The sequence below is a fragment of the Leopardus geoffroyi genome, chromosome C1, assembly GCF_018350155.1.
Source record: "Leopardus geoffroyi isolate Oge1 chromosome C1, O.geoffroyi_Oge1_pat1.0, whole genome shotgun sequence".
In the NCBI taxonomy this organism is placed as follows: Eukaryota; Metazoa; Chordata; class Mammalia; order Carnivora; family Felidae; genus Leopardus; species Leopardus geoffroyi.
This window is the reverse complement of record NC_059328.1, coordinates 193090908-193162996: the sequence shown is the minus strand read 5'-3', so window position 1 is coordinate 193162996 and position 72089 is coordinate 193090908. Positions and strand designations below refer to the sequence as shown.

Here is a 72089-nt window from a genome sequence, read left to right as displayed (position 1 = left end):
GACACTAGCTTCGCCTGGTGATGGCACGGGAACAAGGAGAGATCCCCCGGCCCCACATCCCGTTCTGTGCCTCTTTGTCCTTCTTGCCAAGGTGACACTACCCCCTAATTTCAGACAGTTGCTCTGTCTTCCTCCCCTTCCACCTTTCCCTCCCTTTCTCGTTCTCTGTAATGCTGTGCTTTTGGCAAATATAACAAGTACACAATCCATTTGCAGCCAGAACGCATAGAGTTTATGTGCATGTTGATTGTTTCTGATGAGTGGATTGAAACCTCAGCTTCTCAGTGCCCTTGAGCAAAAAGCTGAGCACGTGGTATGTTTCCACATTACGGATTGTCGCACTAGCTAATTCCTAGGTTGCAGGATATTGTCATAATATTGGATTCCGGGGGTGTAGCTTAATTCACTCTCCTTCATAACCATCGCGCACACTGTTCTGACCGTGTCACAGCTTTTTGTTTAGACCGATGGCTAGTTTCACAGGGGTTAGAAGCTTGTGTTTGGGAAATGTGTTTTGCATCGATTAAAATTTCTTAAAGGACACACTGCAATTGAATGACAGGCTATTTTTAAATTATTTACAAGCTCGACATTTTACTCAAAGCAAATTGTCAACTAAATCTGGTTATCATTTTATCTGCTGGCCCACTCCCCCTGGGCATACCAACCACGGAAAAGATTATCCCCTCAATTTATTGCCTTAGCAATTCAGTGACACCTTCTTGGCACCCCCCTCCTAGTACTAAAGGGTGATAGGGAGTCATTGATGAGCTTCGGGGGGCAATTTGTTTTCAGAATTCCCCCGAACACAAATTTTGCAGTTGCATTATTCAAGAAGGTCCTGATGTGAGGGTTTTCCTGAGTTTAATTTTCAGCATAGTTCACTCTACTATCAAACAATTAGAAATCACTTTTCCATTTACCTTTTCTCCGTGTTGTTAAGAACAAGAGTTGACACTCTTTCCTTTTTGCTCTTTTATTGTGTTCCTAATTGCTATTGTGGTGTCATCAATACAGTTCCAAGCTCTCCTTCAACTCACTTTTACACTTCTGTTCCTTCTGCCGAGGGCATACTGCCCACTGATCTTTGCTTGGCTCTGTCCTTATTGTCATTCAGGTCTTAGTTCAAGTATCACTTCCTCTGGGGATCTTCCCAGACCAAACTATATAGTGTCCCCAACCCCTTTCTAGTTGTTACCGTTACCATAGTACCTACTCTATGTCATTCATCACTACTTAACATACTCCTAGTGACTAATTTACATGATTAGGGTTTGCTTTTCTCAACAGAAGGTAAGCTCCATGAAAGCAAGGTTCTCATTTTTCTCCTTTACTACTGTTTCGTGGTGCCTATACCAGTGCCTGGGATCCAGGTTTACTTTTTTATTTTGAGAGAGAGAGAGAGAGAGAGAGAGAGAGAATCTGTCACTGCAGAGTCCGACGCAGGGCTCGAACTCACGAACCGAGACATCATGACCTGAGCCGAAATCGAGAGTCCGACACTTAACCGACTGAGTCCTCCAGGGGCCCCAGACGTCCAGTTCTCTTAGAGCAGTGCTTCTCAGCTGGGGCAGGTTAGCCCCGGAGGACGTCTGGCAATGTCTGGAGACATTTTTGGGTGTCATAAGTCAGAGGGAAGGGAATGGTGTCACTAGTATTTTGTGGGTAGAGGCCAGGGATGCTGCTGAACATCTTGTAACACACACGACAATCTTTCACAACAGTGAGTTATGCAGCCCCAATGTCAGTAGTGCTGAGGTTGAGAAATCCTGCTGTATACAGCAGCAATGAGACTTCTCCTTTCTAATTGAGAATGAATGAGATAAGATCGGTAGAGGGTTGGGTTTTTCAGATTTCTTAATACAGAATTACCATTTGGCATTTTTTTTTCAACCCAAGTTTTTTAAAGTTTCCAAATAAAAGCAGCTTTACTATTTTTTGATTATAGAAATGGTACATGTTTATTGTAAAAGAATTCAGGTAAAACACAAAGGTATTAAAAAGAAAGGAAAAGTCATTCATGATTCTAACACTTGGAGATAAATATAGGAGCATATTGGTGTGTATTTTTCAAGACTTTTTTTCTATGTGTACATACATCCAGTTTACATACGTTTTTGACAAAAGTGGAATAAAGTATTTAATATATACTATTTTGTAACTTGCTTTATCCATTTAACAATATTTTGTGGGCATCTGATAAGTCTGTAACTATGAAGCTACATTATAATTCCTAAAGATTTGATAATATTTTGTTGAATGTGTTGTCTAATCTCCCATTGATGAGTTTCTGATGTTTTAATGTTATAACAACCTTCCAGTGAACCTCCTTGTTCATTCATTCTCTGTTCATGCTCAATTATTTCCTTAGGATGAATTAGTAGAATAAGATTGCTGGGACAAAGGAAATGGGATACATGTTGCCAAGGTGCTTGCCTGAAGGTTTGCCCAGTCACTAATGGGAACCAAATAATTAGAAATCTCAGTATGCTAGAATTCTCCGGGTCACCTCACTTTCAGATGAGACATGCAATTCACAAAAAATCATGTTAGGCTTTTAATTGTTTTCTTTTATGCCCTAATATCAGAAAAATTCATTTCTATGCCCTCCACTCATTTAAATTTGATTCCAGAAAAAAAAAAATTATTTCAGAGAAGGGAAAGGAACATTCTCTGAATTCTGCTATGAGCCATGAGCTATATACTAGGAACTTCCATTCTCCTAACCATCTGAGTGCACGCAGGTGGGAACACCGAGGATCAGATGCTTTCCCTCAAGACCACAAACCTTATAGCTGATAGAATCAGAATCTGAATGCAGTCCTCACCTTGAAGAAGTATAGAATCTACCATCAGGCAAAATGTTCCAGGAACACTTTCTTTATCAATGTCGTGTTTGGTAAGATTCATGTTCAACTTATGATCCTGAGGATCCTAGGATTTTATACCTATAAAGAAACAATCAGCTGCATTCAGGGCATTATATTTACCAAAGCAAGAAAGTAGACTAATGCACATTTGAAAAATGCTTTCCATAAATAATGGTGAAAATGAGAGATCTCTCATGTCTGATCTCTCTTTACTAACCAAAAAATTAATCAGTTAATTGAAGCTGGTACTTGATAAATTTCTTATTTTATCACCTTAGGATCCTTGCCTACCACCATCAACATGTAAGACATACTGCTCAAGTCAATCGCTATAACATAAATATAATTTCTTTTAGAAAGCTAAGAAGCCAAGAAGAAAATCTTTGAGAGAATATTGGAGGTTTTCTTGTCTAAACATTTTCTTATGTCCTTTTATTCCCCCTCATCAGAATTCTTAAGTCTTCTCCTTAAGCCCGTGTGCTCTGGTTCAGCTGTGGTAGGGCCTTCCAAAAACAAAACCAAACAAAAAACAAAAAACAAAAAACAAAACAAGGAAAATCGGTAAGGCTCAAGCAAGTGCAGACAATTAGTTTCAGAATGAGATTTGCAAGTTGGGAGAAAACCCATCTGAGAAAAAAAAATCTTTCCACGGCCTTTGTGGTTTGAAACTCTCTGCTTTATCCCATGAATTCATTTCCAGGTAATTTATTAGGAAAACACTCAAAGATGTGTTTCAATACAAGTGTATTCCTTTCCACACTGCTTTAGATAGTAAAGAGAAATAACAAACGGTCATGACTAGGGGTTAGACATAAACTATGATATATTATGCTATGGAATAATATGCAGCAATTAAAAGAATCTGTTCTGGATATGAGTCTTGTTAGATGTATGTATTGTAAATATCTTTTGTGGTTTTCCTTTTCACTCTCTGAATGGTGCCTTTTGACAAATGGAAATTTAAAGTGCTACAACTTATCTTTTGTTTAACTTTATAGTTGGTGCTTTTTGTATTTTGTTTATGAAATTGTTTTCCTCCTCATGGTCACTAAGATATTTTTTTGTTTTCTTAAACAATTTTTTGTTGTTTTACTTTTCACATTGATATGGTATGAAGGAGAGGTTAAAATATATATATTTCCCATATGAATGTCCTTTGGCCCAGCATGATTTACTGTAAAGACACTTTTTTTTCCCCCTCACTGTTCATCGCTTTTAACTTTATCACAAATCAAGTGATCATATATGTGTGGAATTTCTATCCTTTTTATTAGTCTATTTGTCTATCATTGTGTCAATACCACATTGTCTTAATTTACTGAAGCTTTAAGATAGGCAGAAGACTTGAACAGTCTTCATAAAATAAGATATCCAAATGTTTAATAAACTTATCAAAAAGTACTCAATCTTATTAATAGGGAAAATATATATTAAATGTACACTACATTGGGGGCTAGAGAGACTAAACATGGGGCCAGCATATATAATTAAGAACGGCCTAAAGCCTGGCTCTTTCCTCTATTGATAAGACATAGGAAATGAAAATTCCCTATAAGATAAAGGTGACAGTCCAGACAACCAATTGAGAAGGGCTCTCTTTGTGTTTGTCTCCAGCTTCAGCAGGTAGAAGGAAAGCTATGCAATGTAACTCGTTAGGTAGAGGTTGGGTGACAACAAAGCCAGGTGTCCTACTGAAGTCTGCTGTGGAATTTGCCCCTGGGAAGCCCAGGTAAGGCCAACGTAGCATCTCCCCACTTTTATTGTATTAAAAAAATTTTTTTTGACAGTTATTTAGTTTTGAAAGACAGAGTGCCAGCAGGGGAGGGGCAGAGAGAGAGGGAGACCCAGAATCTGAAGCAGGCTCCGGGCTCTGAGCTGTCAGCACAGAGCCCGACACGGGACTTGAACCCATGAACTGTGAGATCGTGACCTGAACTGAAGTCCGATGCTCAACTGACTGAGCCACCCAAGGCGCCCCGAATCCCTCTGTTAGTGAAAAGGCTTAGAGTTAGTTCTTTAGTCGTGGGGATGGAGGCCTGTTTTAAATGTCCATATCGGAGAAAGGGCAATCTTGTGTTATGGAACCAGAGACCTGCAGAAAGTGGGGTGCCTTACAGCTTATGAGCTCTCGGCCCAAGCCGTGTACTAGACTCACCTGAAGGACTTACAGTGTTGAAACTGAGTCTCAGGGGTGAGGGCCAGACATCTGTAGTTTTCAAATGCCCCGTGTGCATTCCGACGTCTGATCTATTTAGTCCATTGGCTTTTGTCTCTCTGGGACACTGGGACCTTTCAACCGAGGGGCTCCAGTTTATTTATTTATTTATTTATTTAATTCTGCTTTACAGTTTTGCAGAGGTCTTATTTGAAGACAGGGTTCCACTTCGAAAGGCTCAAACATTAAGGACCACTATTGTAGTCTCATGGGCTTCCAGACATCCGTCTCCCTCTAACTGAATTTATTTGTCAGGTCGATCATCTGGCTGTAATCTCATGAAGAGATTGAAATACGTAACAGCTGTCCCAGGACTCTCTAGAAACAGATGCTGAGCCAGAGTTTCTGGAACAACGTGCTTATCAGCTCTAACACCTGTGAAGGGAAGGAGCTGGAAGCAGGGCCAGGCAGGGGAAGAAACCGAGCTGTGGTGCAGGTCCTGAAAGGCCATGGCCAGCGTGGCCAGGAATGCTGGTGGGAGTGCTGTCCATCGGAGCCGGGCCCGGTGGCCACCTCCCTCAGCAAGGGCTGTGGGCCTTTGGGGAAGAGTGTGGCCATGGGTGAGGAGGGTCTCTTTAGCTGAGAAAGACCAGAAGAGCTGGAGGAGGGTGGTGGCCGGCACTTCCAGCATCAGATCCTGCCTTGAAGGGGAAACTGGGCAGCACAGCGGAGGGTCTACAAGACACATGTGTAAATTCGGGGGGTTGGCTGATTCCGATTCAGGAAGAGGAAGGGGTTAATGGGGCAGTGCAAGTATCCCAAGCCAGGCTCATGGCTGTGGGACCTGGGAGAGGCTTCTGAAGGAGCAGAGAAAGAGGTGACCCAAGTTAGAGAAGAAACAACCTACCTGTCCTCTTCTTGGGACATTTCAGATAGTAGACTTTCTTCTCACACCTACCTCTTGGGGAAAAGGTAGGAATTTTAGGCCTGGGAGAAGGTGAGATAACATTCCAGAGAATACTCTTGCATTTGACCTTTGTTACCTCTGTCTCTAGAAATAGGCAGACTACCTTCAGTAGAAAGGAACTTCAATGGTCTCGAGTCAGATTCAGCGTGCATTTATCGATCACCTCGTGTATACCACCTTCTAAGCTCGATATTTTGTGTCCAGTCCCACATGCCCATACTCCCATCTTCATCAGTTTGTCATGAAACTTACCCTTTGAGGGAATTTCTTTTCGTTTTTCAACTTACCCACTTGTTTATTTAAAAAAAAATAAACACAGAGGACACCATTTTCTGAACACCGTTTTCCGAAAGTGGTGTGGCATCTCCAGAATCTTGTTACTAATGCGGCAAATCAGGTTCTCATTGTGTTTAAAAGCTACCCTGTTATCAACACTTTCATTATACTTGTAAAATAAATCTTTAGGAGCAGGAATGCCTTTAGCTATGTTCTTAATTTTAAGAGATACAGCACAGCCCCTTTATAGTGGTTAAGTAGATTAGATCTAAAGGAGTGAACTAATACTGAGTTAATTATCACAAGATTGGTGGTTTCTATCAACCTCCTATAACAAACATAGATCAGAACAAGTAAACTAAACACACATTGTTTTCTACTATAAACCACAAAGTTCAACAACACAGTTTTTTTTTTTAACATCTATTCATGTTTGAAGATGGAAAGAGATATGGAGTATGAGCGGGGGAGGGGCAGAGAGAGAGGGAGGCACAGAATGTGAAGCAGCCTGCAGGCTCTGAGCTGTCACCATGGAGCCTGACGCGGGGCTTGAACTCACTAACTGCAAGATCATGACGAGCGGGAGTCGAATGCTTAGCTGACCGAGCCACCCAGGCGGCCCCCAACAGCAGATTTTTAAAACAAACTTTAGTATATGTGGTTTCCCATAATGAGCATTTATAGTTTCAAGGCTATCCAATAATAGTTCTTAGAACTGTTGAGACACGCTTTTGAATATCGTGAGAAGTCTCTTTGCAGCAAGAAACAGGCCTAGAAACCCAGCTTTAAGATACAGGACAGACAGTGGATTGATGCAGCTTAAATTATGGTAACTGGTATGTAAATATTCCATAATAATTTTCTCAACCATTTATCAAGATGTAATTTCTCACTGAAAGATTTGTCTATTCAAACACCTGTGTTGATTGTCTCCCAAACGTTCAAGGTTTCTCATTAATCGGCTCACTGAAGCTTGTAACTTCTGGCTTCCATTATAATTTCTATCCAGAGGTGTGTTAAAGGAGAATAGAATGTGAAGAATGTGATGCCTATTAGTTTCTATTGCTACACTAACTAGACTTTGGGTTTTGAATAAGTTATCTGTTATGCATGTTTCATTTTGGCACAAACATGAGAATGTGCATCAGGCCCCGTGACAGTGGCCTTAAGGAGGGGCAGATGCTAAAAAAGGCATGGGGGTAGGTGGGTACCCCCAAAGCCGTCCAGCACCCTATATTTCTGATCAGCCAATGTCAAGGGAGGGTCAGGAGCAGAGTTGGGCAGATGGGGGCATAGAATGAAGGAGGGAGGGACTTTCTCAGAGCTATTTGAGATGTCACTGGGCTACCCTACGCTCGTGGCGTTCCAGTGATATTCAGTGCACGGTATGGAAGGGAGGTCTGGTCATTAGAGATTCCATCTCTTGTTCAACACGTGGAAACTAGAAAGGCACGTGGGGCCACACTATGGGCCACACTATGACTTTTTCGGGTCCCGCACCTGGTGTCAGCACGTGGAGATGCTGCCCAGGTGTGATTTTGGAGTTCTGGTTTCCACGTCCTGGTCCCACAAATTCAACATCACGAGAGCAGTGCCAGCAGCTCTAGTTGACAGCGAATCTGGCCATGTCACCCTCCGCAGGGACACGGGCGAAGAGTAGTGTCTGGTGGAATAGTCCGTCATCGTAGTAGCTGTTTGCAGGGTTATCTGGATAATTAAGGTGAAGGCAAAGTGGAAGGTTCTAGTGAGCCAGCATTTGGGACAATCTGTTGCTTTTGTAGACTGGAAGACCTAGAGGGAGACACTTAAAGACATTAGGAAGGGGCTGAAACGTGCTTACCCACCTTGTCACTTTTCCACCCAGAGTTCTTGAGGGGTAAGGTCTTCAAGTCCTCTGCTTCCCATTCATACCCTTTTGTTAAAATCGTTTCCTTCTGAGGCTGGCCCTTTAACATCTTTTTCAACAGTACTGCTGAGTAAACAAAAAAACAGCATGAGAAGCCTCCTTTGGACCTTGAGGAATCTATTTAATTTGTGGTGGTTTGCATTTTGTTTGTAGGAGGAATAAAAACACAACAAGCCCTAGAAAATAACTACTTCATCACATCTTATAATTTATTCCACCAGGAGGCTGGAAGGCTGCCTCCAAATTTCCTCGGCACAATCTTTGAGGATTCGGTGGTTTATAGTAGCAAAACTGAAGTCACTGAACAGTTCCAAATGCAAGAATTATAGTGTTGGGTCCTTTAAGACAACAACACGTGCACACACAGCCCCCAGCATTTGTGAATGCCTGGACATCCTGATCGGGAATCTGCAAAGCAGGAAGTCAAGCTCTACTGCATGAAGTATGAGGCAAAATATTTAACACAGTGTGTGGTTTAACACCAAAAGATGGTTTGGTTAGACTTAGCCTGCTCTGCCTCATTCCCCGAGAGGACTTTTTTCTTAGCTGTTGCTTCAGAAAAGTCCCGTCTTAAGTCATCAAGTCATATACAGGAGGTTGATGGCTTAAAAGTTAGGTAGATTGTGTAGAATGCGATCATAACCCATTGCTGGTTTTTAAAACCAGTTCATGGGAAAGAGCCGATCTTTCTTTTAAAAAAGTGATTATTCCTTTTTCTCTCTCCCTTCTTTCTTTGTTGCCCAAATAATCGTAACTAGGACTAACAGTTTGCGAGAGCCTCTACCTTTAGGTATCAATTCTTGATCTCAGATGCCAGCTGTGTACATCTCATTTTGACCTAAAGTGTCTTGAAATCTGGAAACAGGTGTTGGCTAGGAAGCTAGAAAGGTGCTAATTTTCAACATCTGGCCTTGCTGCTCTGATCATCTCGGTGCTACAATATGTGGCCCAATGCTTCCCTTTAATCGTTATCCTGGCTTGGAATCACTGTCCCCAGTAGGACCCATTTTCATTTAGTTAAAACCTTTTCTTCCTTCAAAACCCATAGTTCCCATTCTGGTGGAAGTGGGGAGCTGTAGAAGTGGAGGGTTTATAGGATGGACCCTGGGTTGGGTGTGAGAAAAAAACAACTGTGAGGAGTCAGGAGAAGGTGTAGGGATGGAGTGACCAGTAATCCAAATAACACTTAATTGGGAGAGGGGACCAGGGACTGGTGGTGCTGGAAGGATCCCAATTCAAACCGGGCTGGCAATCAGTTAACTGAGGCCCCTCAGTAGAAGATGCCAGACAACATCTAGTATTGATACCAAGGGTGCCTGGGAAGGGGCATCTCCGTATATTCAAACCCCACATCCAGACCATCAGCAAATGCTACTCGTCTGCTCTCCTTCTCAAAGATATTTAAAAATCGGATTCTCACCACCTCTTCCACTGGTTGGAGCTACCGTCTCACTTGGATTATCAAAATACCTGTTTTTGCTGCTTCTCAGTCTCAATCTAGCATCCAGATTAATCCTGTGAAAACCTATATCAGGTCATACCACCCCTCAATGGCTCCAAGTAAAAGCCAAAATCCTTACCAGGGCTGACAGGACCCTATACTGATCTCCCTTCGTCTTGTCTCTCAGACATCATATCCTCCTTTTCTCTCCCTCTCACCCTCTGTCCTGATGCAATAGTCTGTCTACTATTTTCCTTTTCTTTCCAGGCATGCTCCCACCTTCCCCCCCAGAGAGTGACATGGGCCATTCTTCCAACTCCTTCAGATCTTTGCCTCTCACGTCACCTTCCTGATGAATCCTCCCTGACCGCACCTTTAAACATGGCACCCCTGACTCTGGCTTGCTCTGTCCCTCTTTTCTGCCATCCTTTTTTCTCCGTAGTGCTTATCATTTTCTGATGTACTACATATTTTCTTTTTAATGGTTATTTTCTGTTTCTTCCCAGCAGAGTGTAAGCACATTTGCTTTCTAATGTATCCCAAGAACTTAGAACAGTGCATAGCATATAGCGAGCACTTGAGAAATATTTGTTGAATGAATGAATGAATGAATGAGTTTGTTAAATAAGCTCCCAGTAATGACAAGGGGAACAGGACCACTCAGACCATGTTGGCAAAAAGTCAATGGGATTAACAGGGTCCCAGGTCAGGGGGCTAAGGATAGGCTTTTGGGAAAAGAAATGCAAATAAGATAGTCCTTGTTTGTCAGGTGCTCATAGTGGGGGAGTCACGAACAGGGTGTTATCTGTCAGAGAATGGTCAATGCCTATGGTTAAATAGGTTGAACGTAGCCAGACACCAGCATTTCAGGACTTTAGCTCTTCTGTGAGTCTTTGTCACGGTCACTGTTTTATCCGTCCATCTACCAATTCGTACATCCACCTAACCATCCATCCATCCATCCATCCAGTCTTATTCATCCAACGTCTTTCCAAACCCACATTGGCATTGCTCAGATTTGAGCATCCACTCTACAGAACTGCACATCTTTGTGAGCAGGAACCCCATGTCATCAAATCTTAAATCCTCCCATTCCTAATGTGATGCCTTGAACGAGTGAACCTTGGACAAGAGATTGTTCCTTTTCTTTGTAACCCAAGTGAAAGAATAATGAGAATGGATACGTTAATAAATCAAAGGTCTCAGAATTTTTAAAGTTGGAATTCAAATCTTTCTAATTGGTGCTGAAAACTCTCCCAGGGCTGCCCATCTGCCTTTGCTAATTCAATGTGTGCACTCTAAGTGAAATGTCTCATCTCCCGTGATCAATTCCTTTTGTTTGGGACCTTGATAAACCCAAGGCTGGTCCTGACACTGGAAAAGAGGCTTTGTCCCTAGTTATTTATTCCATTAACTTCTAGATTGTTTTTATCCATCCTACTGACTTCCTTTCTCTCTCTTCTTCCATATTCTTTTCACATAATAAGGCTCTTAAAGTAGGTGTGTCAGTGCTCCTCTAGACAGTTTAATTCCCCCCGTCTGTCTTAGTCTCCTCAGGTTGCCATAACAATATGCCACAGACTGGGTGGGTTAAACAACAAAATTTTTTCTCACAGAAATTCTGAGAGCTGGAAGTCTGGGATCAGGGTGCCAACAAGGTCAGGTTCTGGTGACAGCTCTCTTCCTAGCTTGCAGACAGCCACCTCCTTGCTGTGTCCTTGCATGGAGGTGCACAATGGTGGGGTGAAGGAGTTCTTTCCTCTTCTTAGATGGCTACTGGTACCATTGGATTAGGGTCCCACCCTTTTGGCCTCATTTAACCTTAATTACCTCTCTAAAGGTCTTATCTCTAAATACAGTCTCATTGGGGGTTAGGGCTTCAACATAGGAGTTTGAGGAGGGAAGCAATTCAGTTCATAGCAGCGTCCTACTTCAAGATACCTAGTAGCAGGTATCGATGGGGTTAATTTCGTTGTAACTTCAATTTGCTCATAACTCCAAGCTGTGTTTATGCCCAGTCTTTATATTTTCTTTTTCACTTAGCATGCGTTTCAGCTCACCACTTAAATCAACTTCAGGGGATGTGATTTATAGACTAGTTTTGCTTTGCCCCAATTGTCAAGTTTTTACTTTACTCTAAATCTGGTTTCTTTTATTGTTGTTAAAAAACAGGTCAGTATGGAATCCTCTGTCCCCATTAAACATTTTGTACATGCTGTCCCATCTGGGCCTCATCTCCTCTCTCTTATCTGTAGTTACACAGACACATATACACTCTCTGCACATGGCTGCTTTCGTGAGATCACTCGAGCTTCTGTTTGAGAGGTTCAGACTGGGGGCACCTGGGCGGCTCAGTCAGTTAAGCGTCTGACTTAGGCTCAGGTGAGGATCTCATGGTTTGTGGGTTTGAGCCCTGCATCAGGCTCTGTGCTGAGAGCTCAGAGCCTGGAGTCTGCTTCAGATTCAGTGTCTCCCTCTCTCTGCCCCTCCCCTGCTCACACTCTGTCTCTCAAAAATAAATAAACATTAAAAAATAAAAAAAAACAAAACTTTTAAAAAAGGGGCTCAGGCTGGTCTGGGCCAGCCACCATGTCAGCAGAAGTCATATCATGCTTTATTTCCTTTCTAACATGTAAAGACAGCTGCTGTTTTGCAGATGGGGAAACTGAGGCTAGAGAATGTAAGAGAATTGCCACAGTCATTCAGTTTCTGAGCAGCAGTCAGAAGGCCCAAGAGGCCAAGGGTGGGGCTCAAATGTGTCTGAAGGTGAACTTCACCCATTTTGAAATGCAGTTCACAGTGGTCCTGGTCCCCCCTTCAGAAATAGCAAAACAGCAGTGTTTTAGCTTTTATTGCTTCAGAGTCTTTACCAAGTGTCCTTCTCTCTCGTCTTTTCTTTGTCCTTATTGCCTCAATAAAACCTGTCTGGGGGAGTGAGGGGACATGCCTGGGAAGGGTGAGGGAGCATTTGGCCAGGTGTAAGGTTGCTAGACTTAGCAAATCGAATGAAGGACAGCTAGTTTTGAATTTCAGATAAGCGATAAATATTTAGGAGTAGGTATGTCCCATGCAACATTTGCAACGTATGTATGCTAAAACATTATTTATGTTTTATCCGAAGCTCCAATTTAACTGGATGTCCTGTATTTTATCTCGCAGCCCTAGCCAGATGGCTACTCTACAACTACATGTATCCTGTGAATAATGGTTATAAGCCTCTGGTGAGTCTGCTTAGAAAAGGAAACAAACAATAAAATCACTTTGAACTCTATTGTTGTATTGAATTCAGTGACATTTTGATATCCTTTGACAATAAAAACAGCCATACAAATATTCTCAAACGAATGTGTATTTTATTTTGGAAACCTTGACTTATGTTTATTTCTATCAGCTCAGTTCCTTTGATTTTCTGTGAATTCAGAATTTTATGTGAATTCATAATGTTGAGCACTAAGGAGCTAGAAAACTGCCTGGGCTCCTCATGTTGAACTCATGTCTGGGTGAATGTGGACAAGCTATTTAGCTTCTCTTTTTGCCTCAATTTCTTCATCTGCAAAATGAAGATCATACTAGCACCCATCTTATAAGATTGTGTGAAGTGAAGAAATGTATATGAAAGTGACTATTCAAATGTATATGAAAGTATATGAAATGTATATAAAAGTATTAGCTCCCCTCTGCTTGCCCCACCACTCCATTCCTGAGAGTGGACAGCGTCACTTCCCAGACCACTGCAAAATACTAGGCTACGTATCTTTAGTAAATGGTGTTGGGGAAACTGGACAGCGACATGTAGAAGAATGAACCTGGGCCACTTTCTTACACCATACCCAAAAATAAACTCAAAATGGATGAAAGACCTCAGTGTAAGACAGGAAGCCATCAAAATCCTCGAGGAAAAAGCAGGCAAAGACCTCTTTGAACTCAGCCACAGCAACTTCTTACTCAACATGTCTCTGGAGATTAAGGGAAACAAAAGCAACAATGAACTATTGGGACCTCATCAAGATAAAAGCTTCTGCGTGGTGAAGGAAACAATCAGCAAAACTAAAAGGCAACCAATGGAATGGGAGAAGATATTTGCAAACGACATATCAGATAAAAGGTTAGTATCCAAAATCTATAAGGAGCTTATCAAACTCAACACCCCAAAAACAATCCAGTGAAGAAATGGGCAGAAGACATGAATAGATACTTTTCCAAAGAAGACCTCCAGATGGCTAATAGACACATGAAAAAATGTTCAACATCACACATCATCAGGGAAATACAAATCAAAACCACAATGAGATACCACCTCACACCTGTCAGAATGGCTAACATTAACAACTCAGGCAACAACAGATGTTGGCAAGGATGCCGAGAAAGAGGAACCTTTTGTGTTGCTGGTGGGAATGCAAACTGGTGCAGCCATTCTGGAAAACAGTGTGGAGGTTCCTCAAAAAATTAAAAATAGAATTATCCTACGATTCAGCAATTGCACTACTGGGCATTTATCCCAACAATACAGGTGTGCTGTTTCGAAGGGGCACATGCACCCCAATTATTATATAGCATTGCTATCGACAATAGCCAAATTATGGAAAGAGTCCAAATGCCCATCAAATGATCAATGGATACAGAAGATGTGGTTTATATATACAATGGAGTATTACTTGGCAATCAAAAAGAATGAAATCTTGCCATTTGCAACAATGTGAACAGAACTAGAATGTATTATGCTAAGCGAAATTAGTCAGAAAGAGACAAATGTCATATGACTTCACTCCTATGTGGAATTTAAGATGCTAAGCAGATGGAACATAAGGGAAAAGAAGCAAAAATAATATAAAGACAGGGAGAGGGACAAAACATAAGAGACTCTTAAACATGGAGAACAAAATGAGGGTTGCTGGAGAGGTTGTGCATGGGAGGATGGGCTAAATGGGCAAGGGGCATTAAGAAGGACACTTGTTGGGATGAACACCGGGTGTTACATGTTGGGGATGAATTACTGGGTTCTGGTCCTGAAATCATTTTTGTGCTATATGCAAAAAAAAAAAAAAAAAAAAAAAAAAAATACTTGGCTATAGACACAATAGCTATGTCTTGAAGAAATTTGATTCTTATTCTTTACTTCTACTATTACTCTTTACTAATACACAGGTACCAGCAAAGCCACACTCCCTGTTGTAACCCCTTAATCTACTGATTGATTTGTTCATTCAAGTATTCATTTGGCAGGCACTTATTGAGGACCTAACATGCACCAGGCACAGTGTTCTAGGAGCTGGGGATACCTTGTAAAGAGCAAAGTCGCTGTTCTCCCATGAGAATGGCTCATAATCATGGTCGGGTGGGGAGATAATGAACAGATAAGCAGGAAAATATATTACATTGTATTACATTGTATTGTACATATTATATTATATTGTATAATTTTACATTGTATTATATTGTATTATATTATATTATATTATCATATTATTTTACATTATATTATCCTAATGTTTACGTGGAGCAACCAATTAGGGAAAAGGCTGTGAAACGGAGCATTGACTTTGGTTAGTGAAGATCACTGGTAACCATGATAACAAGTTTTTATTCCCTGAACGTTGTTCAACACAATGGGAGGAGGAGGAAGCTGAGAAGGCAACTTTGCTAAAACGGAAGCAGAAAAATGGGCGGCAGGTAAAAGGGGAAATGGAGTTCAGAGGCTTTTTGTTTTTTTCACGGGAGCTCTTCAGCATGTCACATGTTTGTAAGGGGAAGGAAGGACCAAGTAGAGAGGAACTGATGGCATAGGAGGCACGGGACGGTGCTGGGAGTGAATGTGTGACAAGGCGGTGGGGGAAGGGATGGCAGCGGGCTGGAGGATCTGCTGTCACACCGCACCCAGGTCACTGCCTCCCCACAGTAAAGCCTGGGGCAGAGGCTGGTCTGAGCGTGTGCAGCTGGGGGAGGGGCGGTGCAGGGGGCTTGGTTAATGTGGCAATGGGAAAATGTGGTATTTTTTTTCTGCTTTCTCCGTGAAATAAGACATAAAATACTGTCTTTCATTTCTCCTCTCAAATAATTATGGATTACTGATGAGCTGAAAATAATTGATGAGAAATGACTGCTTTCTCATTTCTATCAGGCTCTTGCCAAGCCCCACCGAATCGCCTTGGAGATGTACCGTTGTCTCCCGGCTCTCTCGGGGCCCAGGGGATTGAGGCTCTGACTTATTTTAATTTCTTCCCAGACAGCCCTTTCAGCTCCCTGTGCCGTTCCCAGGATGAAGCACCAGTATTTTGATGTTTTTCACCCATCACGTGTTTCTCTCCATTGAGATAAACTTCTTCCAGGAGAAGCTGCCCATCTTGACAAGTCTGTTTCGCGTCTGTGCTCCGCTGCACAGCCAGACCCGAAAGTGACGGGAACTGACAAAATCTCTGAACTTGTCCCATTGGATTTGTCTAATGGGCCTTTCCCTGACATAGATGAAAAAGTCATTGACAGAAACAGACCATTTACCATGAACCTGAGCAGAGGTATAAGCAGCGACAGATGAAATAGGGCTCAAAATAAAGCTGGGAAATTCAGGACGCATATGATGGGCCCAGGGAGATCTCTGCTTTCAAATGCCAAGACGAAATGAATGATATTGAGTTTTGTAGCCCCAGGTTATCTGGCTGGTTAGCAGGAAAGCCAGGCTTCCACTCTCCATCTCTCTCCCTCTTCTGCACCAGAGAGAAGCTGCTAAGTGGTAACCTGGAGGGTGAGGGGTGACACTTCTGGGCCCAAGGGACTGACCTCTCTTTCCAAAGGTAGTGAGACCAAGAAAAAAGTACTATTTAAAATTTTGTGGCCATTTAGAAATTCTAGTCTGTTGGCAAAATTCGTGTTGAAGAAAGCTTTCCAAATGGAAAAGTCACAACTTAGGAGGGATATTTTTAGGTTCTATAATCGACACCTAACGTGAACATCATATAAACTCAATATTGGCCTTGGAAAGCCCTCGTATCACCCAAAAAACATACAGCCCTGTATTCATATTTCTGTCCACTGCATTGGATTAAAGGTAAAAAGAGAAGGGAAATCTGAATGCAGATGCCTGGCCTTCAGACCAGTCTGCCTCTAAGGTGGCTATCAAATCTCCAGCTTTGAACGAGCACTGGGTGGAGAATGTAAGTGTTCCTGTTGGGTCATAGGCTTTACTTTATTCTCTTTTAATATTAAGGCTCAACAACCTTTATAGATGGTAAAAGATGTGTTTGTTATTGTGAGGGTTAAACGGAATGGTGGCAATGCATCAAATCCAGCTTAGGGCTGAAGTCTGAGTGTTGATTAATGCTGAAATAACACCACTCCAGTCCGTTTTCTTTAAGAAAGATCTTTAGATGATCCTGTCGATAGGTAAAAGTGAGGGCTAGGTCTCTAAAGGAAGGACGTTGGCTCACTGAAAAGTTAAAATTGCCTTTATTAAAAATTTTTTTTAATTGCAGTTGGCACACAATGTTACCTCAGTTACAACATAGTGATTTGATAAGTCTACATACAGGTTATGCTCTGCTCACCCCAAGTGTAGCGGCCATCCGTCACCATATACTGCCATTACATATCCTTGACTACGGTCCCTATGCTTCAAATTGCTTTATTAAGGCAGTTTCTTAAATTAAACACTTTTAAAACACAAAATGCAACTTAGGGCAAGAAGGTCCTATGCCGAAAGATGGTTGATTGGTTTTCAAAAGGGAAGAGAAGGACATCTTGGTAGCAGCCCAACACTGGAGTCTGGAGGAGAGAGGGTGGTAGGACAGGAAAGGACCAAAGGAATAGAACCTTGGCAACATGCTGGGCCGTGGACACGGAGGGAGGGGGCCTGCAAGCGCTGATGTGCTCAGGAATAGAGATATTGAGCCTGGGCTTTCGTTTTCCTTTTCTGGCTTTTGAAACTCCCTTGTGATCACCTAAACTACTTTCATAGTATGGGTGACCTGGTACAGCCCTAACGTGGTGGAAAATTATGCAACGGGTCAGAGTCCAAGTTGGGCTGGGAAAATGGGGAGGGCTCCCTCACCTTCCCCCAACCACCCCTCTCCCAAGGCTGGAAGCAATGTGGTATTAAGGAGAGATGATGGTTGCAGGTCGTAGGAGGCGCTCAATAGCAAGACCACCAGACAAGTCCAAGGTGGAGTGGAGACGGGAAGTTAGGCACCAGGCCATGGAGAGGACACAGCTGCAACACCAAGGGCAAGGGTGGACTGAGCCAAAGGCCATTCCCCCGAACGTGCTGAAGTTGGGGTTGTAGGCAATGCCTCAGGTGCCAGCCTGTGGCATAAAGGATTGAAGGACCTCATATAACCTTAGCACTAGACTCCTGCTGCCATTAAACTTGCCACAAGTCACTTCACAAAGCGGCAAGTTGCCCTGGCTTCTAGAACACGGTGGGGATGTGTCAAACTGAAACAAACACGTTCTCGGGCTTCCTGCGGCTGTCGGTTTCTGGGCTGTGGCCCCTGTCCTGTGGAAGGTGACCCTCTAAAGGGGAAATGCCACTCTGCTATGATGTGGTTGGGGCTCCTGCCTGCTTGTGTTTCCCACCAGGAGTCCTGAGAACTAGCACTGCCTGTGCACTCTCTCAAGAGGGGATTTATGACCGAGGGCCAGTGGACCAGATCCAAAGCCGCATCCCCGCCTGCCCCATGGGACATAGCTCAGTCTTTGGTCATTACAGAGAGGAGCAGAAATCCAATCTGTGTGTTGAGCATTGCGGGGCTTTAAAGGAAATGTGCACTCGGGCTTCTGCGAGATGCTGCCACCACGAGGCCGCCTCACCTCTGTCTTGGTCAGTGTTCTCCTGAAAGCAGAGTCTCGGTCAAGGACGGGGTCAACATAGTTATTTGGGATCCGATCCCGGGAAACAGGAGTGGAGAGACTGAGGCAGGGAAGGGGGAAAAGCCAACATATGGGTGCATAACTCACGTGTCTTCTGCAGGTATTCAGAAGGAGGCTGGGGCCTTGCTCTATTGGCTCCTGTCTCTTGGTAGTTGAGGGTTGGGCGAAGGGAGCAGTAAGCCCTCTGTGGGTCTGGGTTTTCCCTGTGTGGATCTCCCATAGGTTCAGGAAAGGCCCTGAGGCAGAGGAGCCACGAGTGTTCTCTAAAGGAGCAATCGTGAGGTGGGCCTTGTCAGAGTTGACTCCGAGTTGAAGTGAGGGGGTGTGACGCAGGGCATCCAGATGATCGGTCAACATCTCTAATGCCGAAGAGCAGGATCCATCATTCTGGGAGTGCACTAGGATATGGGCACTGCTGACCTGACCCGGACTCAGCTTTACTGCCCCTCTTCTGCACGGTCCCCCCTGCTCCATTACAGAAGCCAAGGATGCCTGTCCTGGGCTGTGCTTTTCGTCCTTGGCTTCCTTGCCCTTATTCTCAGTTTTCTACACATCAATGCATGGGAAGAGGCTGACATGTAGCAACAGCTCTAGAAATTAGTTCCCTTCTCGGGCGCCTGGGTGGCTCAGTCGGTTGAGCGTCCGACTTCGGCTCCGGTCATGATCTCACGGCCCGTGGGTTCGAGCCCCACATCAGGCTCTGTGCTGACAGCTCAGAGCCTGGAGCCTGCTTCAGATTCTGTGTCTCCCTCTCTCTCTGCTCCTCCCCGCTCATGCTCTGTCTCTCTCTCAACAGTAAACATTAAAAAAAAAAAAAAAAAAAAAAAGAAATTAGTTCCCTTCTCTGTTTCCTCCTTCACTTCTATTGACCTTTTCCTCATAAAACATGGTGTGTGTCAGGTTTAAGTCCCTCAGACTCTTTTCTTCTTTCTCCCTATTCCCCCGGTTGCAGCTCTCACCTCTCTGTCACTACCTCCATCAGCATATCTTGGGGGAGGATCCATCTTTCCAGCTCTGGCCCTTCGTTAATCTGCACCCACCTCAGATTCACCTGGTTATTTTTATGCTCAAGTTTGGGAACCTCGCCTCTGGTGTGGAATCTCCAACAGATAGTCGAACATTCCGTTCGGGCTGTCACCCCCTCACCCCAGTTCAATATGCCTACGAGTGACTTTGCTTTCTATCCCCAACCCATGCCATCCTGCCTCTCCCCAGTATCTCCCTGCCCCCACAGAGAAGGAAAACACTGGTGCTTGATTTCTGTTCACGCTGTCAATCCTTGTCCACGTGTGTTCAAAACGCTGGAACCACGTTTGACTCCTCAGCCTCTTTGAAAGGGCAGTCCACCCGGTGTCCATAGGTCATGGTGGGGGTTACAGGGAGACAGCGGCGAGACCACCTGAAAGGGCAGATCAGGAAGTAAGTGGTCAGGTTTTCTAGGGCTTCAGCAACACGGTGGGGCCCGTGGAGTCAGGTTGCTAGCGCTAAAAGGATCGGTAGAGATTGGCTTGTCTGACCCCTCAGGTTACCACTGAAGAAACTGAACCTAGAGAGACGAAGAGCATCGACAAAGGTCACTCTCCCAGTTCATGCAAAAGTTGGACCTCAAGGGACAGTGCTCTCTCTGCCTTCCTTCCCAAAGTCCTTCCCACAGTGACACAATTAAATGGGGAACCTGTGCCAGGCGCTTTTTAAGTTCAAGGAACAAAATACAGAAGTCAGACAAGACAGGAAAGTTATTTCATACAAATGAAAAGTTTAGAGGTGTCTGGCTTCAGGGAACATTTGAGCCAGGAGCTTAAATATGTCAACAAGTGCAGGCGGATGGGATGCCCTTCTGAGCTTAACCTAGACCACATGAGCCCCAAGATCATGTGTGAGATTCAAATAGAAACAAGGGTTGTTGGAAGGGGAAGAGAAGACACTGGATGCTTAACAGGGCCAACAAAAAATCACTTCAAAATTCTCAACAGGGGACAGAGGTATGTGATCTGAAGTCTGAATGATCCAAGGTCATAGCCAGACTAGGTCCATTTCGGGAAAATCAGGGCGGAGGTCTGGTTTTGGGGTTGAAACTAAAGAGATTACAATGGCCAAGAGGGAGCTCTGGGAGTTGTCTGAAAACTGGCTTGACATAATTCATCCCTGTGCCCTGAACATTCTTTCTGTCTCTTCAGGGAGGGCAGGGCTGCATTCTTGGGATGGCATGGGACTCCCACTGGGGAGCTGGGTGATTCTGGTGTCTCTAGGGTGTGGGGAAGGGGTGGAGGTGAGAAAGCAGCCCAGCCAGGACTAGACCATCCCTCTGGACAGCTGTCCTCCTGTGAGAGCTGGCCAGTGAGCAGGACCCCGGACCCTGGACCCTGTCCAACGTTTTCTTGTTCTTCTTCATGGCTCCTGAGCATCTGTCTCTCCCTCTTGTCACCACCACCAACCCTCAGCTCAGGTGGGAGTTGCTGGTGCCTGGGCCACTGCCAGAGCCTGCAAACTGGTTTCTCAGCCTTGCTTCTCACTGGCCCCAGTGCATTCTGTGCCGGGGTACTCACCTCTGACACCAGGTTTGTTATAATGTCATTTCCCTGCCCGAAGGCCTTCAGTGAGCCCATGCTGCCTTCAGGACCAGATCCAAGCCCCTAATCTGGCTCACATAGCACCTCCTCTGAGACCCTTTCACTGTGCCCATAGTTCCCACCTCCAAAACCCAATAGCACTGAGAGTCTGTCCCACTTAGTTGGAACCACCAGCTTTTTCTGCTTTCCATCATTAATTATGGTTTGTGTGTCTGTTTCCGTACTCTGATTCCATAACACCAGAGGACAGAGAAGGGCACGTCCAACCATTGCCCCAGGTACAGCTCTACACTGACTATGTGTAGTCAGTGGATAAGCAAAGAACATTTGTTCATTGGGGTTAGACTCTTTGGCTTGGAGTCTTGGTCATTTAAGGCTTTCTTGTTGTAATATTTTGTAATCTCTAGAAATGTGGGCTTGAATTATGAGCTAAGAAGGAGATGAATGGGAGATACTTTCCCACTCCTTTCTTACAATTACTTTTCCTTGTCTGCTTGAGTTTATATCAGCATCAGTATCTACCTCTGACTTAACTTACCAGGAGATGCTCTTAAAATCTACCAGTGTGCGTTTCTAGAATTCAAATGGGCGTATGAATTGAAAGACCAAAATTGTCATGCCTCCAGCATGCAGGCTCAGAGAAGGATGTCAAGCAACAACAACACAACGGCAGCATGCGTGCGCACACACACACACACACACACACACACACACGGAGCATGCATTTAGGACCAGAACAATTTTAAAGGGGAGATTTGAAGCATTAAAAAATGACATAGGAATATTCTTTGTTGACTCTTATCCATTTCACTCTTCGGTAGCGATGAGACCAAAAATCACTGCCTGAGAGCTCTCAGCATCCCTGTCCTGGAAGTGGGTGGATGTTGACTTCCCTAACAGGTATAAGTTTCAAAAGCCTTTCGCTTCAGCAAGTAGGAAAAGAGGCTCTGTCAGGTGACTTTTGGCCAGAGAAATGGTGATAAGGCTGCTAGGTTCCTGGAGGAAGAACAAGATGCAACGGAGTCAGGTGTAAACCTGATATTTGGAGTTTCCCGACAACTTGGGTTGGTCAAATGCTGAATCTCCATTTATGTCCAAAACAAATGGAACCTCATTCTGTGACCAAAAGAGACTGCTCAGGTGTGGTGTTGCTCCAGAGGCAGCCAGGCAGAAGCCACCTTCCTGCACGGGGACAGGCCCCCAATGTGAGGTAATCTGCTGGTGGGAACAGAGAAATAAAGGGCAAGGGGTTGATAGGCCCCCAGAATACTTAATCCTGCTGTCCTCCCTCCTTCACCAGGGAAGCAACGGACTGGAAAATTAGTGCTTCGAAAAATGCCTTCTTTTCTGTTACTACTACCTGAAATGCCGTGGAATTGCTTGGTGTCGTCTTGGAGGGTGGGTGGGCGGGTGGTGCCTTCGGGTCAGTAGACAGCAGGGCAGACCCTGGGTCTGTCTGTGTCAGGGACAGGGGCTGTGTTTACCAAAATGTTTATGCAGATGGAGACTATCGTCCTTGGTCCTGAGACACACAAGTCATAATTGTCGTTAGGGGCTGACTTGTGTCCTCCTCAAATTCATATGGTGAAGTGTAACTCCTAGGACCTCATAATGCTACTGCATTTGGAAACAGGGCCTTCAAAAGGGTAATTAAGGAGAGATAAGGTCATATGGGAGGGCCCTGATCCCCTGGGACTAGTCTCCTTACACACCCAGGAGACCATGTGAAGACAGGAGAAAGCGGCCATCTACCAGCCAGAGAGAAGCCTCGGGAGAAATCAATCCTGCTGACACCTTGATCTTGGACTTCCAGCCTCCAGAGCTGTGACAAAATGAGTTTCTATTGTGGAAGCCCCCAGGTCTGCGGGACTTTTTCATGACAGCTGGAGCAGGTTAACGTGATTGAAGTTGAAGGAGTGGAGGGAGACAGACTTAAAATGGAGAAGCCCAAGTTCTGGGCAGCCCTGGGTTTTATTATGAATGATAAAGGAAGGAATGTAATCATTCATTCAGCACAGACTTTTATTTCAGACCCTGGGTGGGTAGCACGTAGAGGCTGGAAGAAGCCCTTCCTTTCACTGTCCCCAGTAGAGAAAACAAAGCATACCAGGGAAGCTTAATAACCTCTGCCCACCAGCCGCTGGCCTCCTGCCTCTGGGAGGCAAGGATAAATCTGGTGATCCACTGACTACTCAACACGTAACAATGGCCACTGGAATGAAATTACTATTGTCTTTTCACATTTCCACTGGACCTAACCTTGCAGGTCCAGTGTTATGCCTCCGCTTCAAGTTCTCAGCTTGAACATGAGCCCTCGTTCAAATTGCGAATGATCAAAATAGATAAAATATTTGGTGTCTTTTTATTGCCCCTCTCGGCAACGTGCAAGGTCCTGGTTGGCCTCATGCAAGGGGTATGGACAAGCCACTGGCTCACTTAGCAGCGCTTATAGGCTGCTGGCAAATGGCTCTGGCAGGTGGTGCGGTGGAGGGGGAGGGCTTGCAGTCTGTCCCTGGGGACCCCGCGAGCGTCTCCGGGTAAAGTACCATCTCTCAAGCTTGAGAAGCCCAAGCTCCCTGCCACCCCCCCCCCCACCTCCTTCAGCTTATTTTTCTCTCCTGACTCATGTCTGCTGCCTCATTTGAGTTACTGTGCAAACGTTTAGCCAAGAAGCCATACCAGGCCTTGCGTTTATTTACGACCGCCCCAGGACTTTACAGCTGAGGCACCGAGGCAGCATTCCATGCCGAGCCTTCTGGTCAAATAAGGACAAAGTGAACCACGCCTTCCACTCTTGGCACTGAAGCACGTCCGTTAGAATGCTGTGTGCCAGACGCAAAAGCCTCCCCTACGCTGGGCCATTCTTCCCTGGCTCCCCAGTGACCCCCAAATCTTGGAGCCATGAATTAGAAGAAAGAAGTGCAGAATATTGCGCAGGGACCGGGGTGCCGGAGGACAGGAAGGCTTTTGTTTCTTCCTCTTCCTGGGCTTCCTGCAGGAAGTTGATTGTGCATTCTCCAAGTTCTAAGGCAAAAGTGCTTTGCCATTATGCAGTCTGGTTTGTCAGCAGGGAGCCTTCTAGAAAAACTCAAGGAGAGGCAAACAACGCGGTTGGTCTAAGACACATGTGTCTGCGTGCACACGTATGCACGCACACCCACGAAAGAGCCAAAGAAACTGAGATGGATGGGGCTGCCGTCCTGGAGGGATGATCAGCCTCGTGGCAGACATAAAAACTCCCCACAGGAGGAGTTTATAAACCAATGGGGGGCGGGGGTACAATTACACATAAAACTGGTCTGACGATTCCAGACCAAAAAAAAATGGTTTGGACAGTCAGCACTGTGGCTAAGCTTTGGTGACCAGATGAGTGAGAGCCTTTAGAAGGTTCTGATGCTTTGCTGTTACTCCATTTGCTCAATAAAAAATAAGCCGGGGGGTGCCTGGGCGGCTCAGTCGGTTAAACGAAACGTCCGACTTTGGCTCAGGTCATGATCTCACGGTTCTTGAGTTTGAACCTGGCACCGAGGTCTGTGCTAAGAGTTCAGAGCCTGGAGTCTGCTTTGGATTCTGTGTCTCCCTCTTTCTCTGTCCTTCCCCTGCTCATTCTCTCTCTCTCTCTCTCTCTCAAAAATAAACAAACATTAAAAAAAATTAAAAAGTAATGAAAATAAAGAATATGCCTAATTTTGCAGCAGTTAGACCTACTGTGTGCAAAACCTCAGAGACAGGATCTGGGGGAAACAGTGTCAGCTGTGGCCATGCATGGACCCCAGCCTGCCTGCAGAAGGGGCCCAGTGCTATCAGATGTGCACTGCACGAGGGGCGGTCAGAACGAGAGAGCAAACAAAATAACGAGCACGATCCTGCCTCAAACGCTCTAAGTGCTTTGCGGCCATTTGAAGACAAGAGAGTAAACAACCTCCCATCTCCTTCCTATACATTAGTGCTCGGCAAATATTTGGATGATCTCGGCAGGGACGGTTTTCAAGGAATCCTTGTGGGGTGGGGACGGAGAAGGCTTCTTTATAAGATAAATATTTATAGCTAAAGTAAAAGGGCTAAAGGAAAAGGAAATGGACTTTAGACTTCCCATAGATATTTTCTTATCTCTTGGTCATTTCCTTTTGGGGACATTGCTTCCTGTCCCATCCTCTCTGCCCCCGGCCCTCCACCTGCTCCTCTTGTCTTGTCTCTAAGGGAGTTCCTGCCATTCCCAGCTGTCCCCAGGAGTCCAGGATCCTCACTCCTGCTGGCTCGGTGAGGTAAAAAGGGCCTACACTCCATCCGGTAATCAGCTTTCAGCCCAGCACTATCTATGGGGTTTCCGAGAGTCTTTGCGGCACACATACTGTCACAGCTTGGATAACAAGGGCTTTCTGCCTCATTCTGCTTCCCACCCTTCTTCTTGGTCCCCCGCCTCCTTCCCCCTGCTGCTCAGACTTTATCTAGCCAGCAGCCTTCAGGAGCCCTGGGGACTCCCCACCACCAGGGGCAGCTGGGAGGCCACACAACTTGCACGGAGCACAGACCCTTGCCCACAGCATGGCTGGGATGGGAACCGCCTGCATGTACAACAGGGATACACGTTCCTGAAGGATCCTTTTTGGGGGAGGGAGAAGGAGAAGGAGGAGACAAAAGGAGGACAAAAGGAGAAAGGGGGACAGCTCAGGACCGCACTTCTTTATTGTTCATTTCCAAATGGGATGGCAGAGCTCTGTCAAGTCCACAGGGGCTGTGTCTGGCATGAGTCAGCAACCAGTGCAATTTACTGCCAGTTGATTAAATTAGCATTTGTTATAAGCCAGAAAGGGGAGGGGGGTGTTGTGTGCAGGGATAGATGGAGAATGAAGAAAATCTTCTTCATGCCTTTTGAATTATTTATGGCCTGGAACTTTACATGCTAAAACCTAACCAGACTTGATAGAGAGAGCCTGGGAAGGATTCTCTCTTCCCTTAAAGCCACAGAGCACATGCTTTTGGTCTCCTTGGAGGACTAGGAGAGTGCTAACAATGACAGACTCTACCGGAGCGAGTGGAACTCTCCATTTTGCTGTGACCTTGAAAACAGATACGCTGCACAGAAATCCTGCTTCCACTAGGCACAGGAAGACTGAGATTTCTCAGTAAGCTTTTGAGCAATGGATGTGAATGTGTGAATGCATTCCGCTTGGATTCTGCCGAGTGGGAACGTGGGACGGCCGTCAGATCAGTGGACAAAGGATAGGTCTCTTGGATTCCGCCCCTGGCTCCCAGCCAGATGGGAAAGAAACAAAGACTCCAGAGCCTCTGCCTTCCTTCCCCCATGCGTCTCCCTCCTCCCTCCTCTACACGCCCCCCCACCCCCCACCCCCTTCCCCTGCCTTTACCGCCTTGCAGCCCAGTATTTGGAGAGAGTCTGCTGACTCCTCTCACGTTTTGGGAAATCATGTGTAATTGTTTAGGATGTAAAAATGAAGTGATTCAGTCTCAGAAAGGGGCTCCCCTTTTGGGAGGTGGGTGCCTGCAGAAGAGCACGAATTCCATGCAGGGTGTGTGCGCAGGGAGCCTGGCAGGGTGGAGGGGAGCAGCGTGTGGAGAACACCTGGGCGCACTCCAGCTGGGCGTCAGGGTGGCCTGGCGAGCGTCTTTGGTCCGTGGCTCTTCTGACTGCTGGAAGCAGCAGGGCAGCCGGCACACCAGCCCAGAGGAGCTGCCTCTGTTCATCGTCAAGATCTGAAGCTTTTGTCTGGTGAAAAGGCAAACTCTTGGGGTCCTCCTATAGACTCACAGTATACCTCCAAAGCTGCTACTTCAGGATAGGGCTCCTTCTCCTTACCTGAAATGCTGCCCGTGGACCGCACTGGAAGGCAGGCTTTTCGCCCAGAAGCAGGTGACTCTATCCCGAGAGGTGCAAGAAAAAAAGAGCCAGGGGAGAGTGGCTGAATGAGGCGGGACAGAAGCAGCGTGACAGATAACGGGACTGGAGTCAGACAAAGAGTGGAGATGGGTGCTTTGGTTAAAAAAAAAAAAAAAAAAGGAACGCAATGTTAATGTTTCCTCGCCTCATCACTGCTAGCTCGGTTTACCCATCAATGCAATATGTATATAAAACCTGAATCCAAGGCTGACCTTTTAGTAAGAACTGAGTCATTTTTTGTCCAGTCGCTAACATAAGTCTTACATTTTCAGCTGTGTATAAGCTCAGCAAAGTAGGCGATGTCCACTGGAGTCCTGGCACATGCAAAATGACCTACAAATTTATAGTGGAGAACGGAAAGGATCATAGTGTCGAGCCCCAGCGTGGGGTTTCCCTGTGCCCCCATCTCAGCTCCAAAAGGGGTCCATCCTAGGCCACAGGGGAAGGGCTTGCTTCCTACAGCCAGGATACCGTGCACTGCCCTCTCGTTCCATCGCTGCACCAAGAAGCAAGTTGAGGTCATTTTCATAATTGAGGCAAAACCTCCCTTTCTACTCGAATTACCGAGATATTTCAGGCAAATGTAGATTTCTAAAAAAAAAAAAAAAAAAAAAAAAAAAAATTAAATGGCGCAATTTGAGTTTGGGAACTCATTAAAAAGCAGTGAGACTTCCTGTATTGCATCAATTATAAACAATTTGGAGGGAAGAGAGGTTGCTTTTTTTCCTCTTAAAGAAATTATCTGGAAAATTACCCAGGTCTTTGCTTCCTCTTTTCAGATGAGATCTGGACAGGCTATGTGAAGTACAATAACCTCATTAGGACAGGTTGAGATGATAAAACCAGGAGAGGAAACCGAGAAGCCCAAACCCTGTCCTTAGGCTTGCCTCCAGCCTGCCTCGCCTCTGATAAATCAGTTCATCTCTCCAGGCACTAGCATCTTTTCCTTTTTCCCCCACTGAAATGGAGCCAAACCCCTTTGCCACTTGTCTACTTTATAGGAATGCTCTAAAAATTAATATTCACTGTGAACCCAGGAGAACCTCAAAGGAATGATCCTATCTCAACGCAAAACACTATCTGTTTTGTTTCGTCTGTCGCTCTGAGTTGGCACTGATACATTGTTCAGAATCTTTCTAAAAATCTCCTTTCTGTTTCTGACCCCCATGACCCATAATGATTGGAAACAGTGTACTGGAATAAATCCACGAAAGAAACGTTTTTGCCTGTCCATCAGCTCAGCCAATAGGGTTGAAAGTGACCGTGATCATTTTAAGTGGTTCAATGAATGTATAAGCCATGTACTATGGAAGGAGTGCCAGTCGCTGCCAATCTTATCCTTCTTTGCCCAGGTTTTTCTTAGTGTTCGAATTGGTATGGAGAAGAGGATGGAGATTTGGGTCTTAGGGATTTGGGGAGGTGAGTCATGTTGAGGAGCTATGTGATTTTACTTACTCAATGTTTCTGGAATCTATCCTCACCCTTTCCATCCTAATACCCTACTCTGACTCAGGCTTTTATGGTCTCTTGCCTGGATGTCTGAAGCCCCGTTGGAGCTGGCCCTCTTGAGTACGGTGCTACCTGCTAAGCAGTTCTCCATACTGCTGCGCAAGAGTCCTTCCAGAAAGCAGGCTTCGCCAAGTCGGTGCCTCCATTGTCCAGAAACCACAGTCCAGGCTCTCCCAGGGGAGGGACTTCCACGCTCCGTCAATGTTTTGGTGACCTGTGCGTCCAGGTTCACTTCCTGCCATTCCCTGCCCTGCACATTCCTGTTCGCGGACGGCAAACTGCCTATGCTTTCTTGACATGGACCGTGCTACTGTTTACCTTTGGGCCTTCACTCTTGCCATCCTGTCTGTCATGGGTATCTCAGAGCGAGCAGACAAAAACAAACAGCAAACAATAAAGGAGCACCCTTAGCTCTTCAATCATCCTCAGGACTCAGATCAGGCAGTATGGGGCACGTACCCTCTGCGCCTCGCTCCCCTTTCTTGTGTTCTCCTCCAGGGTAGGGCTGTCTTCTGAAACCCCCCCACCCCCACCCCCCCCCACCTTGGGCAAGGCTGTAGCATCAAGGTGGCATGTAAGGTTATATGGATCTTGATTATATGTGCATGTCTACCCTCTCTGAGAAGAGGGAACTTGTCTTTTTCATTTCTGTATCTTGAGTAGTACCTGGCTCAAGAAGGGACCCAGTAAATCGTTACATACACCCCTCTTAAGTAGCTTCTATGTGTAAGGCACTGTGTTAAATGTTTGTGGAGAAAGTTTCCAATGCTACGCTGTTCAAAGAGAAAAACTGGTAAGTATATCAATGCATATTTAAATGAATTCCTTATTTTCCTTTGAATGAATGATCCAGAGTTATGCAAATAATTAGCAGTTGGGGGGAACCCTGTGTCAACAGCGGGCCATCTGGCAGTGTGAAGTCATAGCAGGTTGCTTCGCTTTGCTGCCACCACTCTGGGCCTGGGGCTTTCTTGTGGCTGTGGCCTTGGGTATAGAGACCTCCCCCTTCTCTGGAGTTCTCTGCCTTGTGTTCTGTTGCCATGGCAACAACCCACTTTTCATTCTGGACTTCCTGCATAGGAGAAGGGAATCTTTTACTACCAGGGCATAAACGAGGAGGGGTTATTCGAGAAGTAAGTTGACAAGGTTAATCATCAACCCATTATACTAGTTCCATAAATCCTGCTTTAGCGGTAGGGGACTTTTTTAGATGTTTGTGGCAGTCCTGAAAAATAGATTCGCTGTCCGGATAGGAGATTTGGGGTACCCTTTGTTTAGATATCTATGTGCCTGTTGGGATTCTATTTTTAATGAGAAAAATATTTTTGCTCTCCAAGTATACGGAAAACCTATTTTCAGTAATTCAGTGTATTAAAGACGAGAGCAAAATTTCTAGGAGGAAGGCTGAATGATCTTGCAAGGTGTGGAAGGCTGGGATAAAGCAAGATACTAACACCTGTCCAACTCTATAATAAGGCTGTTCAAATCTGTTAAGGGATTATGTGGAAACATAATAATGTGTCATTTGAATACTTTATTTGGAATAGAGTCACCTTTAAACAAAAGAAATTGCTAGCAGACTTGCTTTCTACGTACCTTTCTGTATCCAGGCCTGTGAGTGCAGGTGTCTCTTACAGAGACTGATTCACTGTTTGGGGACTACAGAAGTCTGATACAGAGACGCCATGTGCTCTAGGCAAGATGTCTTAATCTGGCTGTGTGAGCCCAGCCTCCTTGTAGCTCAGCAGCTTTTCCTTTTCTCCCAGAAGAATCGAATTTCTCTTTCTAGTTCAAATATGAGCTTACCCCTGGCCTAGGCTGAGTTCCTTTTGACTTTTTACCAAGGCAGCTTCTCTTTTCCGGTGTCCACCTTTTACGCCCAAGACAGATGGAGACCTTGCTTTGTCGAAGGGGCAGATCTCTGTTGAGTTTCACGGAACGATGCGGTTCTCTGTCTTATGCCTCCTCCTGATGCCTGGGTTCCCCTTCTCTCCGATATGCCTCGCAACTCCAGCCCATTTGTCTTCTCTCGAAGGAGCCAGACAAGATTCTCATTTATTCACTTGCAATCAGCTACCCACATCGCACAGAGATGCACAGCATGCGTGAGCATTATTTTACCAGGGGCATCGTATGCTCGGGCATGGGCCAGGGAGCGGTGGGGACTTGGCTGGCAGGCTTATCTGTGACAGACGTGATCAGTAGACAGTTTTTCTGTCAAAAATGAAGGTGATACTTTGCTTACTAGGCATCATTCTTGGTGGCTGCCCTGAGTGGGCCGTCATATTTCGTTCCCTATGACTCAGTAGGTAGCCATAGCCATTTGGATTGGGGGGCAGCTCATGGACAGATCCAATTGGACTTTGTGCGCTGGGATTCTTAAGAAATCCCAGTGAGGTAGTGACCAATGTGAGTTTGGAGTAGCCAAAGTGGGCCATGTCCAGGCTGTAGGTACAAGGGAGTAGGAATTAGGATTAAGTAGAAGCTGTTGGGTACAAAAAGGCAACACAGAGCATACAGAAAGAATAAACTAGTTAGTAGGCAAAGGAGAACAGAGTATACACACTAAAGAGGGGGAAGAGAAATACTAAGAGAGTCAGAGGGAGGTGTAAAGAGAAGAGTGGAAAGAGGAAGGTGGAGGGAGAGAAGGAGAGAGAGAAGGAAGTGGGGAGAAAGTTAGACGGAAGGAGGGAGAAAGGGAAAATCCTTAATCTGCTTCCATTCCATTTGGATTCCCATGGAGTAGCATAAACCAGTACTTAAAGGAACATTCCTTGAAGCCTGCCCATTTTGGTTCAAATCCTGGCTCCTTACTTGCTAGCTTTTAACCTTGGCACTTACTCTTTGTTTTGTTTTGTTTTGTTTTTACCTTGGCTTCCTCATCTGTATAGTGGCGAGAAGTACAGTATCTCCCTCAAAGGGCTATTGTAATTTTTCTTTTTTTTTCAACGTTTATTTTATTTTTGGGACAGAGAGAGACAGAGCATGAACGGGGGAGGGGCAGAGAGAGAGGGAGACACAGAATCGGAAACAGGCTCCAGGCTCTCAGCCATCAGCCCAGAGCCTGACGCGGGGCTCAAACTCACGGACCGCGAGATCGTGACCTGGCTGAAGTCGGACGCTTAACCGACTGCGCCACCCAGGCGCCCCCCTCAAAGGGCTATTGTGAGGAAGAAATCAGCTAACACACGTAAAGCATTTATCAGGGTGCCCGGCATGCTGTGTAAGTGTGATCTATTTTTATTACAGAAGATCTTGGTTTCAACAGAATGTCTCTCTTACTACCTCATGGGACTTCCTAACTTCAGTCCCCTGGCCCTCAATCTGAGTTGAATGCATTTGCGGGTATCTGCTCCTTATCATCAAAAACAGCTTAACTGCAATACCTTAAGGGTACTTTCCAGATTTTGAATCTTCTAAAAAGTCATATTTTCTTTGGCATTTTATAAATTTAGGATAAAAAGAGAAACTGTGGGCCTTGTGGGAACAGAAATAGGCAGAGTGAAAGAGGAGGCTTTCGAAGTGTGTACATTGTCCAAACAAGCCATCTCTCATTTGGGCAGGCAGAGTGGAGGGGGACCTTCCCCCCCCTCTGGGGTTACTTCTGGGGGCCGAACGCCACACAAACAATGATGCTTTTTCTTTTATGGCAGGTTTCCTCGCTTCTTCCGTATTGAATAGACATGCTCCCTCCAATTTGCTTCCCTCCAGCATATTGCTTCATTTTTACCCTAAAGCTTGTAGCCTTTACACTACTCACCTTGTGTGATTGTGTTTCAGGTGTTCTTACAAGGGCTGGCGACACAGTTCCACTTCCAAACCCTGAGCACAAAGCCCACGGAGGGATCCCACAGTGGCTAACACTGTCCCAGAAACCTAGCTTGTGTTTTGCCCACTCGGAGAGGAGACCCCTGCTGTGACAGCGTGCTGAAGGCCTGTATCGTTTGCTGAAGCTGCCTGGCCAAAGTGTCACAAACTGGGTGGCTTAACAGAAATTTATTTTCTCGGAATTCTGACGAGAGGTCTAAAATTGAGACATCGCGCCCTTCCGAAGGCCATGAGGCCGTGAGCGAGAGTCGGTGTTTGCCTGTCTCCCAGCTTCTGGTGGTTGGCTGACCATGTTTGGTGTTCCTTGTCTTCTGCTCCATCAACCTGATCTCGGCCTTCGTTTTCACGTTGGCGGTCTCCCTGGGCGTTGGGTGTATCTTTGTTGTCCTCTTTTTATAAGACGCCGGCCATATTGAATTAGGACCCATCTTGATGGCTGCATTGTAACTGGATTACCTCTGTAAAGACCCCATCTCTAAATTAAGTCTCATTCTGAGGTACCGGGGTGAGGACTCCAACATAACTTATTTTATTGACACAGTGCAACCCATAACACTGATATATCTGAGGAGTGAATGCTGAAATGGCTCCTGGGGTTGACAGGTGGGTGATTGGGTATAATGCTGGTTTCCTGATAATGGTGTTCTTGTGAAGTAAGCCCAGTGACTATAGCAATTGTAACTCATACCCTCATTGCTTAACACTCTCTTGCCTTTTGTAATTTCATACCCTCTTGGTTTTTCTCTACTGGGTTTTCTTCCTTAGAATCCTCGGCTGGACCCCTAAGTGTTGCTTTGCCTCGGGATCTGCACCTTGACTCCTCTTCTTCTCCATCCACATCCTTACTTTGGGGAATCTCATCCAGTTCTGTGGCTTTAAATACCATCGTTAGAGTCATGTCTCTCAAATGTATACCCCTATTCTTAAGCCCTGGTCCATTTTGGAAACCCACACTCATATACTCTGTTATGTATTGCTTTATAGTCATATTCCCTTAGATGTTGAAGAGGCCTCTCAAACTTTTAATGTCCAGCACTGAAATCTTGATTTTCTCCCGTAAATATGCTCCTGCCCCTGTGTCCTCTGTCTCAGTAAATGGCACCTCTGTGGCTAGTCTAGTCCTAGAATCCTTCTCGGCCCCTTGCTTTTCTCCTCCATTCAGCCCAACTGCAGACCTGTAGATGACGGTTGCTTTGAGACCTCCCCAGCGCCTGTGTACCTCTCACCATCCCTGTGGCCCCCATGGTGCTCCAGGCCTCCAACATCTCTTACCTGTGTGACCGCAAGAGCCTCCTAAATGATCTCCTTCCTTCTACTCTTGTTGGCCCATCCTTCCTGATGGTTCAGACTCATGTAGGTCAGATCCTGTTCCTCCTTTGCTTTAAATTCTCCACAGGCTCCTCATTGCACTGAGAAGAAAATACAAGCTCTTTCCTGTGACCAAGTAGCCCACAATGGTCAGGCCTCTGCCCACCACTCTCCCACTCCTTGTAGAAAGTCGTCCAAGTCCGTTCCTTCTTGAGGGCTCCCACTAGCTACATCCTCTTTCTAGAGAGCTCCTCTTTCACATGTTCAGTTGACTTTACTTCTTCTTGTCGTTTATGTCACAGCTCAAACTTTACTTCCCCAGAGAGGCCCTCCCTGACCACACAACATAAAGCACAACCACACCCCATGTATTTCCTGATTAATTTTAATCCTAGCACTTATTGCTGCCTGCTATGTTTTTATTTATTTACTGCCTGTCTCCTCCCACTAGAATAGAAGCTGCATAATAGTAGGTACATTGTCCTACTTACCCATTTTATATCCTTAGGGCCTGAAGCAGTGCCTTGCACAATTTAAGCATCAACGTGAATTTTCGAATGAATGAATGGACATTCTGGGCAGGAAAGGTGAAGGGAACCTATGGTTAGAATATGTACCACGTGTCAGGCATGGTTCAAGCCTTTACTGCCAGGATTCATTTTGACCTTCATAAAATCCTTTAAATTATGTGTTCTTTCCCTTTGACAGATGAGGAAACTGAGGCTTTGAGAGACTAAGGAGACTGATCCAACAGCTCATAAATTACAGAGCTGAAGTTCTAACTGGTTTCCACATGTTTTCTACTATGACATAAGCTGGAAGTGAGAAGTGCATCATATAACCGATGTTTCAGAAATAAAAGTGAAAGCAAGTGATTGAAAAGTATTAGGTACAATGGTTGCTTCTGGGTCAACTAAAGAAGCTACTTTTTTTGACCTAATCTTTCTAAAACTGAAAAGTTTAATTGGAGGATTAAAGATTTCCACAGTAGAAGTTGTGCTAAGGACAGATAACCTGAAATGGAAGTTTTGACTTTTAATGAAAGGAAACTTATTAAAAGCAAAACAAAAAAGTGGAATATTTTTATTATTATACTGTTTTGGGATTCAGGACCAAGAGACACATTGTATGTCATGATTGGTGGCAGTGGTAGGGGTGGGGTGGAGGGAGCGTGAATGGTTTTCCAACATGCTCTATGCCTAGTACAGTGCTACCTGGGCGTAGCACCATGGCAGGTGCTCAAGAATATTTGTTGAGTGAATGAATGGGGAGAAATAAGGTATGCAAGTCTTTGCCTCCTCCCGTGTGCTCTTCACAATGAGCAAAGGTGGGATGGGGAAACTTCAACTGGCTGGGTGACTGGAAACAAGTTAAGAGACCTCACCAGGTTGCATCAGCAAGCCCCGGTGCTCAAAGTGTGTGGACGTTCCCCTCCCCATTCGTAGGGTGCATCCCCCCCCCAACACCTGCATGCTTGTTTATCCCTCTTATGCCTGTGAGGGAGTGAAGACATGATGTGTTACTTTGTCAAGATTACCGACTCTCTCTTATTATCCTCTAATGACCCAGCATCCATCTTTTGTTGGTTGTGGTTATGTTTTGGGAGAGCATGATTTAATCCATGATGCAGTGCATTCTTGGTGATAATGAGCTATGAAGAATGGGGTCCTACTGTAATTTATTTCAGTATTCAATAGATTTCAAATTACTGTATAGAAATACCAGGAATAATCTCATGAATAAAAGAAATAAAGGGGGAATTTATGCGATCTTTACATTCCCTAAGGAAATAATTCAAGTACAAAAAGAAGAAACTAAATTTAGGTAATCAAAAATCAAGGTGTTTAAAGAAGAGCTGTTGTTTTGCAAGATCTGAAATAAGCATGTGGAATGCAGCAAAAAGTGGGAAGGGTGCCAGTTTACAGGAAGCCAGTAGCATGAACCAGTACAACTGTTTGCAGAGAAAATTATCCAGGTCAAAACAAAGTAGGTGATTCAATTTACAAAGGACATAAAAGACAATAGGAAAAGATTCTTTATATACCCAGCAGAAAGCACCAGGGAAGCTTTACCTCCTGATTAGATGTGGAGATGTCAGGGTAGGTAACACCAAAGACATATTTTAATGGAAAGTTGTGCTAACACTGGGATTGTAGGCCAGGTTCCCCAGGCAGTAGACTCTGCAGCAGATATTTGCATGCAAGTGTTTTGGGGGCAGTGCGGTGGGAACAGCCCCTGTTTGGAGGGTGAGGGGATTGAACAGTGATGCACCCACAACAGAGGCCTCAGGGGTTTTACCTGGAGCTCTGGAGCTGGGATGGCCCTTCAGAGATGTCCCAAGTTGAGACAAGGGGATGGGGCCTTTGTACCCCTATACCAACCAGTTAATCAGACGTGCACTGGTCCCAGGAGGGGGCATAACCTAGAGTAAGGCAGCTCCCTTCTGTAATTCCTGGGGAGGAACTTAGCTGTGAGCCATCAAGAGCTAACACTTTTGGCAGCTGGAGGAAGAGAGGGCTCAGTCTCGAAGGGGTGGGGCCTCCACAGAGCACCATAGTGTCTAGTCTCCTGGAACCAGCACTGAGGGCTTGAAAAGGAAAAAGATGATAGACTATTGCTTAACATAAGATACATACATTTTCTAAAGATTTTATTTTTGAATAATCTCTACACCCAACATGGGGCGGGCTCAAACCCACACTCCTGAGATCAAGGGTCACACGCTCCACCAACTGAGCCAGCTAGGCATCCCTGCATAAGATATTTTCTAAATGTGATTCTCTGTTGACCATCCACTTTTCCCGGGGTCACTACAGTAGCCTTACTACAGCTCTCTCTCACTTGCATGCTTGGCCCCCTTTAGACTACAGGTGAAACAGTCTGGAAACACAAATCAAATTCTCTCATATTTCTGCTTAATATCCTTCCTGATTTTCTATCTTTCATATTATAAAATCCCAACTCTTTGGCCTGCCCTTTAAAAATAGGATGGCCATATAATTTATTATGCAAACCAGGACACTTTTGAGAATAAAGAGCCTTATCAGTAATTACTCAGGGACAATGGTCTAAACGAGGACTGTTCTTAGCAAACTGGGATGGATGTTCACCCAACCTGTAAGCTTCCTGATAATATGACCACCCCTTACCTTCATTTCACCCTCTTTCCAAAGTCCACTCCCATTTGCCTTCCATTAGGTGCTAGACCAGAAGAGGACCCCAGGGCCCTTGCATTCATCACTTCCTTCTACTCACTTTTTAAGGCTGTCCCTCCCTCTTGCACTCTCCAGAGCTCAGCTTAAAATGCTCCTATTCAGAAAGGCTGTCACATTTATTTTCCATCACAGCACCTGTTTATTTTATCCACGGTCCTAACTACAATCTGAAATTACAGTCACTAGATTTTATGCTGTCTTGCATACCAATGTATCCCCAGTGATTAGCCCAGTGCTAGTTCATACATGTTTGGTAGTCAGTAAATACAAAGAAGTGAATGAAGGAAGAGCTTGGGAAATTGTTTTGAAACAAAACAGTGTGTGTGTGTGTGTGTGTGTGTGTGTGTGTGTGTGTGTGTGTATGTGTGTGTGTGTGTGTGTTTTCAATGAAATACCCAAAGACCAGCAAAGGACAAACACATCACCTATACTGGGAATTGTAGATGTGCCTGCTGACCCTGGAAATGTGGACATAGAAGAATGCGAAACATTAAACAATCAATTTGCAAACACCTAGAGGATCACAAGCTGCTGGATAATAACCAGCAGTTTAGCGATGAAGAGATATTGTCAGAACAATCTAATTTCCTTTTAAGACAGAGGGACCTTCATCAAAAGCATTTATTAAGTGTCTGCACACAGCCAGGAGAAGCCTGTCAGAGGTGGAGGGGCTTGTATTCATCTGTGAAGCATCAGATTTAATATGTGTCTTGACTTCAGCTAAAATCTGATTTTGTTTCTGCGATAATTTCCTTTCACAGGCCAAGCAAATATGAGTTATTTAAGGTAGAAAGCGGTAGCAGAAAGTTACAGGGGTGAGCCCAGAATAATTACCAAGGCCTTTAAAAGTTGCCAAAACCCTCATGATTCTAGGTGAAATCAGTTTAAAGGTGAAAAAGGGTGGCCTTTTGTTCAGATCAACTGAGGCTGACTTTTCAGCGCTCTGCCTCCTAACACCTGCTTGTCCTGGGAAACAGAGTTGCCCTCAGATTAGCAGCTGATTTATTCTAGGTGCATTTGGAATGGTTACTGAATGCCCCTCTCCGAGAGAGGGTCCAAATGAACTATTGGAAGCACAAACTCTGATACTGATTCACACACAAGCATCAAGGTCAAAATTGTAGGGTAAAAGTAATACCCTTGCAGGGATCCAAAAGCCACATGGATGCTCCCAGATACCGGTGCTAGGCATTGTAACCTTGACTTCTAGACACAGACAACATTTTGGGCCGAGCTGACACAGACTCAGCCTAGCATCCAGCCACACAGACCATGCATATGTGTGAATTGAATACAAAGCAGCTGAAAAATTCCGCAAGAAACACTTATGAAATCTTAAAGGTAAAGTCCTGGGAGATGGGACCCTCAGACATAATTTAGGGGTACGATTTGTCCCAACTGTGGGGATGGGCAGGTCACCAGGAAAGTCTCGTCGGCCAATGAGAAGTCCACATCAGAGAAGTCACTAGCAATACCAGGAAACTGGCCTTAGGGCAGCACTTTATGCTACACAGATTGAAGAGCGAGACAGGATCCTAACCCTGAGAAGCCTCGGTTTGGAGAATATTGAAAAAATGCCTCACATCTATCCACAGGGGGATAAGGTGGTGGCAGCTTGGTTACCAGAAGAAGCCATGTACAGGATTGATGATAGGAGGTCAAATGGGACTTAATGTTTATTCACGGACTGAACTTTTGTGAGAATTTATTTGTGGGTGGGTACTGCAGTGGCTGCTGGGATACCGTGTAAACAGGACGGATGCCATCTTTGTTTTCATGAAACTTATAGATTCCAGAGAGCCTATAGGGATTCACCTGAGGGGTCTTCATATTTCTGGGCCTTTGGAAAATCATGAAATTTGAGGAATAACTGAACCTGTGAGAACAGAGATTAAGAGGAGTGGGGACAGCTGGTATTAAGTAATTCAACTATCCAGTGACAGAAGGCTGCTTTGACAGAGAGACTAGAGAATAATTTCACAATCCATTTTATGTTTGGGGTGTATCATTGTCCTGGAGAGGGCACAAGATATTTGAATGTTTGCCAAATTCCATGGTTTCAGGAAGGTTCCTGTCCTCTGTATCAGTCAGGAGTGTTCAATACCATAGAGTAGAACCTCCTTTCTCTCTATTTTGCCCTCTTGATTTTGGTGACACCATATGTCCCTCGTCATTTGCCCCTTCCTTTACTCTCTGTTCCTTCTCAGCCTGTTTTGCGGGAGCCTTCTCAGCTGCTCGGCCCATCGGTGGGGGTGTGTCCCAAGGCTTATCCTTGTGTGTGCTGCTTTTCTAATTACTGTCCTCAGTGACCTCATCTAGTCCAACGCTTGTGGCATGTGCATGTGACCCCCAACCTATTCTGCAGTGCTGACCCCTCCCTAGGACTTTAGGCCCATGTGGCCTCCCACACACTTGGCCTCTCCCTGTCCTAACGGATGGACATCCCAGACTCAAGCAGCCCGGCCCTCAGGCCTGCCCTTCCCCTGATGTCTTCCATCTTGGTTCATCCAGTGACTGAACAAAGATCTAGATATTACCCTGGATTCCAGTCTCTCCTTTGACTCCACACGTAACTCATCCCAAGACTGATTATTTCTTCCCCTAAACCATATTTCTCTTAATCTTAATTACTGTAACCATGGCCCAAGCTACATTATTGCAGGAGCTTCTTAACTGATTTTCTTCTTCCACTTTTGACCCTTGAAAACTGCTCTATGTCTGGGAGAGCCAGGGTGGCTCAGTCGGTTACGTGTCTGACTTCCGCTCAGGTCATGATCTCACAGGTCCTGAATTCAAGCCCTGCGTCGGGCTCTGTGCTGACAGCTCAGAGCCTGAAGCCTACTTTGGATTCTGTGTCTCGCTCTCTCTCTGCCCCTCCCCTGCTCATGCTCTGTCTCTGTCTCTCTCTCCCTCAAAAACAAACATTAAAAAACAACAACAAAACCATGTCTGCCACCAGCGGGATTCATTTAAACATCAATCACATTATGTTAGACTCTTGTTTCCAAAAAGTGATAACTAGGGGTTCCTGGGTGGCTCAGTCGGTTAAGTGTCTGACTCTTGATTTCAGCTCAGGTCATGATCTCATGGTTGTGGGATCGAGCCCCGTGTCGAGCTCTGTGCTGAGCACGGAGCCTGCTTAGATTCTCTCTCTCTCTCCCTCTAACTTTGCTCCTCTCCTCCTCTCATGCATTCTCTCTCTCTCTCTCAAAAATAAATAAATAAATAAATAATAAAATAAAATAAAATAAAATAAAATTAAATTAAATTAAAAAGCGATAATAGCTCACTTAGTGCATTTGACATGAAAATCTTAATTCTTTTCCTGGCTTAAAAGCCCTCTGTGCTCTGTACCTCCTCTCGCCTAAGTTAAATCTTTCTTCAAGAAGGAAGGCTTCCCTGGCCATAAAGCCAAAGTAACCACAGAGTTACTCTTTATCACATGCCCTTTCAGCGGCCCTGTGTATTACTGCTAGCTGATATTTTTATTCTTTTATTGACTCATTTATTTATTTGTGGTTTGTGTTCCCAGACTGGGATGCAAACTCGAAGAGAGCAGGGACCTTGCATCCTCAGAATTTGGAGCAGTACCTGTTATAGAGCAGAAGTTCAACCACGATCTGTGGAATAAATGAGTACGTGGACGCCCGAAGGGTGGTATTACACCATCCCGTCATGCTGTGCCCTCTCCCTGAATTGAGTAAGTGTAACACTTGGCTCTTGCTGTGTTACAAGTCACCCGAAGTTAATGACTTACCACGACAGGCATTTGCTTTTGCTCACAGGTCTACGGCTCAGCCGGGCAGTGCTGCTAACTTGGGCCAGGTTTGGTTGATCCTGATTTGGCTTCCTCGGATCTGTGGTCAGCGGGCAGATGGGCCAAGGGCTGCTAGGTCTAGGAAGGCCTCACTCAGAAGTCTGGCAGTTGTTTGGCTCTCAGCGAGAGTGACAGGGGGACCGGGGCAGTGTCTCTTTCATCCAGCAGCGCAGATGCTGGTGGTCCAGGTCCCCCCAGGACCACGGTGGTCCCGTGGTCCAGGAGAAAGAGCACAATCATAGGTCAACCACGGGTCCAAGAGAAAGGGCACAAGTGCTCAATGCCTCTTGAGGCTGAGGCTTAGAACTGGCACACCATCACTGACCCTATATTCTGTTGGTCAAAGTGAGTCACAAGACCAGTCCAGATTTACAAGCGCAGGGAGACACTTACTGGCGGGAGGAAATGCAACGTCACGCTGCAGAGGTGTGGCTTCGAGGAAGGGTGAAGAGTTGGGGACATTTTTGCAATCACTCTACCACATTAAGAACGATGACAAAAATGGTCACTGCATCTTGCTACCTTCTCCTTTCCGGACAAGCACGTAAAGAGCATGTATAGGGCCCAGAAGCGCTTTTCCTTCAGTCCACAGAGGGTGGGTCACAAGATCCAACGTGTCCTTGGCTGCATAGCTGTGGTGACAGGAGTGGCAGGAACCGGCCCCTGGGCACACTGCTGTCCACACAAATGTGCAGACTCCTCTGTCGCCGATGGGAGCCGCGGGACTCTGGTCCTTCCTGATTCTCCCGCACTGTCATGGGTTCACCACCTAATTCCACACTGCATGTAAGGCAGGGCCTGGGAAGGTGCTAGTGCCTCTGTGAACCCGCCACAGGGGCTGTAAACATCTGGGCTACCTGTTGTGCCAACTTGCATGCATTTGGTGAGAAACAGTGTGAAATCGAAAAGTGCTCCTTTTTTTTTTCCCCTTGGAGAACACTCACATGACTCAGAATCAAAAGGCCTTGACACAGGCATCTTAAGAAAACTCCTCAAAAAGTGAGGAGAACGGTATGCTCAGCTTTGTCCGCGCCTTCCGAGCACAGTGGTCTGTCTGCATCCTGAGAGGTTCAAGGCTAAAGCAAAAAGAGCAAGTGTTTGTTCCAACAGGTAAAGTCTTTTTCAAAAAATGCATACGCTGTCCTGACCATCAAAGTTATTCACCGCACCTCGACGATCTGAAGCTTGTCACTGAATCACGGGATCCAGATGCGAACTCTAGGGGTTTGACCATTGTTGCAGGTCCCCCACTTGGTGGCAAAGAGCTCCCCTGTCCTAGCTCCTTGTCTGATTCCTCTCTCACCCTCCCAGTTGCCAGCTCAGGTTTAAGAAGTTCTTTCTCCACGCTCAGATGCCGATGACAGTGTTTGATTTGAACATATTGATTCCAGGCAGGTGACAGTGGACATAGTAATTCAGCTGGACAAATATTTAGATCAGTGAAATGTCCTTTGGAATCACTGGAGCCAAATGTTTCCTTTTCCCAACCATTTCACTCGGCGACCTACCTCCCCAGCACAGAAGATTCAAATTCTTTCTAAATTTCATCTATTAAGAAAATACTTCTAGGCTCTAGCTACATGATATCTCCACTGGGAGCCTTGTTCTTCTCCATGCACTGAGCAAATCGAATCTGAAACAGATTGAAATGACTCAGCAGCAGGCCTCGGGCCTCTGTGTCTACCTACTCGTGCAGTTCACCAACCTTCAGGGCCCTCTTGCCATCCAGCCTGGAAAGAAAGGAAAAAAGTCAGTGGCCCCATTCTACTGCATTTGAAACTCTTCTTGCTGCCCACAGACACATTCCTGAAGGCACCAGTCATGGATGAAGAACTCCACTGGGGTCAGAGTTGGATCCCACGAGGCTGTCTGGGACTTGTGGGGGAAGCAGCAGAAACGCAGTGTTCTTAGCGCCTCTTGCTTATGATTCATGGCTCTCCACCCTGAGCTGCGAGACGTGCCCACATTCACCACAGAAGGAAACAAACTATGAGCTTGGAGGGCCAGGGAGGAAACCAGAGGCATGCCTGGGATGATTAGGCACATGAAGAAACACTGTGGAAAGCTTTGCTCGTCCTCCTCTCTGGCTGGAGATGCACAGAATACAATAGATAATACTGGAATGTGGCAGATGATGGGGCTGACGTTGGATGTCTGTGTACAGTGAAGGCTTTCTGTCATCTTTGCTGGAGCAAAGGAAGGCTCTGGATAGCACAGGTGGTTTCATGATGGAACAAAAGGGCCAGTGTGGGCATAGTGATTAGGAAGGGCTTCCTAATTCTCTACGTGGAGAGAGCCCACTTCTCTGGACCAATGGAAGCTAAGGTCCTTGATGGTGCCCTAGTTACTGACCTCTTATCACTAGGACAGAACCAGCATGACTGGTTCTGATAGGTCAGATATCTCCTGACATCCTTAAAAAGGGACTAGGATATTTGGTGCGTGGGCATAACGAATAGATGAGCAGGAATAGGTACCATTATGTTTGGGACTCACATCTCCACCAACTCCATGAAAGTTTGCAAAGCTCTTCTCCATCCTCAGCACCCTTTCACCAAAGTGTAGTCCTGAGAGTGCCTCAGGGGTATCTTACAGGGCCCACACATCAGCCCCAGCCTCTGACCTTAATGACCTGGTTGGCCTCTGTCCTGGCATCCACTACTCCCCAGCTACACAGGCCTTGACAACTTGGCAGGCTTTGGTAAAAAAGAGGAGAACCCTTCTTCCGTGTGATGATCAGCTACGGAAGATCCTACAGCAGGGTGGCATACGCCCCCGGTTATGATAGGGTTTAATAAGGGTTTGTTTCATACACTGAATTCTTTCTCTCCCTGGCACATGCACATGGAGCAGCTGGGATGGGGTCGTCCAACTACCTGCAACCAGTTTGAGTCAGAAGCATGACTTCTCCCAGACTTTTAGCACGTGTTGCTGAATCTGGTTTACACTCCAGGCTCTTCCCGTCACTGTGTGGCCTTTCTCGGGTGCCCTGCTTTCCCTCCATGCAAACTGACTCAGGGTGCCTTCCCTTCCCCACTTCCTCCCATTCCACCTGCTATGCCCATATGTTTGGATCCCGATTGTACACAGAAATCACATGCTCCCTTGAGGTCCCCTCAGGCCCCAGGTAAATCAGTTGGCATACATACCAGCAGGGATGGGGGTGTCTCCTGGCCTCATCTGCCAGCCACACGCAGACCTGGTTCCAGTGCGGTGGAGAATTTTGTAATTGTTCCCATTCCTATTTGCTGCTTTGTCAGTGGTTTCCTGGTGTCTGAGTCACTGCACTCACAGGGCCACCAGGGTTGGCTCAGTCAGGATACCAGCCGCACGGCATGTCCCAGGGGGCAAGAGCTGTGTTGCCCGTGAGATGCGATGCAGGGTTTGGAAAGCCAGAGCAAGGGCAGCTGAGGCTCAGGCGCTGGTGAGATCTTGTTCAAACCAGGTTGGCCTAAAAAGGGTTGCAGATCCAGGGATCCAGAAGTGGTGCTGAGATCAAGCAAATGGTGTCTGGTGGTGATTTTCCTAAACATCGACGATTGTCTACTACTTACCTGCACAGGCCAGATCACGCTTGCTCTGCCGATGGGCCAGGCTGATGTAGAGGACCAACACACCCCAGACAGGTGTTATCCAGTGGCTAAACTCCCCCCTTATGCTTAGGGGGCTGTTCGTAAGCACAAAGAGAACCAAAGACTTTAGTTCCTTTGTAGTGTTGGGCTTAACATAGCAACTAACAATATTCTACCCGGAATGGAAATTGGGGATTTTCTCTGCAGATTAGGTTCTTTTGCATTTCAGCTGCATACACAGTAGCCCCCCACCCTCATAAGTGGGAGAGATGACAGGCTGGGCATTCTGTTATTGAAGCAAAAGATAATCACTTCTTAGTGGACTCAAGTCTCATCCTCCTTTTCACACAGACACTTGTTTTGTATTTTGCTTTCTTTTTCCACTGTCATCCAGGGGGGTCTCTGATACCTCCTCAGTGTCACCCTTAGATCTTCGCACACCTGTTGTGCGTGACCTATAGCTGCTTAGGGGAAATGTGACTTGGGTGGCCTGCAAAAAATGAGCTAAAGGTTATTATCTCCATTTCTAGCTCTACAGCTGAGCAGCAGCACCACCACTAACCGACCAACCAATCGTTCATTTAATCATTTAATTAGAACCTACTGTGTGCCCATCACTCTCCTTGGCCTTGTGGACAGACGTGGCATCTGTCCTCCAGTTGCTCAAACATCAGTTGAAGACACAAAAGTTACCCCTGTGAAACAGCTAGCAATCCCCTAAGAGCTCGACAGCACAACAACCCTGAACAGAAAAGAGGGAGAGCTCAGGGGAATGAGAGAGCCTCTTCAGGAAGGAGATGGCATGAGAGGTAGAAAGAACCTGAGTCTCAGCAATTCTTGTGCGTCTATGTCCAACAGGGAGAAAGTGAGACGCGATGGCACTTATTACAGCCCAGCGTTGAGTACCAGTGGCACTGATGTGGTTACTAAGGGGTCCTGGGTGCCAAGGCGGGGATTAGGAAGGGAAACCAAGATGTTTAGGCACGTGCATGACTTTGAGAATGAGCACCTCTTTAAATTTGGTGTCTCTGTGTCCTCGACCTGGTCCTATCGTTCGATGGGTCCTGTCACTCTGATGCACACGCTCTCTTTCTATTTCATTCTGTAGCCCCACCTCCTCTGTATTTCTCTTTTTATTAGTATCTTCCTCTTTCCTGGCTGTTTCTCTCCATTCTTTCTCTTCTGTTCCTTTCTCCTTTTACCAGTCTGTCCCTAGTTCCCTTTCAGCGCCCCTCAGTGATGCTCCAAACATTTCTAGATTCTGAAGTAGGCTGTTGTGGAGAGGTCATTGAGTGAGCGTAAGCAATGGCTGTGACCTGCATTAGCATTCTTATTTTTAATACTGTGGTGACAATAATACTGTTTTGTATTAGAACCTGTAAGTCTTTGGATCTGGTTCCCAGGAAAGTCTAAGTTCTTTCTATGTAAGAACTCCTTTCTAAAGGAGTAAGGTGATTTAAGTTGCGTGGAAAAATTAACTTTAACAAAGGGAGATATTCTTAGCCAACTAATGTTTCCAAACATCTTCCCTTTGGAATATAAGCTCCTTGGTTATCTACCTGGTTCTCTACTGACCCCTCTCTCTACTTTATCTCCAGCACCTAAAATAGGGCTTGGTACACGTGACGTGCTTAATACATGTTTGTCAAATAAATGAATGTAGAGCTTTAGGAGTCGAAGGGGTTAAAATGAGGGAGAGGCTGAGGCACAAATAATCCCAGGTATGGGGCAAAATTATTAAAAAAAAAAAAAAAGATGCAGTTTGAAATGGAAGCTGTGTTAAAGCTCGATATCCTTGACCTCTGCAGTACTAATTGGCATATAAACTTGGTCTCATCATGTAACCTTTGTCTATAAAAGGGATGAGAAACAATGTGGAAGATCTATCTGCTTAAAAAAAAACCCTCCCTTTCCTTTTCAAAGTGCGGTTTGGGTGGTCCCATCGGAAGTGACTGTATTTGGTTTGGATTTTGAATTTGTTGCCTTTCTACCACTTTTGTCTCCACTTGGTACCTGGACGACCCTTTGATCAGAGCCTCAGAGGACTAACCGACGTATAGACGGCATCAGTGAAACAAAGCCTTGCTTAGGAGCTTTGGGAATAGAAGTAAGTTTCTCGTCCTCTTTTTCACAGTTGAAGCCTGTGTTTTCTTAGTTTTATTCTGTGTTACTATTGGTTACAAGCATTTAATGCACAGGTTGTTCCTTTGGTTCCTGCGCTCCTTCCTTCATAGTCATAATGTCTTGTTAAATGACATAAATCAGCTGAGCGGGTGGCCTGAGAATCAAAGTCTGTATGGCCTACAAGGAAGAGGGTAGATCATAACCCCAGCCCACCCCACATTCTCTGGGCCCCTCTGGGTAAAGTGCTGGGTATTTGCTTGGTAGAGTTAAGGTATTCAATAGATGCTCATGCTTTCCTTTTCCTCAAGAAGGAAGGAGGAAGCTACCTTTGGATGCTGAAGTCTGATTTTGTATAAAGAACTGGGTTATCACATCTGAACAATCTTGGAGGTCTTTACCCTGCCTTTTGTGCTTTGCTCACTGGTATTCAACATTTTTCTTTTTCCACTTAGTCAATTCCTTCCCCTCCATCTTGGCAGTTGCACTGACTTACTTTTCTGAGCCTGAAATGGTGAGAGGGATGGGAGCAGCAAAGAGGAGAGGAGTATGTGGGAGGCCACTCTCTGACATGGAAAAAAACATAAACATAGCTGGGAGACTGATCCATCCGTGAGTGTGAACAGTGGTAGAAGCAGGTGATTGCTTGAGGTAATCTCAGAAGGTCTCCATCTTTAAGAGTGGGGGTCGCAAATTGGCACCCCGGGAGTCAAATCCAGCCACAGACATAATCGTTTAGCCAGCAAAGGGTTTGGAAATGTTCTTTCTGGGTCAAGACTAGAAGAGGTCCCACTCCCTATTGTCTTGTCCTGGACAAGTAACATGCTTATGCAAATCTGCTTACGCCGTCTTTCTAAGTGAACTTTAACAGTCCAGACTCGAAATCAGTTGAAGCTCCTTGATGGAGGCTCTCCCACGTAAAGAAGACCTACACCAACTCATCACCAGCTCCCTTATTCCTCATCTTGGTATTTCCCAGAGTGGTTTAGGCCATGATCACAAAGTTCGAGGACCATATCTGCAGACAGTCACTGCAAAAATTAACATCCTGATTGACTGCTAGAAATTGTCTGACTCCATGTTTCACAGCCTCTCCTTCTACTTTTCCCTGCTATTCTAGATATGTGACAAGCCAAAGTCTTTCTGTGTCAATCTTCACCGTGTTGAGCTCTGTTGGAAGCCTCTGGGAGCTCAGTGTGCAAAGGAGATAAGCCAGGGGCATGATGCTTGTTTAACGGTTCTCTCTGTAGTGTCCTTGTATTTTCAACTCCTTTTTTCTTGCCCATTTCCTTGGCCTTTTATCATAAATTCCCTGTGTTGTTTCTATACCACTCTTGGCAGAAGGACCCACTGTATTCCTTTATTAGCTCGACTTTGCAAGGAAAAGGACGCCAGGGTACCATTTGATGATTTTTCTCGGCTAGATTCTGGACACTCATATTTATTGGACCATCACATTTTAATACCTTTACATATCATCCTTTTGCCCCTTCCAGAAGCTAAGCTGTTCTCTTTTTTGTGGTCCTTTGTTTATCCCATTACAGTGTTGATGTCTACTTTGGTGTCAGAGATGGACCTCCCTAATGTCTCGCCACCTCCTTTTAACTCCTGCATGAGAATGTAGAACCCCAAACACTGGGAAGTTTCCATGGAAGGCCGCTTGATTCTCTCTTAAGGATACCACAGAGGGGATTTCTACGATCACAGAATATGAGGGTGGGTTCCAAGACCACTTCAGTCTACTCCAGCTTAAAAAAAATATTTTAATAAGTTTATTGGGGGAGTATTCTTGGGATCACCATCGTTGAGGGAATAATAGAACAGGATTGAGCAGAGGGGGATGTTGAACTACAATGCCGTCATGGCATATTTCTACCATTTTTTTAAAATAGGGCACTCCGAAGCTGAATGTATTTTCAAAGATATCTCAAGTCAGGCAAGGGAGCCACATGGATCAGTAAATTGCTGTGGATGCCCTCGGGAAGGGGGCATGACCTTGGCCATATTCCAGCCTTTAGATTCTGAAAATGTGTTAAAGGATGTGTTTGGCCGTTTATACAAAGGAGTCTATATATACCCAAAGTGCATACCCAAAGCCCTCAGGATGTGATGCCTCACTCAAGTTTTCTATGATGATTGCCTTGAAAATATTGTCTGTTGATGACACTTGTAGGCACACTTATTAGTAACGAAGTATTCATCTCAGCTAGAAGCGAGGGGACAAAGGGAGACACAGCATGCCAGTAGGTAAGACTGGACTCCAGAGAGGATGACAGGGGCTGGGGTGGGGTATGAAGAACGAGGCCTCACCTTGCAATACTCCTCTCAGAATGGAACCTGCTCAATTTTTAATTTTCTGCCTTGGGCATGGAACATGCTTTGTTTTATCTTTAGCTTCTGCTTCCAGGGGTCAGAGTATTTTCTCAGCTTACCTTTTCCAGTGTCTCAGGCTGTTCACTCTGGGGTGCCTTGCTTGTGGTTTTAACCTTTTATCTTTCTTTGTGATGGTTGTTTTGAGTTTACAACTAATCAAATATTCCACGGGCACCCTGGGGTGTGACCGGTCAGTGAGGAGCCGGAGACAATTCAAAGCCGATTTCCCACTCTCCAGTCTCACCGAGTGATTTGAGGGAAGGAGGGAGCTCCTAACACATGGAGTGTGAATTGTGTGCATAAGCGACTTGAAACCCAGGCAACCTTCAGCTCAGGACTTCCTGTTAATCAGCTGGGTTTTCTGGCATAGCAATGAGCAAATGGCATTAATGAGGTAGGCATAGATGGCACAGGGGCTTGAACAGTCAGTAGGAGCTGGGCCCCGCAACAGTAGAGAAACAAAAAAGAGGGGGTTATTTTATCCTCTTCCCTTTTTTCTTTCTTTCTTTTTTTTTTTTTTTTTTTTACAGTCGCAACTTTTTGGCTGATTAAAGTACTTTTCCTGGTTCCAAAAGGGAAGTGTCTTTTGTATTACACGCTAGAATGTCAGTTCTCATTACTAAGCCCTAGCTGTTCAAATGCTGTCGGAATCTCCCCAAGGCCTCCTTGGGGAGAGTGTAGGCAGAAATTTCAAGGAGCTTATGCCAATTATGTTCCTTCCATCTACATATTGATGGCTGACCCACAGTAATCATGTGAGTCAGGTGCTATGAACACTGTTTCCTTTATTTCATTCATGGCTTTTAAGGCGGATAAGATTTTTTTTTTTTTCTAGACACTCCTTTTCCCTTGGTTTCTTGCAACTACCATTTTTGTTTTCTACTTGAAAATGACACTGCCGACCAGAGACAGAGTGACCCAGGCTTTTTTTTCCCTTTTCTTTCAATTATTTGGGCCCTTTTCACACTGATTACCAGAGTTAGTAGAGGGTGTATAACGTAAACATATTCTGAGGCCTCAGTGGTGGGAGCAGGTGTAGAACTCCAGGCTTCATTGTTCAAAAGTCTATAATTTTGGGTCCTTTAAAATTTTTTTCTTAATGTTTATTTATTCTGGAGGGAGAAAGAGAGACAGAGCATGAGCAGGGGAGGGGCAGAGAGAGAGGGAGACACAGAATTTGAAGCAGGTTCCAGGCTCCGAGCTGTTAGCACAGAGCCTGATGCGGAGCTCGAACTCATGAACCATGAGATCGTGACCTGAGCGGAAGCTGGAGGCTTAACAGACTGAGCCACTCAGGTGCCCCAGGTGGTTTGGGTCCTTTTATCGTTAAGTTATGGATATTAACCTGGCAACTCACAAGGGAATACAATTAATTGAAGGATATGTAGTAGTCATTTATTAAGAGCCAAAGCCCAAGACCAAGTATCAGAAAGCATGAGCACCTGGGAATGGAGGTAGCAGAAAGTAAGGGGCACTGTCTTCGAGGAAGTTACCAGGGTTTTGGGTCACCTTCAGTTTAGGTCTTTGTTCTGTTCAAGATTAAAATTTCCATGGCAATCTAGGTTGACCCAGCTTGGGCCCGTGCCAACCTCTTGGCTAGATAAGGGTGAAGAACCTTAGCTGATAGTCCTTCTGAAACTGCTCAAAACAAGGGAAACGTGCAGAGCATAGCAGGTTTAGACAGGCTAAATCAGCAGATGCCTTTCACAAGCTGAGAGGTCCCAGATTGCCCGGGAAAGGGACGTCCAATGCTAATCTTACACTGACTCTTGTCATTATGACGAAATAGCAGGAGAGTCTGAATGTTTGTGTCCACCCCCAAATTCATCTCTGGAAGCCCTAATCCCCAAGGTGATGGTATTTGGAAGTAAGACCTTTGGGAAGTAATTAGAGTTAGATGAGGGCATGAGGGTAAGGCCCTTATGATGGGATTAATGCCCTTATAAAATGAAGATCAGAAAAGAGCTCTGTCTCCCTCCACCACATACACATCAAGGGAAGGCCATGGGAGGACATAATGAGAAGATGGCCATCTGAAAACCAGGAAGAGGGCTCTCAACAGACACTGAATCTGCTAGTGCCTTCATCTTGGACTCCTCAGCCTTCTTGGGAAGTGTCCTTGGACTCTCCCAGAGCTGTGAGAAAAAGATGTTTGTTGTTTAAGCTACCTGTCTGTGGTGTTTTGTTATAACAGGCCATACTAACTATGATGGAACCTCCTTCTCCTTTTCTCAAAGCAGCCAGATGGGCTCCATATTACCTGTTTTGGAAGGAAGATGAACCACAGATACTCTTCTGAACAGTAAACTGATCCCCGAGAGCAATCAGTTTCAGCAGATTCCATCCCAGCTGAGAGAAGTCAGGGTACATGGTGAGCACAGACCCTACCTTCCTAGGTTCTGAAGATTTTTCTTGAGTGGCTGGAAATCCCAGAAGGGTGGGTAATGAGTCTCCCAATCTCCTGTCTCCCGATTGTCCTCTTTAGCTGATCAGACAGGCTTCTATCAAGTCTTAGCAGGCCTCGTGTGTATTATTTATTTGATTAAAAAAAATTGTGTCATTTGCTTTTAAGGAGCCTCTGGGAATGAGCATAATTAAGCATAGATTAAAATGTCTGAAAGATTGAAAACCACCATGATGATATAGTGAAACGCATACAAGAAGCTTAAAAACATCCCCACATTGCCATTCCATCAAAGCATCCCAGTTTACAGTGATAGCCGAAAAACCAAGCCTCACTGGAAATGATCAAACTGGGATTTCAGCGGTAGAACATGGGCAACAATTCTAATAATTTGGGGAGGTTAATTTGGAAAAGAGCTCATCTGTACCGCCAAGGAAAGCTAAAGGGCGTCAGGTGGATTCAAAGGAGGAGAAGGAAGAGAAGAAAAAAGAAAAGGAGGAGAAAAAAAAAAAAAAAAAGAAGGAAAAGGAGGAGGAAGAGAAGGGGAAGAAGGAGGAAGAGGTGGGGAGGAGAAGGAGCCACTGAGACACCATAACAAACACAGCTGGGATGAGCAGGGGATTGGACACCGATGTCTGAGCACTTGCTATGAGCCAGGTGATGTTCTAGGTGAGTAAGATGGGCACGCTGTCCAGTGCACAGAAATTTTAAACAATGAAGACACTTGCACAGCACGAGACGTTCTGTGAAGGAAACATAGTGTGTAAGACACAGTTAGTGGGTGGCTACTCAAGGCTGGGTGGCAGGGATTGTCTCTATCAAGGTGATTTTGAGGTGGGTGAAGGGAAGAAAGCAGCCCCGTGAAGATATGGGGAGTGGCTTTCCCTGCAGAAGGGGTGGGGATTGCAAAGGCCAGGAACTGAGGCGGGATGATGGCCAGGGTATCCTTCCTGGAGACTCTTGGGGAGGGGAACCGATGCTGTGCACGTCATGGTGGGGCAAGCGGTGGCCAACATGGAGCACGAGTTGTCACTGAGCACCTTTTCTGGAGGGCTGCTTTTGGGTAACCCTATCAGTCGGCTGCCTTGGGCCATAAGTAATGGAAAACCCAACCAGTGGTAGGTTAATTGTATAAACTCAAAAGTTTTGTTTGGTTTTGTTTTCACCAAACAACCTGAAAATTGCCAGCTCCAGGATCGGCACAGTAACTCGCTGATCAAGTTCCTGGGGACGTTTCTTTCTGAGTTTTTTTCCCCGTAGGATGTCAGAGGCAAATTCTCTCACAGTTCGAAGAGCCTGCAGCTCTAAGCTCTGTGTCATCACATAGCGGCGGACCAAGCAGGCAAGAGGATGCGTCCTCTGACACCTGCCTCAACAGGGCTGACTAGACAGACACGTACCCCTAGACTAGAAGGGCCCTGAGAGTGTTAGCTCAGGCATAGCCCTTTCTGTGCCCAGCACAGAGCTGTCTCCAAGGTGGTATTTGGAGATCCTCTTAGGAGAGAAAACTTCTGGAATAATGGAAATAGGGAGGGTGTTCCAGGGGAGCCCATTGCTTCATGCTCCCGAGGAGGAACAGAGCCACAGTGGTCTTAGCTGGGCTTTGGTGGAGTGGGAGGAGGGGGATGCTGGGGTGCTAGAAAGGACACACCAGTGTCTCCATCTTGGAGTGTAAGACAGAGAGTGGGGGAGAGAGTGAGCAGAAGAGGGTAGTGTTAGCAGGTTGGAGGTGCAGAGTCCAAGGCTGGAGGGAAGAGGTGTAGGCTCTGGGCAGCCTCCGTGGGTGCCTATCCTAGCCTCTTGCCTGACCACTGGCTAGCCATGCTCTGCCCTGTACGTCACCGTCTATGACATGGGGGTGATAGTGATACTTGTCTCGTAGGGTCTTAGGACAAGCAGGCATTCAGTACACATGAAAACACACAGAGCAATCTTGGTAGAAAGCAAGCAATAGGCAAAGGATGGCTATGCTTTAACTGCTATTCTCTACCACTCACCTCTTCCAGGGTTAGATTAGCCTACATTTATTTGCAGATCTGACGTTTGCTGTACAGATCTTGAAGAATCTTCACATGTGCTACCTCACGGGGTCCCTGGTCACACTGCTCTCTTTATAGCAAACTTGTGGCTATAAAGCCCGAGAAATCTTTTGGCGGTGTCAGAGCCATAGATGGTACCCAAGAGCCTTTGAGGGAAGCTGCCCAGGGTTCCTTTCAGGAGCCGCTCACCCAAGGGGGAGTTCTCTGGGCATATGGAGGAGAGCAGTCTTGGACCCTCCCTCAGTTAGAGCCAGTAAATGCAGCAGCAGCTTTTTTGATGTTCATGGGGTCAGGAGTGCTCTTGGCATTGCCTCAGCTACTTCTCACTGTGCCTGGGAGGCTAGGGTGCGGGGGAGGGGGAGGGGGGAGAGGTGTGAATAGAGAAGCAGGACCTTTTGATTTCTTTCCTTACCAACAGGAGCATTTACTCCCTCCAGAATCTGGGCATCTGTGAGAGAGCTGAACTCTGTTTTATGAGAGGATTTTTTTCCTTCTTCTTCTTTTTTTCTTTTCCCATCAACACTTGTCAGGGATTCAAGGCAAAAAGCCTGGCAAAGGCCTGGGCTTCTGCACCAGCTCCGGCAAAAGATGGGTCTAAACAGGGAACAGAGAGAGGCATTGTTCCAAACACTGCAGAGTGGGAAAAGTAGGTCAGGGAAGAAAATGCAGGTTTGACAGAGCTGGGAATTGAACTTGTCACCTCAGAGCTCATTGGTGTAGAAAGTGAACAGCCAGCAAGGGACGAGGGAGTAACTGATGTCTGCTGCCAGGGCAGGGGCAGACACACGCTGTGAAAAGCTGCCTGCATGATGGTCATTGCCTCCTTCCAGGGCCAAATGCCCCCATCTTCCCTCCTGCCCCACCCTCAAAACCCCTTCCCTGGGAAACTAAACCAAGTGATGATTCTAGACGAGAAGAGCAGCTGAGACTGTCTCTGGAGAGAGTGCCAGGCAGCAACTTCCCAGCCACCAGCTGCATTTGCAGGACTGGGAATTGAGACAACCCCCACCCTCCGGAGAAGAGGCTCTAATTACAATCAACATCACCTTCTAGGAAACTTCTGGGTGGATGGCTACCAGCAGAGAAAAGCTTTCTCCTCACTACCCTCCAATTGGTGCTGGAGCCAGGGGTCCTGGCTGTAGCCTGGGAAGAGAAAAAATACCTCTAACAACTTGCCCAAACCTTGGTAATTCTCCTTTCTCCCAGAGTCAAGGTTCTGAGCTATTTTGGACGAAGGGTGCTTTCTCCCTGACTCTTACACCATTTCATTTGGAAACATCTCCAATTTCTTGTTCTGGACGCAGCTTTTGCCTAATAAACACGTCAACCTGCTCTTTGTGGGTCTCAAACATCTTTCCGTTGCAATAAGGGTGACCTTGAATCTATCATTCCAGATCTGCCTGCCCCACTGTTGGTACCAAGAAGTACAAGTTCATTGGATATTCCAACGTGCGCTTGGATCTGATAGAAACTTGTAGCTAAAGACCACAAACCTCTGTGGTTACCGCTCATTGTTGGACTTTCTTTTGTAATTAATGACCCGTTTTCCCTCTCTGTGGAATGGGGACAGCAGTGGGAATAACACCACTTATTTAAAATGGAAAGACTATTGGACAGGATCCAAAGACTCAGATTCCATTTCTGCCCGATATTCATCTAGTGACTTTAGGCCATTTATTGAAATTCATCACTTTCAGATTCCTCAGCTATAAAATGGGAATAATATCATTTATTTTATTTTATTTATTTATTTTTAAAATTTTTTTTCAACGTTTATTTATTTTTGGGACAGAGAGAGACAGAGCATGAATGGGGGAGGGGCAGAGAGAGAGGGAGACACAGAATCGGAAACAGGCTCCAGGCTCTGAGCCATCAGCCCAGAGCCCGACGCGGGGCTCGAACTCACGGACCGCGAGATCGTGACCTGGCTGAAGTCGGACGCTTAACCGACTGCGCCACCCAGGCGCCCCGGGAATAATATCATTTATAACAGAGTTGTAAGGTTTCAACCAAGCACAGATGAGGTTCGTGTGTAAAGGCACCTTTCCCAATCTTGGTGCCTAGAGGATGCTTAATCCGATGTTTGCTTCCCTCTCTCCCCATTGCTGATAATACTGAAGGAATTTCTGGAGGATGTGTTTGAAGTTAGATATACTTAAGACTAGTTTTTAAAAAATGGAGCGAGGAGTAGGATACGTCTTGACCTCTAGTCCTGCACTGTTCAATAGAGTAGCCACGAGCCCTGTGTGGCCATTTAAATTTAAAATCATTAAAATTAAAATTAAAAAACACAAGTCCTCAGTCGTACTTGCCACAATTCAAGTTTTCAATGGCCACAGGTGGCTACTGGGTATCATACTGGGCAACGAAAATAAAGAAAACTTCCATCATTGCCGAAGGTTCTGTTGGACAACGTTGAAAGGATTCCTGCAGAAATTGCTTTATCGTGATGTTATTTACCAAAAGAACAGGTTTCTTAAGGCAAAACTCAGATGTATTTTTGTCTCAGTACACAGTCTTCTTTCAGTGGCATATCCTTTAAGTCACACAGTCACAGAGCCCGAGGTGGGGCTCAAACTCACGAACCGCGGGATCAAGACCTGAGCCGAAGTCGTACATTCAACCGACTGAGCCACCCAGGCACCCCTATTTCTTGTGTTTTTTATTTCAGCCCTTGTGACCGGGGTGAGGTGGTATCTCACTGTGGGTTTGATTTGCATCTCCCTGATGATGAGTGATGTCGAACATCACGTCGGTTGGCCAACTCCTCCTGCCAACCTCAGCAGAGAGAAAAGGCCTGCAAATACGATTTAGGTGAAGATACAACTTTCATAGTGTGCTTCCCTGTATGGCTTTGTGAATGGAAGGTGAGGGAGACGAGGCCACCACACTCTGTCATCGTACTGTGGGACAGAAGAGGTGACTTTAAAGCAGGTGGGAATCCCTACCTTTGCGGCCTTTCAAGAGCAGAGTTAGAAGGGAGGATTTGGGGGTGGAGGGTGAAGGTGGTTGCTGTTGCTGTCGGGGGTAATGTGAGTGAGGAGGCCGGAAAAAAAATTCTCAGACAAAATGAGTGTTGTGCCACCGGGAAGAGGGGCCTTTTCTAAACCCCAAATTGCTTTCGCCTCCTGGCTATCAGTATTAGTGGAAAAACTTTTGGTGTTCATTTTCCACCCCAAGGACCCAAGTGCCCCAAGGACCTGTCACTTTAGGCTTCCATATGACACCCCTTCCCTCAGGGCAGCGAGCACAATTTATCCACCTGCTCTCACTTTCTGTGATCCAAATAGAGCAGAAGAAGTTTCCTGGAGGGATTAAAATGCACACCTGAATGACTCTAGCCCGCTCCAGCCTGGAGAGAAGCAGAAGTCGGGGTGATGGGGGGGCATGAAACGAGTCAAGGTTAATTCAGCATGGGAGGGAAGTCTGAATTATTCATTTCCTGACCCTGTACCGGGTACTTTTCACCGCAGTCTGTTACAGTCTCTTTCGGGGCAGTGTAGTCGCACGGGTTTCTCAGTCACCTTTTAAAACCATGCCTTGTCCTCTAGTGTCCAGCAAAGGGATTGCTAACATCGGGCTCTTGTGCCAGTAGCCGTCTGGAAGCTGCCTTTTAGGGGCGCCGAGATGTGGGCCAGCTGGGGGCGGGGGGGGGAGGGGGGGAAGAGCAGCCACTTAGCACTTGAGTCCCATTCTGGCCGAGTGGTTGGGGAGGACAAGAAGGGAGATTACAAACCAGAAGTGAGAAAAGCATCTGAGGGTTCGGAGGAGGGTGGGAAGGAGGAGGGAGTTTCATAGAAGATGTGCGATTTGGTTTCCTTACGTCACTGGAGCTCTTTTGTCTTTAAGTGACATTTCCAATGGGAAGTTCATCTGAACGAGAAACAAAATCTAGACAAAGCTTTCCTGACCTAAGTTAAGCAGGGGTCATCCCGGAAAGAGGCTAGGGCTGCTTCAGAGAAATCAGAACCGTCGGCCTTGGCGAGGCTGTTCTTACTAGGTCGGGGCTATTTCTCACGTCCCCGCTGCCCCGTGAAGTACGCGTCACAAAATATGCCAAGCGGTTTCTGGATCTCCGAGATGCTTTGGCTGGCATTTTATTTAACTCGTGACATTTTTGACTGTTCTTATTCTGGTGGGCATCAATACTGCCCAAGCCTGCAGTTGTCGCAGAATTGAAAGCCGCGTTGGGTTACCGCTTTGTCGTTAATTGTCGCTTCGTGGCCACCATTCCTGACCGGGCTGAAATAGCCGAGCGAGTGTAGGAGGCACCGTGCAAGGCCAGAGGCCAACCTTTCAGGGCCACCAACTGGGGAGGGTCCGTGGGCAAACTGCGCTTACGAGCTCCGGATTTTAACCTGGTCTTCCTGGGCGAGCCTAACTCAGAAGCCATTTAAGGTCAAGGTCTCAAGCCCAAATGCCTCCAGGGTCCGTGGAGAAGTAAATGAGGGAGGGAGGGGTGGGGAGCACACTGGTAGTGAGCGCTGAGGACGGTGGTAAACGGGAGAGCACAAGGTGCGTATCAGAGTGAAGCTGGCACTCAGCTCTAGCAGATTGGTGTCGTAAAGGAATGCCAGCCCGGCATTTTCAGACTTGCCAGGGTTTTGTGAAGTCTCCAGATTTTTTTTTTTTTTTTTCATGTTGGCCCAAAGTCAGGCCAAGCAGAAAAAAAAAACGTCCGTGGGCCAGACTCAGCTAGCGGGACACCGGTTTGCAAACCACGGTTTGGGCTCATCTGTGACGAGGCTGCTTCGGGTACACTGATTTGCACAAGTAGTTTTTGTTTGTTTGTTTGTTTCATGGCCCCTATGATCCTGAAATCCACCCCCCGCCCCCCGCACACACACCCCCAAATGGCACTAGTATCAAATAAGGCCAAGGGGTGAACACCCGCCTCCTCTCATGTGGAGCTGTTCTGCTAAGTGGTTCTTACCAGCCCTCAGCTGTACAGCTCGTCACCCCGTTCCAAGCACGGCCTGGTCCTTCTTGGGGGTTGGAAATGGTGCTCTTGCTTCTTTTCCAGCTAATTGCTTTAATGCATCCTGAATGTGTCTAGGCTGCCGCCCCTAACCACTGGGTCATCATTTATTCACAGGCCTGAAGTCCCTTAAGCAGCCTCCTGCTGGCCCTCACGCTGCAGGGGATTAATGTAGTCTGGTTGGTGAGTCAAAAAGAAAGATGACATCATTTTCATGTCAGGAATGAGGATGTGCGTTTGTGTCTGTGAGGGTTACGGCGTGCAAAGTGAGGAAAACTAAAGCTACTTCTCTTCCAAAGTGGCACGGTGCTCCCCCCCACCCCCACCCCTACCCCCTTCTTTTGCTTTCAATCCAATCTGGCTTCTCCCAAGTGAGTTATTAATATGGGACACAGCCTGGCTTCCTCCCTTCTGTCTCCTCATATAAATCCAACTAATTAATTTACTTTAACAAGAGGAATCTTTTTCTATCTCTCCCAATCTCCATCGCTCAGCTTAGATTCTCGTGATTCAAACACAAGACACGCAGCTGTAATAATCACACATAGAATCTTATCTGGATCATCAGATCTGCTGTCAAAAACTTGGCGGATGTGGGGGGGGGGAAGGAATCTTAAATAAAGGGACCATCGAATGAAAAGACAGGTTAACTATCAGGTGAAGGCTGGAATTCACATTCCGTCCGGTCCAATTAATGAAAGGAAAGTGGAAAGTATCCTGCGTATGCTGGAAATCTGACAACGTGAAGAGGTGTACAAATGGTGTTTGCAAAGCCCCGCGATGTTGAGTTCATTCAGCAACCATAGAATGGTGACATGACAAGGCCTCCTCCCAAACGATCAGTTAAATCTTGTGTCCCCTTTCTGTGTATGAATGGAAAACCCACCCCAACACGCCATTTTAGAAAACTACTCCCCACCCCCCCCATAAACATCCCCCCCGCCCCCGAGACAATCAGGGCTGTGTTGGGGTCAGCATTGCCCTGTTTTCTGGGACAGTGGCAGCACCCACAAGGTCAATGAGGTTGATCTCGCAGGGGAAATTCAGGTCAGAGGACAAAGGTAAGGGCAATCCGAGGGGAGGCAGGAAGGTGTAGGACAGATTTCCCATGTGAATGAGGATGGGTGAACCTTCCCAGATCATTCCTTAGAGCTCCTTTCATTCTTTCCTTGGTGCTGCAAGGGATTTTCTTTCTTTGTGGAAAGTGTCAGTGCCTGTCTTTCAAAAGCCAAAAAAAAAAAAAAAAAAAAAGTAAAAAAGAGGATTTGCAAAAACAAGCGCCATGCTGCCCATTTGCACATTGGTGCAGAGAGAGAAGTCAGGAACTGCTAATGAATGTACCAGCTGTGTGTGGAAAATCAGCCAAGCTTGGGCTTTGGGCTTTTTATGTCTCTGCGGAGATCCCGATTCTAGACTGCCCGTGAGAAACATGAGCATGGCTTCAACCACAACGTGAATAACGAGTAAAGGTAACAAAGGTGAGGCTATCCTGAAATACTAGTTCAAAACGAACCCCGTGTCGAGGAAAAGCAGCTATCATTCTGTTACCACTTTCTGATTTGGTAACAACTTAAATCCAGGCAAAACCCTTCTCTTCTTCTTAGCCCCCGAGACTTGAATTCCCCTTTCTGAGATTTGAGGACTGGGAAGTTTAGTTGTTTTTTAAAGATATGTTCCCTGTTTTTCTCTCTTTCTCTGTCTCTGTCTTCTCTCTCTGTCTCTATCTCTCTGTTTCTGTCTCTGTCTCTTCCTCTCTCTCTTCCCCATTCCCTACTCACCCCCCAGCCCCGATCGCTCCCCGACTTCTTCTCCCTCCTTCTCTTTTTTTCTCTTCATCTTCTTTTTCTCTCTAGATTTATTGAGGTGTAATTGGCAAAATTATAATACATTTAAGGAATACGGCATGATGGTTTGCTATACATATACGTTGTGAAGCGATTCCCACCATGGAGCTAATTAACACATCCATCACCCCATATACTCACCTTTATTTTGGTGAGAACCCTTAAATTCCACTCTCTTAGCAAATTTCAATTATACAATTCAGTATTATCAACTGTAGTCATCATGTCATACATTAGATATTCAGACCTTACTCGTAACTGAAAGTTTGGGTCCTTCTATCAGCCTCTCCCTACTTCATTCTTCACACCAGACCAGCCTGCCCACCACCCACACCAGACCCTGACAACCACAATCCTAGTCTGTTTCTATGAGTTCAATTTTTCTTTTTTTTTTTTTTTTTTTTTATGGTCCACCACTAAGTGATACTATGCAGTATTTGTTTTTCTTATCTGGCTTATTTCACTTAGCATAATGCCCTCCAGTTTTATCCAGGTCACAAATGGCAAGGTTTCCTTTTTTTTTTTTTTTTTTTTAATGGATGAATAATATCAAACTGTACACATATACCACGTATTCTTTATCCATTCATATGTCGACTGACACTTGGGTCGTTTCCATACCCTGACTATTTCCAAACCTTGGCTATTGTGAATAATGCTGCAACTGACGGGGGAACACAGATATCTCTTTGAGACAGTGATTTTGTTTCCTTTGGAGACATACCCAGACATGGGATTGCTGGATCACATGGTAGGTCTATTTTTATTTTCTTGAGGAACCTTTGTGCTATTTTCCACAGTGGCTGCACCAGTTTACATTCCCACCAATAGTATGCAAGGATTCCCTTTTCTCTACATCCTCACAAGCATTTCCTCTCTTTTTGATAGCAAACATCATAACAGGTGTGAGGTGATATCTCACTGTAATTTTGATTTGCGTTTACCTGCTGATTAGTGATATTAAACACCTTTTCATGTACCCGTTGGTCATTTGTATGCCTTCTTTAAAAAAAATGTCTATTCAGGTCCTTTGCCCACTTTTTAACTGGTTGTGAGTGGTTTTTGTTTTGCTTTGCTTTGTTTTGAATTATATGAGTTTCTTATATATTTTGGATATTAACCCCTTATCTATTGGATATGTGGTTTGCAAATATTTCCTCCCATTCCATAGGTTACCTTTCCTATCGCTGATGGCTTCTCTTGCTGTGCAGAGGCTTTTTAGTTTGGTAGAGTCCCATATTTTTCTTTTTGCTTTGGTTGCCTTTGTTATGGTTGCAAATCCAAAAAATCATTGCCATCATCAATTTCATGGAGTTTACCAATTGTTTTCTTCTAGGAGTTTTATGGCTTGCGGTCTTACACTTAAGTTTAATCCATTTTGAGTGCTTCTTGTGTATCATGTAAATAGGGGGCTAGTTTCGTTCATTTCTTCCTTTTTAGTGCCAGAGATGACATATCTACTCTTTGACTGGAATAGATCAAAATCACACTGTGCGTGAACTTAGGGATGACTGCAAACTCGAGTATGTCCATAGTCACGTGCATATGAGGTGAAACATATGTTTCATCCTTTGTGCAGCTCTCCTGCACATTCACTTCTTTAATAATACTAGCCACCGTTTATTGAGCATTTAGTATGCACAGAGCACCGTAGTGAGAGCTTTGCATATACTTTCTCATTTAAGTGCAATTACTAAAACTAGGGAGAAGTGGAACATCTCCTTTCTGCATTTCAGTAATTCTTTATTAATGGATTTCTTCATAGATAGGATTATGCCACTGTGCCTAGCCTAAACCCACATGGTGACTGTTGCCAAGGATAAAGTCATTTTAGTGCATAAATATTATTCTCATTCTAGAGGAGGGAGAGCAAATACATTTTTCAAAACCACGAGTCCGTGCCCATTTGGAGGGACTTTGCTCACCAGGGACTTGGATGCTTCCAAGTGGATTAAATTATTTGCTCCCAAAGTTTGGTCTTGGGCAAGGTACCCCATCCATTGTGCTCTAATTTCTTCATTTGTAAAATGAGATTTAATATGAGTATATGTAAGGGGCTCAGAACAGCGCATGGCATATTGTAAACATTCGATGCATGTTAGCTGTTATCGTTGTTATCATTATTAAATAATCACAACAACACGCGGATGAAGGTATTCTTAATCCCCATTTTATACATGGGGAAACTAAGGCAAAAGGATTTAACAGCTTGCCCAAAGTGATACAGCCAGTCAGTGATTGGAGGTAATAATTCTAACCTTATGTCATTCTCACTGGGGAGCTTGCAACTAAAATTCAATGGTGCCACTCATTATGGAAAGGAAGGTCTGGTCATGGCTGTCTAGAATACAATTTCTTTCTCTTATAGGACACCTGAGCTGTGAAACCAGCATAAAATGTCCTGAAGAGTGGACACACGTCACACGAGAAGCATTTTCGATCCCTCTGGTAGAGAGGGAGTGCTTAATTACCATGTGCCACTGCTGTTAACCTCTGCAAATAAGTCTAATTATCACAGATTAATGAACAGAGCTTAGGCACATCTAAAGGGGCTTTGCTGAGGGGTTTTCATTTCTGCATTTCATTATCTCCATAAACGCTGTTGTTCCCCATGCACACGGTTATGGAACTTTTATTATTTTTTTAGCTGCGCTCTGTGGACTATCAACAACAGTGCCTGTGAAATAGCTCAGGGCAGGGATCGCTTTCCAGGAAATCTTCAGGAAGCCTGCAAGTTGGGTGGCTGCTGCTTCGCTGTTTACTGATGCATCATGCCACATTGGTTCATAGGGAATAAAGCTTAGACGGTTGCCAAGGAAACAGGCTGAGATTTTTGAAATATCTGAAACCATGGTGAAATTTCTAGGAAAAATCAATGTCTTAGTCAAGAGTCAGGTTAAGCCTTCTCTGCATCAGGGTGGGTAGCAACAATGCAGATACAGCTGGAAAGATTCATTCCTGTTTGCACCATGGCTTAAACCCACACACTTGATGTTGTGATTCTCAGAGAATGTTTTCTACAAATAGAAGTAATCGTGTTGGTTATCATCGTACCAGGAAGTGGCCATCATACTGGTCCTTAGAGCAGGGCTGAGTCTGGCAGCCATCTTTGAATGTGCCTGTGAGCTCAGAGAGTCCCTGGTGAGGACCTTGGAAATCCCAATGTCATATCGTGGCAAGAGAGCAGGCCGGCAGCTAGCAAAGGGCTTTAGCCATGCAGAGGCTGGGACCTAAGGAAGATCTTGGGCACAATCCACCAGACACGTTTCATTAATAAATGATTAGATTTGCAAATCTTGTCAGTAGAGATTGCTATCACAGAATTAATGAAATAAATAATGAAACATTTCCAGTGTTTCTGGCTGGCGCTCAGAGCAGAGTAGATCTCTGCCTTTGTTGCAATTTATGGCTGTCTCTTTGATCAACTCCTGGGGAGTTCAAGGAACGATTTTCCTGCTTCCAACACCCGCCTTCGGCTTTTAGGTTTGCCTTTTTTTTTTTTTTTTTAAACTTGACTTTTCATATCATTTTGTACTTCAAACACAAAGGTTCCCCAGGATAATTTCAGATAAAGAAACCCAACAGGGTGAATAATCTGCAGTGAAGAAAATCTGAATCATACTTGAAGAAACAATCCATTTGACACTGGGTTAGGAAAGGGGTAGGGGAGGGATTTTGCTTACAAATGAACACAAAAAAGTTCACAATTTTATTTGAATGTCTCCATTTTGCACAGCCTAAAGCCAAGAGCATTTCCTGATCCAGAAGCAAACTAAGATGCCACCCAGTGTGGATAACCCAGCAGGCAGACAAAGCATATGTTCAGGACATTAGCAATGCAGGGGTAGCTCACATTTCTTTTGTTGAAAAAGCAAAAAAAAAAAAAAACAAAAAACAAAAAACAACCCAGATTTTTCATATCTCAGAAAAAGTCTCAAAATAGTCGTGGAGAAAGCAGATCCTTATTGGGTTTCTTATACTTGTTTTCTGACTTAGTGTTATTTTGATGTGAATTCCTATTCAAGATTGGGGGGGGGGGTGAAGCCCCAACATCTATTCACTGTATGGAAACTTTAAAGGGCTTCCTGGGATGGGATCTCATCCTTGACCCATACTGGTCATAAGGTGATACAGCCATTATATCTACCCCTGACACTTTGGGTAATCTTTTAGAGATTGATACTGTATTATACTAGTATTGATAATATACATGAATTTTCAGTTCTCTCCCGCTGCAAACCCATCCAGCACATTAATGGGCACACAGACTCACTGTCTCTTGGAAATCACAGTGAGTCCAAAGGTTGGGGTTCTGATGGATTATCTGCTCCTGGGCTTATCTTCCTGAGAGCTGCTGTTGTGCTCCTTATTAGGTTTTGCCATTGGGCAAGTTACAATGAAATGAAGTTCAGATCCATCCAATTTTTAAAGATCCAATTTAAAAAGTACCTTAGAGTGTCTTTATCTTTTCTAGTTTCATCCTGTGGCATGGCAATTCCATGGGCAGAACCCAATGGAGATTTCCTGTCTACATGATTTAGATCATTCCTTCTGGATCCAGATACTTTCCCAGTAGACAAAGCTTTGAAAAATTAGTGAGTTGCTCAGTTGAGGAGACAAAATTAATACTAAAATTATAAGGATCAGAACAAAGCAATAAGAACTTCCTTTAGGGCTCAGAGAGGGGGTGTAAGGCGATAAGTGTTCTTATGGTGTAGTTTTATGATACACCTTTTGCCTCATGTTCCACACTGGCCAGTTCTTTAATGGGAGTATGAACACAGAGTTGGTTCTACTCTCCAAGATGAAAAGTAGATTTTATTGTTATCAAATTATTTCTGCATTTGTTTGATTCTAAGATGCACCATTTTTTTCATATTTTCACATGATTTTTGAAGTCAGGAGGCATATCAAAATCATCAGCAGCCTGGTCACAGTGGTGATGGGGCTCTCAGCACTATGCACACGGGTATTACAGTGTCCAGAATGGGTGCCAGCTACTGCAAAGGAAGTCCTGGAGGCAATAAGACTGACATTTGTTTGTTTGTTTTTTAATTTTTTTAAATGTTTGTTAATTTTTGAGAGACAGAGTGTGAGCAGGGGAGGGGCAGAGAAAGAGGGAGACACAGAATCCGAAGCAGGCTCCAGGCTCCGAGCTGTCAGCACAGAACCCGACACGGGGCTCGAACCCACGAACTGGAAGATCATGACTTGAGCTGCAGTCGGACGCTCAACCGACTGAGCCACCCAGGCGCCCCTTCATCACCCACACTTGTAAGGACACAGAACATGATGTTGGTGGAAAATATGGACGTTGATGACAATGGGTAGGAAATAAAACAGAAACCACAGCTTGCAAAACCATAGTGACTGGCAAAGCAGACAAACTATACAGACCGTGATAGGCACAGCAAACCAAGTTGAAAGTGTTTGTTTTGTTTTTTTAATTTTTTTTTTAACGTTTATTTATTTTTGAGACAGAGAGAGACAGAGCATGAACAGGGGAGGGGCAGAGAGAGAGGGAGACACAGAATCTGAAACAGGCTCCAGGCTCCAAGCTGTCAGCACAGAGCCCAACGCGGGGCTCGAACTCATGGACTATGAGATCATGACCTGAGCCGAAGTCGGACGCCTAACCGACCAAGCCACCCAGGCGCCCCAAGTTGGAAGTGTTTTAACATCAGCTTGTTCTGACCCATTCACGCCTGGCTAAGATCACTGGCTTCCAGCGACTCCTCTCATTACAAACTCTGACCTGTTCTCATCCAACCCTCACTATCTTCTGCCCCAACCCACCTTATGACTACTGCAGACTTCCCTGAGCCCCACAAGTACCCTCCCCTGACTCCTCTTTTGAAAACACTAAGACGCTATCAAGCTGGTGCGTTCTCTTGCTCAGCAAGTTTAATAAACCCAGTTTTGTGTGATCAGCAGTGTTCCACGGTGGTCTTGGTACAGAGCTCTGATAATTCAAAAAGAGATTCAGTAGAATCAGGCCCTAATGCTGAGAAGTTTGAGGAATACGTTCAAGTGTTTCTTTAACTTACATTTCCCTTTTGACATATGTACAAGAATGATCTCTGATAAAATATGTATCTAATAAGTTTAGAAGAACTTTTGACACAGTATAAAATGAAGGACTGCAAGAAAGTATTGTGTTACCTACTTGTGTATTGACATCAATGTTCCTTTCTTAGTGGCACATGAAATAATGGTTTATTTGTACAAGGGATGGCATTTTTCATTTGATAAAATATGGTAATAATAGCTAGCTAACTTATACTGGACATTTCTCATGAGCCAAGCACCGTGCTAAGTGCTTTACCTGCACTCATTTAATTCTTACAGCATTGCTAAGAGGTAGGTCACATGATTACCCGCATTTTCTAGATGTATAAACTGAGGTGCGGAGACAGTCCGTGGCTGCCTTGAAATACATGGCTAATATCTGGTGGAGGAGTTAGGGCTCAGATCCAGGCAATGTGCCTCTGCTGGGCTAGCATAGGAGGGGAGAAATGGGGCACGCAGCATTATTTTCTCGAAAGTGGCAGAAAGCATTAATTCGAATGATAGTACTTGCACACGGCATGTACTAAATTTTGGGATTTGGGCTTTTAAGGGTAATACATTAGCCAGTTCTTTGGTGCTTCTGGAAGTAACATTGTTTCCCTTGGGTATTTAAGAAAAGGTACATTCAGAACCTAAAATATTTGCCAGTTTATGTCTCCTAGAAAAGAGAGTTCCTTGGTGTTCAAAGCCATATATCAGGGTTAAAAAACAAGCAACCAAATAAAAACAAACCCAGCACTGGGGTCATCCATTTAAGTCACTGCTTGACAGCTGTTCTGGGAATGGCTGTTGCCACGGGTTACTACGGAGCACTCAGCATTTCAGCCTTACCCATCACTTCCAGGCTGTGCTCCTGTCTCTCCGGAGAGACGACCCTTCCCTCCTTTCCCCACCCCACCCCCACCTTGGCGGCTCATATTAAAGATTGTTTTTTTCCTTTGAACGAGAAATGAAATAATAATATGCTGAAAATTCCCTAGCTGTTGCCTAGGGTATTCTCTGTCTTTGATGCTTTTGTTGCCCCGTTTTTCCTTGTAGATCACAGCATCAGCACCGCTTTTTCTAGAAACCTCAAAACAGGGTTCCAACCTGCTGCCTTCTGCGGGTGGAGCCACAATCAGGCATTGTCCATCAGTGAATGTACCAACCTAGATGTCACTCAATTAATAAGTTCTTAATTGGATTCTTCAGATAGTTGGCCATGGCAGTGTATTTTCAGGACTTTTGTTGTCTTTGTTCTTCTTCTCTCTCTCTTTTTTTTTTTCTCTTTTAAACATTCTCCTCTTATCCTGTCAGCACATTCACATATCCTTTTGACCAAGAGATTTGACCAAGATGCACTGATTTTCCTTCTGCCACCTACTTCCCATTCTTTTCACACTGAAGGGTTCAGAAATCCATTAAAATGCCGGTTCATCCCTACTTTTTTCCGTTTTACGAAAGGGGGCGGGGGCGCTTAGGGCAGCACATCTTACTTAGGTAGTGCTATTTACTGGAAGCATGCACGCAAAATACCAACCTTACATATAATCTACTAGGCTCATTGTATTCAACGTTCATGGTCACTAACGCCTTCAAAATCGTGAAACTGTATGTGTCCCCTATTACACTTACACAAAAAGGTAATTTGTGGAAAGTGCTTTGAGATTCTTATAAGAAATTTAGGATATTAACGTTCCCTTGTTTCGGGTATTGGATAATGTTTAAGAACCGTAGCTTCCACCAATGCTTTGAGTCAAACCAAGGCTCATTAAATATGCGGTTGGCTTCTCTGACATTGTATAAAAAGGAATTTGCTACCCATTACACTTTTTTTCCTTGCCTTTTCTTCCTATCACCTGCTCCCCCACCATTACTTTCTAGTCAACACATGCCCCTTTTCTATGGTTTGCTTATAGATTATTAAGAAAAAAGATGTAAACTCACAGGGAGGATTAAGGTAGACACAGCTGGTGTCAACGAAAACAGAGAGAAATGAAAGAGTATTGAGCCCGTCTGAATGGACAGCCCATGGGGCTTTCTCGTGACTCATCCTTGACCTTTACCCTCCCAAATCGCGCCTGAGGCAAGTAAACAGCTTTTCAAAGCAGACTACCTTCTGGGACACTTCGTACATTTTCATTTTAATCTCCTTGCAAAGTGGTCAAAAATAAATGTCCCCATGAAGAGAGGTACTACTGACAAAAGTTGAATTTAAAATGACATGGAATCACTCTGTTACCTGTCACACAGAGGGTCCTAAACTGCTTAGCGGTTTATTCCAAATGAAAAGGAAAGGAAACCGTCTTCAATGAGTGTTTTAAACATCTCTGTACGATTCAAAATGGTTACATGGGCCTTTGAAAATATTGCCTGGAGGCATTATGGGTGATTTAAGGTTTTCTTTGTATTTTGCAGATTATCTATCTATAACGAGCAGGCATTACTTCTGTAATCCACAAAAAGACTTTCAACAGAAATGGAATTACAGTACAGATTTTTAAAATATGAAAATGCCACCCAATGAGTTATTTTTATAAATGACTGGAGTAAAGAAAACTATTTAATAATGTAGACAAAGTGTCATATGCCTAAGAAATCTTTGTCTGATATAAAAGGTGAGTTAAAGATGGACTGGAATGTTTCTTAGTAACCAGGTAAATATTATACCCAAAATTAAACAACTACTCTCCCTTTGTATATCACTCAGCCCAAAGACAAAAGAGGAAATGTTTCCACCACAACGGTCATCAGCTACACTTAGCTGTGTGAAAAGAAACATAAGACCCCACATCATTTAACTTGTAAAATCTCAGTCAATACTTGATAACAAATGGGGTTTCTGGAACAGGGCACACCAGGGTGATGTGCGGATAGAGGTCTGCAATCATCCCCCCACCCCACCCCACCCCCGCCATCTCATTTCCAGTGGTTTTTTTCCACTTTCTGTAATGTCCTAATGTGTTAAATATTGAAAATGTGGGTAAGGTAGTTTAATTAGTCCTCAGTGTCAATACAGAGAGATTGAGAAAACAGTCCTGTTTTCATGTTGTAGGAAAATGACTTCTAACAATCACCGTATCCAGTGAAGGGAAAACATACCCAAACAAAACAATAAAACTTAACTTCAGGTAAAGCAAACTGTTGAGAAATCGAATAGAGAAATGTGTTCCACGTGCTCGTTACACTAAATCCTAAACATCCAGCTTTTTACAGACTCGCAAATCAAATTGCTTTACGGTTAGGGGAGCATTTAATACAGTGTGACCAGTTTAAAGTTAACATTTTGTATTCAGGATGATTAATGACACCATATTGTATTTCAATTACTACAAGATACTTCTCTGTAATAAACGATGGCAATAATATTCACATTAAGTCAATAAAAAGCATCTTCAAAGTGTGATGTATAAGTGCCATTATTATAGTATAAGTTGATCACATCATACAATGAATTATCAACAGTGTAACAGGAAATCTCTATACCAGAGCATATATTTTCATCTCAGTGCACAGGGAGTTTGGTGGAGAACCCTCATTAGGATTAATAGTAGTCAAATGAAAGCATTCACACACACTAGCAAGGGGACTATTCCTTCTTCCCCCAGCCTTCCTATACTCCATTCTCTGCCAACTGCATTTTTGCGGGTTCAAGGATGAGAAACCAACTTCTCAGAGCATTCAAGGCCAAAGGGAAATAGATGCAGCAAATGTCTTAATGATTTATGTGGTAGAAAACCAATAGTTGGGGAAAACAAGTCCCAAACAGTAGGTGTTTCTTTTCCTAAAGGATCTGTCCACTTTAGGGAGAAATTTGCACACGCACCGGGAAACTTGGAGAAGCCTCTGAATGATAAATCCCCTCAGGGGTCATGTCTTTTTAAATTGCTCTGACTAGTGCCTGGTTGTAGAAGTGAGGTCATAGATGAGATGGCCCAGGAAGCTCAGGAAAGCAGGCTTAGGGGAGAGGGTAGGGTAAATGGATATTTTCTGCCCCCCTCTGTCTGCCCTCCTGTCCTTCCCCACATGGTTTCAGCTGAGTTGGTCATTCTGAGGGGAGGCATCATTAGGATAGTATAGGGAGGGGGCCAAGGCCATTGATCTGACTCCACAGCACTTCTAATTTGGAGCGGCACCCTGCCTAGAGGGATGGTTGCAGGAGGAAGTGAGAATCAGACGAGGGAACAAGGCACAAATGTGCGGGGATAGTGATACTTGTTGGTAAAGCTGTCTCCTGTGTGCTTGGATAGACATGTAACTGTCTGGTTGCACTTCCATAATTGGTATGCACGAATATGATCTGCATACTAAAGAGAGGACAGCATGATCGCCTTGTCTTCTTGGACCATTAAAAAAAAATTAGTTTTTTAAACAAAATTCTCTCTTGCAGGCCTCATGGTACCATAAGTCCAGGTAATTGCTGGTGATGTTGCAGAGTCAAATGAGTTTTTAAATAACTTTAGATATAATCCTTAAAATTAGTCATTAGGCAAAAATGGAGTTACTGGCATGAATGATAAGTATCAGAGTGAAGAAGACCTGTTTACTCCACTGTAACCCAAAGTCTTCGAGGGAGAATTCTAAGATAGAGACCTTTCAGAGCAGTGGGCAAGGCCCATAAAGCAGCGATATGAGATGAACACAGACTCCAGGGTATAGTTAAATTAGATCAACATCAAGTGAAAATCTTCTTGGGAAACCTGGATTCGCTGCATACAAATGGCTTTGCCATGTGACTCCCTTTATAATCAGAAAAAGGAGGATTCCTATATACGTCCAAATTCTGTACCTACCTATAGCTGTGGTTTGCAAGCTGTGAGCGGGTTACAAGATTACTATGAGAATATTGTTAACTTCTGGGGGGCCTCAGTTTCCTCTTTTTGCAGTAGAGTTGACGCTCATCGTCCAAGACCCAATCTTCCGGGTATGTGAAGGTCCTCACCTACTCCGTAACTTCACATTCCCTAAATGCTCTTTTTGTCCACTGTGTCGTTTGTCATTCTGAAAACCCCCAAATTTGAAAAAAGCAAAAAAAAAAAAAAAAAAAAAAACCCACGACAAAACAAAACACAAAAGTTGTTTTGTTTGTGTATACATTGGTGTCAAGATCCATATGGTGGCAAAGCCAGACCCTGGACTGACATGAGGTTATTTACTGGCTCCATTGAATCCCGTTGACTGTGTTTTGCTGCAGAAATAGTAATGCATTATAATTAATTTCATTGCCATATCTAAAACCAAAAATTCTGAATTCCAGGACGCGTCTAGGGCTCAGGGGTTCAGACAGGGGACTGTAGGTTTGTAGAATGATGATGAAGATGATAGTCCCAACACTTTTGCTTCTCATTAGCTAGCTTCTTTGTCCTGGTTATGATAACTGGTTCTTGGTTTTTGGCATCTTTATCTCCCAAAGACCCCCCCCCCCTGGATTGTTCCTTTGCTGTCACAGTGACACAGTTTCTGGGAATAACCTACCACCGCTTTCTCCTGGTTCCTGGTACGGCTCTGTACATCCCTGGTTTTGATTTGGCTCCCCCTCTGGTGCTCTGGCCAACTATCAGTGGCTTTTGGGAATGAGAAATTTGGCTTTATACTTGTCAAATGGATCAGGACAAAGATTTTGTTGTTCAGTTTGGCTGGAAAAAAACAGATGGCTTGCTTAATAAGGGTGGAAGAAAGACATGGGTGAGGACAATTCATCGCCTTATAAAATAGAATCCATTCACACACGGGTACTTTATTTCTTTTTTTTTTTTAATTTTTTTTTAATGTTTATTTATTTTTGAGATAGAGAGAGACAGAGCATGAACGGGGGAGGGTCAGAGAGAGGGAGACACAGAATCTGAAACAGGCTCCAGGCTCAGCTGTCAGCACAGAGCCCGACGCGGGGCTCGAACTCACGGACCGAACCCTGAGCCGAAGTCGGCTGCTTAACCGACTGAGCCACCCAGGTGCCCCGGTACTTTATCTCTTATTCGTTATGATTCATTGTATACAAAAAAGGCTCCATTCAAACAACAGGCTTTGTGGTATGAGTTCTATTATCAAAAACAAGAGTATTACGGGAGGCCCATGGATGTTGTCTAGGAT

General features: G+C 45.0%; 2 long non-coding RNA genes across 3 annotated transcripts; one reads left to right on the top strand and one right to left on the bottom strand.

Moving 5' to 3' along the window:
* The first annotated feature begins 29525 nt into the window (after positions 1–29525).
* LOC123599376 lies at positions 29526–68885 on the top strand. Its single transcript, XR_006713116.1, has 3 exons — positions 29526–29585; positions 50924–51057; positions 68418–68885. It is a non-coding gene; the product is annotated as an uncharacterized LOC123599376 (long non-coding RNA).
* Positions 32787–42720, bottom strand: LOC123599375. 2 transcript variants are annotated; one of them, XR_006713115.1, is made up of 4 exons: positions 40561–42720; positions 34080–34186; positions 33553–33689; positions 32787–33153 (listed from the first exon to the last, which is right to left on the bottom strand). It is a non-coding gene; the product is annotated as an uncharacterized LOC123599375 (long non-coding RNA). The 2 variants fall into 2 exon arrangements; XR_006713114.1 differs by having other exon boundaries at positions 32787–33689.
* Positions 68886–72089: the final 3204 nt, after the last annotated feature.